The sequence below is a fragment of the Hyaena hyaena genome, unplaced genomic scaffold (assembly GCF_003009895.1).
Source record: "Hyaena hyaena isolate Hyena2069 unplaced genomic scaffold, ASM300989v1 scaffold_894, whole genome shotgun sequence".
NCBI lineage: Eukaryota > Metazoa > Chordata > Mammalia > Carnivora > Hyaenidae > Hyaena > Hyaena hyaena.
Window position 1 is genome coordinate 309,871 of NW_024081526.1, and position 72,089 is coordinate 381,959.

At 44.3% G+C, this 72,089-nt stretch overlaps 1 protein-coding gene across 1 annotated transcript; it reads left to right on the top strand.

The window, feature by feature from the left end:
- The first annotated feature begins 15,689 nt into the window (after nt 1-15,689).
- Nucleotides 15,690-54,926, top strand: GAD1 (glutamate decarboxylase 1). Its single transcript, XM_039220477.1, has 16 exons — nt 15,690-15,871; nt 19,265-19,327; nt 25,193-25,351; nt 26,411-26,653; nt 31,402-31,492; nt 38,702-38,814; nt 39,967-40,082; nt 40,167-40,246; nt 40,469-40,523; nt 42,001-42,117; nt 43,264-43,328; nt 47,201-47,279; nt 48,437-48,586; nt 51,010-51,117; nt 52,607-52,696; nt 53,474-54,926. Exons 1-16 carry the CDS (start codon nt 15,790-15,792, stop codon nt 53,645-53,647), a joined length of 1,785 nt encoding a protein of 594 aa, XP_039076408.1. The 5' UTR covers nt 15,690-15,789; the 3' UTR covers nt 53,648-54,926.
- Nucleotides 54,927-72,089: the final 17,163 nt, after the last annotated feature.

Here is a 72,089-nt window from a genome sequence, read left to right on the forward strand (position 1 = left end):
TTAGTCAAACTGGTTTGGATTGAGGTTTCTTGTATCTGCTGCCAAAGGCATACTAACTGATAACAGGTACTACCACAGAAACCCAGGAGAGCTTCAAAGTCTGGAAAGATCTGCTTCGCCGAAAGTTAACAAAAGAGGACAAGTAGGTTGAGAACTAGGAAGGGTGTTGGATAGCAACAAATGGTGACATTAAGGAGAGTATTGTCAGTTGTGTGGGGTGGGGGAGAGCCATATTTCAGTGAGCTTGAGTGCACTGGAGATGAGGAAAAGGAAACCAAGGAGTTTGATTATGAAGGAAGATGAAGTATTGTTGGAAGACATAAGGGAAAAGAAATAGAATTTTTTAAATGTTTAAGATGAGCATGTTTAGTAGAAAGGATGATAATTACATGTATTGATCGCCTATTATGCATTACTGTACTAACCATTCCATATGTTAATGTTTTAGTCTTTATAGCACCTGCATGGGGTAGATATCAGTATCCCCATGTACATGTGAAGTAACTGAGGTCTAGAGAAATTGAGAGTAACTTTCTAAAGAGCACATACCTGGGAATTAGCAGATTCAGATCTAGGTCTTTTTTTTTGGTGTATGTGGTGGTTTCATAACTATTTGACCATCTGGTCCACTCTTATCCACACTGTAGGTTTTTGAAAATGGGGATAGGTACATAAGTATCTAATATACATAGAACTTATTTTGCAAATCTCCATCCATTTCTGGACAACTGCCCGCAGATAAGGTGTATTCCTTTGTGGGACATTTCGCTGTTTTTGTGGCCCAGACAGCTTTATGGGGCCTGATGTCAGTGAGCATATCTGGAGTTACCATCTCCAATGGCACGTTTCCAGATCTCTGTGAGTGCCTGAGGAGCATACCTCTTGAAGCCGCTTCCACAGATGACGCACTTGTGGAGGTTGGTGTTGTGTTCTCTGGTCACTAACTCACTGCTGACAGAACGGCCCTTCCCACTGCCCCTTTTTGTGAGAGAGCCACAAAGAGGGAGAAGAGGGAGGTATTGCAAACCCAGGCTATTTCAGTCTAATGCTGTCCTAACCTTCACCCATGTGCCTTCCTCCCTAAGGGGTCAGTAGAGAAACAGGGAAGAGAAGCCTATCTAATACTCAGAAAACGCACATAACACAATCTTAGTTTGTGCTGTAGAGTCTGTTCGTACTGCTCAGAGTTGCTTCTTTGAGTTGCCTCTCCTTTGCTCTCCAGTATCGGTCCTTATCTTATCCTACAGTTCTTTACATATGAAACAAGGTGATAACCTGCATCCCTTTCACTGAAGTATGGGCGTTTTTTCCTTTAATTTTACCCTGGTTGACGTGTATGATATATACAACGTTGGTATTTGCCTAAAATACTGACGTTTGACAAGGGTGAACACTCGAACATAACTCATAGTGCCAGATGTGAAGGAAAGCCTAGATCTACTGGAAATGTTTTGGGGTTCTGGGCAGGTGTCCTGTATCATGAGGTACTGAGAGTTCACAGGACGGAGGTAGTATGAGGCTGCCAAGGCCAGACTAAGGAGGGCAAAGGTCTACGTGGTTGGCTTTCCTAATACACTCCCCAGCTGCCATGCAGTATGAGTTATAATGAGGCACAGGGAGTATGCAGAACTTGGAGAGACTTGTGAAGTGAAGCACTGGGAGATGAGATTGGCTTGCATGGTCTTGTTCAAAATGTACCCTTTGAACCAGGAGGTAGCTTGTAGCAGGCATTGTGGCTGGTTTCTCCTACGTCCATTCCAACCTAGATGATAAGTCTAAGCTAACCACAGTACTCCCATCCTCCTTGCTATTAGGTTTTGTAATATTTTTGTTTTATTTTACTTCAGAGAGAGAGAGAGAGTGTGTGTGTGAGTGAGCAAATGAGGGAGAAAAACAGAGGTTGAGAGAGAGAGAGAGAGAGAGAGAGAGAGAGAATCCCAAGCAAGCTCCACACTCAGCACAGAGCCCAACACAGGACTCAATCCCATGACCCTGGGATCATGACCTGAGCTGAAATCAAGAGTTGAGCACTTAACCAACTGAGCCACCCAGGCGCCCCATTATTAGGTTTTTAAAAACAGTTTTTATGAGACGTCATTGACATATAGAAATTATATTTATATATATATATTTAAGGTGTACAACCTGACGATTTTATATATATTGTGAAATGATCACCACAATCAGGCTTGTTAACATATCCATCACCTCTACATAGTTACCAATGTGTGTGTGATTGAGAAGATTTAACTTACAAACTATCATCCTAGCAAATTTCAAAGTATACAATAAGTATTGTTAACTATTATCACTGTGCTGTGCATTAGAGCTCCAGAATGTATTCATCTTGCATAATTGAAACTTTGTACCCTTTGACCAACATCCCTTTGCTACTAGTTGTTACTAGAATTCTACTAATCTCAGCTAATAAAACAAGAGCAGGACTTAGATACGGACAAGAAAGTGTGTAGCCTTATGGCTACTGGCAGCCATCTTTGCCCTATGAGGAATTTTTATACTGAAGACAGTGGAGCAGAGAGAGAAAAGATCCTGGTCCTCGATGGCATTTTAACTGACTCACTTGGCCAATGCTGGTTTAATACCTGCCCTATCTCTGAATATCCTACGTAAGACAATATATTTTCTTACCATTTGAGCCTGTTTCACATTTCCTACTTGCAGCCAAGAGTCCTACCCAGTGTAACTGCCACAGCATAGCAAGCATGATGATCAACAGCATCCTCTAAGACCGTAAGCCAAACTGGGCTCATTAGGTTACCGTCAAGGCCAAGGAAGGGGAATCGGTGGATTTTTGTGCCAGTTAATAGTATGTGTAAAATAGAAATACATGCATACCTCATTTTATTGTGCTTTGCTTTATTGCACTTTGCAGATACTGAATTTTTTTTTATAAATTGTAGTTTTGTGGCAACCCTGCATCAAACAAGTATATTGATGCCATTTTGATAATTCTCACAATATTTAACACTATTTCATTATTATTATATTTGTTACACTGACCTGTGGTCAGTGATTTTTTATGTCACTATTGTAATCATTTTGCAATGCCATGAATTGTGCCCATATAAGACAGCGAACTTAATTAATAAATGTGTGTGTTCTGACTGCTCCACTGACCCATCCTGCTATCTCTCTCCCTGTCCTCAGGACTCCCTATTCCCTGAGATACAATAATGATGAAACTAAACCTATTAATAACCCAACATTGGCCTCTAAGTGCTCAAGTGAAGAGTCACATGTCTCTCAGTGAAAATCAAAGGCTAGAAATGATTACGCTTAGAAAGAAGGCACTTTGAAAGCCAAGACAGACTGAAAGCTAAGCCTATTGCAAGTTAGCCAAGTTGGGAACTCAAAGGAAAAGTTCTTAAATGAAATTGAAAGTGCTACTTCAGTGAACATACACATGATAAGAAATGCAACAGCCTTCTTATTGGTAGGGAGAAAGTTTTAGTGGTCTGGATAGAAGATCAAACCAACCACAACATTCCCTTAAGTGAAAGCCTAATTCAGAGCAAAGCCCTAATACTCTTCAATTCTGTGAAGGCTGAGAGAGGTGCGGAAGCTGCAGGAAAAATGTTGGAAACTAGCAGAGTTGGTTTACGAAGTTTAAGAAAAGAAGCAGCATAAAAGGAGCATATATCTCCACAACATAAACATGTAAGGTGAAGCAGCAAGTACTGATGTAGAAGCTGCAGCACATTATCCTGAAGATCTGGCTAAGAAATGAATGAAGGTGGCTACACTAAGCAAATTTTCAATTTAGACAAAAGAACCTTCTATTGGAAGAAGATGCCACGTAGGATTCTCATAGCTAAAGAGAAGTCAATGCCTGGCTTCAAAGCTTCAAAGGACTTGATAGGGGCTAATGAAGTTGAAGCCAATACTCATTCGCCATTCTGAACATCTAAAGGCCCTTAGTTGGCAAGGATGCAGAGAAAGGGGAACTCTCTTACACTGTTGGTGGGAATGCAAACTGGTGTAGCCACTGTGGAAAACCGCATGGAGTTTCCTCAAAAAGTTAAAAATAGAACTAACCTATGACCCAACGATTGCACTACTAGGTATTTACCCAAAGGATATAAAAATATAGATCTGAATACACATACCCCAATGTTTATAGCAGCATTATCAATAGCCAGATTATGAAAGAGCTCCAGTGCCCATCAACTGATGAATGGATAAAGAAGGTGTGTGTGTGTGTGTGTGTGTGTGTGTAATGGAACTCAGCTATAGAAAAAAAAGAATGGAACCTTGCCATTTGTAACAACATGGATGGAGCTAGAGTGTATTAAGCTAAGCAAAATAAGTCAGAGAAAGACAAATACCATATGATTTCACTCATATGTGGAATTTAAGAAGTAAAACAAACAAACATAGGGGTAAATAAAAGAGGAAAACCAAGAAACAGACTCTTAACTATAGAGAACAAACTGACAGTTACCAGAGGGGAGGTAGGTGGGAGGATGGGTTAAATAGGTGATGGGGATTAAGGAGGGCACTTGTGATGAGCATTGGGTGTTGTATGTAAGTGTTGAATCACTAAAATCTACACCTGAAACTAATGTTACACTGTGTGTTAACTAACTGGAATTTAAATAAAAACTTGAAAAAAAAATAGGAGCCTTTAAGAATTATACTAAATCTACTCTGCCTATGCTCTATAAATGGAACAATAAAGCCTGAATGACAGCACATCTGTTTATAGTATGGCTTACTAAATATTTTAAGCCTACTATTAAAACCTACTGCTTAGGAGGAAAAAAATTCTTTCAAAATATTATTGCTCATTGGCAATGCTCTGAGTTACCCAGGAGCTCTGATGGAGATGTATAATGAGATTAAGGTTTTCATGCCTACTAACATATCCTTTCTGCAACCCAAGGATCAAAGAGGAATTTTAACTTTCAAGTCTTAGTAAATAAGAAATACATTTTTTAAGACTATAGTTGCCATAGATAGTGATTCCTCTGATGGATCTGGGCAAAGTAAATTGAAAACCTTCTGGAAAGAATTCAGCATTCTAGATGTCATTAAGAACATGTGTGATTCCTGAGAAGAGGTAAAAGTATCAATATTGACAGGAGTTAGAAGAATTTGATTCCAACCCACATCCAGGCAGGAACCTCCACCAGCAAAAAAGTCTTGGATGACTTTGAGGGGTTCAAGACTCAGTAGAGGAGGTAATTGCAGATGTGGTAGAAATAACAAAAGAACTAGAATTAGAAATAAAGCCTGAAGATGTGACAGCAATGCCACAATCTCATGACAAAACTTGAACAGATGAGGAGTTGCTTCTTATGGATGAGCAAAGAAAGTGATATCTTGTGATGAAACCTACTCCTGGTGAAGTGGCTGTGAAGATTATTGAAATAACTGACAACCAAGGATTTAGAATATTATATAAACTTAGTTGACAAAGCAGTGGCAGAGCTTGGAAAGATTGACTTCAGTTTTGAAAGAAGTTCTGCTTTGGGTAGAATGCTACATAAATGAACGGCATTGCATGCTACGGAGAAGTTGTCCATGAAAGGAAGAGTAAACCAATGAAGCAAATTTCATTGTTGTTTTATTTTAAGAAATTGGCACATCCACCCCAACCTTCACCAACCACAACCCTCATTAGTTATCAGCCACCAACATCCAGGCAGGAACCTCCACCAGCAAAAAGGTTATGATTCACTGAAAGCTCAGATGATGGTTAGCATTTTTTAACAAAATATTTTTAAATTAAGGTATGTACATTAGATTTTTTAGACATAATGCTAACACTCAACAGACTATAGTGTAAGCATAAATTTTATATGCACTAAGAAGCCAAAAAATTCATTCCACTTGCTCTGTTATGATATTTGCTTTATTGCAGTGATCTGGAACTGAACCCTCAATTTTTCCAAGGTATGCCTGCATGAAACTGGTTTGAATGGTTAATATCTGTGTTGTGCAGCTGAGGAGAGGTGGTAGGTAAGAAAAGTTTATTTTTCAATTTACATTTTTTATTTATCCCCCTTTTTTTTCATGGGCATGCATCACTTTTTCACTGTGGTAAAATGTTCATAACATACAATTTACCATTTTAACCATTGTTTACTTTTTTATTTATTTTGAGAGAGAGAGCACGAGCAGGGGAGGAGCAGAGGGAGAGAGAGAGAGAGAGAGAGAGAGAGAGAGAATCCCAAGCAGGCTCCACACCATCAGCACAGAGCCTAACTAAGGGCTCAAACTCATGAACTGTGAGACCATGACCTGAGCCCAAACCAAAAGTTAGATGCTTAACCGACTAAGCCACCCAGGTACCCCTACCTTTTAACCATTTTTAAGGGTATAGTCCAGTGGCATTTAGTACTTTCATATTGTTGTGATATCATCACCACCATCCATCTCAAGAACTATTTAGTTTTCTCAGACTGAACCTCTATACCCATTAAACAATAACTTCTATTCCCCTTCCCTCCAGCCCCTGGCAACCATTGTTCTACTTTCTATCACTATGAATTTGACTATCTAGGTAACGCATGTGAGTACAATCTTACAATATTTGTCCTATTTGTGACTGACTTCACTTAGCATAATGTCTTCAAGTTCATTGGCATCATAGTATGTATCAATGCTTCATTCCTTGTTTTGGCTAAATAATATTCCATTGCGTGTATATGTCAGATTTCGTTTATCCATTCATCCACTAATAGACGCTTGGGTTGGGTCCACCTATTCACCTATTGTGAATAATTTTGCTATGAACATTGGTGTACAATATCTGTTCAATACTAAAAACTTTTTATTTAAGCATATGCATGAAGTGGGGGGAAATCTGGGAAAAAATTAATAAAAAGGCTAGAGATGGTTGTGTTTGAGTGATGATTCACTTCTTTTCATTGTAAAGTCATAATTTTTCTCTAACAATCACGTATTATCTTTTAAAATATTTTTTTAAAAGAAAGAAACTTATTTTTAAAAATTTTTTACATTTATTTATTTTTGAGAGACAGAGTGAGACAGTGTGTGAGCAGGGGAAGAGCAGAGAGAGAAGGAGACACAGAATCCAAAGCAGTCTCCAGGCTCTGAGCAAGCGTTCAGCACAGAGCCAGCTATGGGGCTCGAACCCACCAACCGTGAGATCATGACCTGAGACAAAGTCAGACACTTAAGTGGTTGAACCACCCAGGCACCCTAAAAGAAAGAAACGTTTAAAAAGAGTTAAGGTAAAACTCACCTGAGGTACAAAAAAGTTAACACAAGGAAAAAAAGAAACTAAGAAATCAATATTTGTGGAATGCCTATTGTATGTGAGCCATTTTAACATGTCTTAGTATCCTTTTAGGGATACTAGAAGCTTCTAATGAGGATAACTACTAATAAGCAAATAGGTCATTATGTTCAGAAAAGAAATTTCATCTGATACAGAAACTTGCTGATCTTCATGGAACAGTTAGTATACTCACAAACTTGCTTATGCTTAATTGTATAATTTAAATAGGGATAATTGCAATCCATCACCAATACCCCCCAAGTCCCTGTTTTCTTAGAATTTATTATGTAGCTCCTATTGCCGAATAACTGTGCAAATACACTTTTAATTGTAGGGGCAGAGGGCAGGCCAACCCAAGATGGGCCACTTTGGCATAACGATTTTTTTGAGTTAAAAAGCAATTAAAAAAAAAGAATATTCAGGAAAAGCTCTTAGCCTCCCCATCAATTGCCTAAAAAGAATTTCAATTGAGGACCTACTATAGGAAGAGAGTTACCACCATACATCACTATGGTATAATATGAACTAGATGTGATAGACAGGGAGGAATCTAACAAAGCCTATTTGATCAAATTCCATTGTTCCTGAGTAGCCCAGCAAACATTTGTTGGTAAACAGTGTTCACTCTTTTTCATTTTCCTGTGAATTCCTTCCCTTTGAAGTCCTAGACCCCTAATCTCTTCCCTTTAGTTCAGGATAACATATATTGCTCTTTTTGCCTGTCTGTCTTTGGAATTTCATATCTGTGTGGATTTCCTACATGTACAAAATGACATTTAATTTTCTCCTGTTAATCTGTCACATGTCAATTTGATTTTTAGTCCAGCTAGAAGGACCTTGAAGAGCAGAGAAAATTATTCCTTTTGAACAAATAGTTGGTTAACTCTCATAAGCTCCTTTCCTCCTTTTTTTTTTTTTTTTTTAAATACTTTGTACCTCCTCTTCTAGTCTGAAACAAAGCTCTTTGTGTTTCATGTTCTCAGGTCCCTAAGTGTATCTTCATCTCTAATAAAAATTATTTTAAATGTCTTTCCATAAAAAAGATTACTTGGAAATGATTACTCTGTAAAGATGATAAAGTTCACAGTTCCCTGTCTACGACTGAACAGCATGTTAGGAGGAAAATCTCTTCCTTGTCATAATTGTCACCAACTTCGGTTTCTTCCTACTGGCATCAGAAGAGCTCAACCAAAGGTGAGCCAGACTCACAAATCAGCAGACAACATCATCCTAAAGCTGCTTTCTCTTAGCTTGCAACCCAACAATGAAAAACAGTAAGAAGAAAAATATTATGATAATGTACTACACAGAATTAAATGAATACTTTCAGAAAGTTGCCTCAAAGTAAAGCTTGTTAAAGTGAGATCTTTTACAACCCGTTAAAGTAATGGCTTAAATACTAACATAACTGGCTGATCCTTCATAGGCTAGTTGCTGTCTTGTAGAGGGCTCTTTTTGAGACTTCTCTAAATTTTCTTTTCAACTCATCTGAATCCTGATATAGCAAAGAAAAAAAATTGATGCAAAGCAAGACCCCATGCTTACTCTACAGTCACTAGGTGCCCTCCAGATGCCCACCTGAAGAGTTTAGGAATATATTGTCTATTCAGCTGTTCCAGTGCTCGCCTGTGGCTTGTCCCTGGCTTTGAAGTTGAGATACTGTGCCTATAGTCTCAGTGAGAAGATATTGACTCATTTAATACACATATTTAGGGCTTGCTTGAGATTTCAGGCTGTGCAGATCTAAAGGGTCCCTGACTTATCCAAAGGCCAAGAAAACAGGACCTCAGTCTTGCAAATGAGAGTAACGTAGAAAGACTGAGCTCCAGGTGACTAACTGCTTTGGGGAAACCCATGGTACTGATGTGCAGATGTTATAGGTGAGAACTTTGGCTGTTTCCAGTGATCTCTTACATGTAAGTTTCTTACATAAAGTTTCTTGACATAAAGAGAACTGAGCTACAGCAGCTCACGTGAATCCCTATTAATTTTATAGTTTTCTCCCCTATGTAACTAGCCAGGCTTAGGGAAGAAACCCAAGCTGAAACAGAAGTTTAAACTACCAGATTCTCCATGACTGCATCAGAACTTTCCAGAACCTTCTTATAAACAATAGTCCCAGGCACTTACATCTAAAAAACAAAGGCTAATACCTGTTATTTTTTCTTTTAATACCTGTCATTTTAAATAGTTAAGAGCTTTTACACTGAAATAGATAAAATATTACTGTACCCACTCTACCATCCCATACTGTTTCACCAAAGCATCTCATTTGGGAAATCAGCTTTCTTGAATCCCACTCTTTTGGAAAAGGACTGACACTTCTTAGTTTTTGTTGAGAGAAGAGCAGAAAACATGAATACATCTTAAAAGCTCTCCATCAGAATTGCAATCCAGATCTGTTATTTCCCTGGTCCCCACTTTTGCAGTGAAATGCCTTGCCTAATATCAAAGAGTTCCTTTCCCAAGGCTACCTTTTGGGTGAAGCTCCATGGGAAAGAAATGGATATTCACATCTCCTTGTCTTTCACTAAAGGCATAGAGACCCTAGGTGTTTCAGGCCACTTCTGGCAGCATCTCTCAGCCTTTTAAACAGCTCTGCTTTGTGAAATATGGCAGGGTATGAGTGTGAAGTGGGAAGGGCCTGCAGTTTTCCTTAAGAACTGCTTCCTTGTGGGGGCCGTTGTTTCCTCTCAGAAATTGTGATCTATCGCCACCTGCTGGTCCTTCTGTCTACGTGTTTGTAATAGCAGGAATTGAGCTTAAGATTTACACAAGATTTGCCCAAATACAAATCACTCTGTCCCCCTTGATTAATTTCCTTAATATTAGAATATTTTCATCTTTTGAATACCAAGAGGGAAGGGACCATTTGATGATTATCTGAGGAACGCAGCTCTCTCCGTTAGGAGAAAATATTGTAATTTCCGGAGTCCTTTCCATCGTTCTGGCTGAAATTCTGCCTTCCTCACCATCCTTTTAACCCTTTCCTGCCTCCCTGCAGTGAGTATGGTGTGGTCTGTTGAGGTGGGGGTGTCCATTTAGCTATGGTTCTCAAAGAAAGTCCAGAATGATTTGGGAACTATCTTTAAAGTACACAAACACACCGAATAGACTTTTAGCTCCGACTTAAGAAAAGCCGAGTGTAAGGTTAACAACGCTTCCCACAGCCCTCGTTCTCAGGAGACAGACGTTTTAAACGGTGAGCACTGCCATTCCCCCCCCCTCTTTTTTGGTCATAAATTAGACACTTAAAATAGACCTTAAAGAGGCAGCTGAAATGACTGGCTCTAAATTACCTTTCCTGGAGGCTAAGAATGCTAAATGCGTCGAGAGAGAGAGAGAGAGAGAGAGAGAGAGAGAGAGAGAGAGAGATTGACGTTTCTTATTTACTCACCTTGACGTGGACCATATTTCACGCATAAAAGCCTCCCCCGCAGCCTGTTTAGGCGTCCCTTCCACGCCTTACTCTGCTCCCACCCTTCCCTTTTTTATTTTGCTGAAAGGCTCCGCTCCAAATCTGACTGGAATATCTTTAAACATCCCTGGGGAAGGGCATTGTGGGCGGAGGGTCATGTTCCCAAGTCCCAGCTATCGCTGACCTAAAGGAAGGTAGTCCTGGGTGGAAAGGATCAAGCGGCCGAGGCTGCAGGCTCGCAAACCCGGAACACCCGGGAGGGAACGGAGGGCTCGCACTCGCCCACTCTGTCTGCCTCTGGGCACCGTGTTCCCATTTCTTCAAAGGTCTAAACCTTACATCAAATGCAAACTAAACAGCTGGGCGGACACCACTCCCTTCCGGACCACCCCTCACCACTGGTTCGAGTCCCTGTAGAGGATATCTATTTTCCACCCTCATTGTCCAAAGCATCTTCCCACCACAATCCTGGGAGTAATAAAAGATAAAAAAGACTAGTGAAAAGCTAACAAAAAGATGGGTTCCAAATGTTCTAAAGAGCCAAAAGACAACCACAACCACCCTCGCTACAAATTCTTCCCGAGAAGGAGAGGGCGAAATACATTACTCCCGCTCCCCCCCCCCAGAAGGGAAAAAAACAGCAGTTACAGCAGGAAGGGAGACCGGCGGGGTGAGGGGGGCGAGTTGGCCAAGGGCTGGTGACTGAACCCCATCAAAGGCAGGCCTAAGGGACCGAACGGCGTGCGCTGTCCTTGGTGCTGAAAGAGCCGTGCCCTCCTTCCCAACTCCGTGTGCTGGAACTGGCTGTGATTTCAGGCCTTTAGTTCCTTAACAGCTTCGCTGAGCCCAACGGGATTGGATTGGAATGGGAAATAACTGGCAATTAAACCCAAACCATGAAGCCCCCAAGTCTCCCTGCCTAACTGGAATGTCAACTCCATGAGTGCAGAGATTATATAAATTGCTGGGACAGCATAAAACTCCTTGAAAATAGTGTCTGTCACATAGTAAATGATTAATAAATATTCGTTTAATGATTAATTACTAATATTTAAACATGTCTTAAATTTTACTTTTATTTATTTTTATAGAGATATAGAGAGCAAGCGCGGGAGGGGCAGAGAGGAGAGATAGGATACCAAGCAGGCTCAGCACTATCAGCACAGAACCCCCCCCTCCCCGCGGGGGTTTGAACTCATGAACTGTGAGATCATGACCTGAGCTGAAATCAAGAGTCGGATGACTAACCCACTGAGCCACCCAGGCACCCCTAGTTAAACATTTTTAAATTAAGGAAGAGACTTCATTTCCTCCCCTTCCATAAAGGAGTGAGAGGGATGTCCTCGCAATTGCACGAACTAAACTCTAATGTGTGATACCTGCTCTTATAGATTCCTTTTTTCCAACGAGGTAACTTCCTTGGTTAAGGAACGTTTTGGACAGTGGGATCAGGAGTGGCTGGGAGTTTCTCAGTCTCAAGCCACAGGTGAAAGTAAACGAATCTTCCTTTCCGGAGAATCTCCGGTCTCAGGAGAAGGTTGAGGGGACTGGAAAGGTCGGCATCTTTCGGAGACAGCGGACCCCGAGGGGTATCGGGATTTGTTGCCTCCTCTCGTTAGTCTTTCTCCGCGTTTCTTCAGTGATTTCGCACCGGCACTGGGCTCTCTGATTGGTACAACATCTCCTTTAGGGAGGCTCTGGGAGGGGGCGTGGGTGGAACTCCCAGCCTCATTTCGGAGCAAACCGCACTTTTCGAGCGTTGCGCGGTGCATGGTTCTGAAGGGATGTTTCCTGCTTTGACTGGGCACGCCCACCTGACCCAGCCAGCAGCTCTGCGCCCAGAGCTGAGGTTCCTGCCCTATCCCGTCCGCCCCCCCGCCCCCCAGTTCAGGATGCTGTTGTGTCCTTAAAAAGTGCCCGAGCTTTTATTGCAAGGTGGAGAGAGGACGACAGTATTTTCTTTATTATCAAGGGCAACGTGGTGATTCCAAACCTCAGAGCGCGATCCCTCGTACTGATGGGACTATATCTTCTCAGGGCGGAATCTTCGATCTCGATCATGGATTTTTTCGGTGATTAGTAAGATTTTCTACATCCCCAAGTGTCGTGGTGAAAGGAGACAAGACTATTTAGAGAGAAGGTGTGGGCTTCGGTTGGACCAGCAAGGCCTCAGACTTGTCCATAAATAACCCCTGCCTGCTGCACCGCCAACAGGAGGCGAAAAATCACTGTGAAACGAGTAAAGGAATCACTGGTTACACGCTATCACCCAGATCCACACAAAGATCAACTTTTTTTTTTTTCCCTAAAGAAAAAGGAATTGGAAAGAGGTATTGGAAAGAGGAGAATATATATGAGCGACGAGGGTCGCTGAGGGATGGCTTGAGCAGGCAGGAGAGAAACACAGCCCAGACAGCCCCTCCAGGTGTTAGCTCCCGCTGGGAGCACAGACCCCCGCTAGCACAGAGCTTCCCGGTCTCTGAGCGCCTAGCGCCCCCTGGTGGAAAATTTTTCGTTAACGCCTTTTTATTGTGAGGGGCTTCTCCGAACGCGGCAATTCATTGAATATGCTTAAATATTGCAAAGGGAGAATCCTTAAAAGGCGCATAATTGAAGGAGTGACGAGAATGGGCAGGGCTGGTAGGGATTCTCCGCTCCCCACCCCCACCCTCGCCCCCTGGGGCTCGGGCTTCCCGTTTGTCTGGAGCAGCGCTGGTGCGTGTTATTAACCTTCAGATGTGATCAATCAGGAGGATTCTTTCCCCATTACCAAGGGGACCAAAGCTAGCAGGGAGTGCATAGCGGATGGGAAACGGGACCTTTCCTCTGCGGGTGGCACTGGGTAGTGGTATTCAGTTGAGGTGCTTTGGGGAGGCTCTGAGCTGGACGAGGAAACCGAAGTGAAAGGAGATGGGGCCTCTCCTGGGGTCTGAGTGTCCCCCCCCATCTCCGCCTCCTTTGCTTTTACGACAATCCTGGTTCAGTAGAAAGCCAGTGAGGACACAACCCCAGAGCTCGCTTCTACTCAGGAAAAGAGTCACAGCGTCGTAGGTCTGGGGGAACCGCGAGGAAAGAAACTGAGGCAAAGCCACTCACTGCTCTAGTCTTCTCGAAGATATGGGAGGGGAAGGGAAAGGGGGCGAGGGATGAAGAAGAAGAACTCCACAAGGCAGAACTCTTCATAGAAATGATTTTTTCCCTCGTCCTACCCGACCCTGTTCCAAAAAAATAGAGAACGAAGAGCACGTTCTGGATTACTCATAGGGCCCCAAACCGTGATCTGGATTTATAATCGCCCTTCAAAGCTCCGGAGGCGATCAGGCACCTGCAAAGGAGCCCCACCGCTCTGCCGACGCGCTGCCCCCGCGAGCCGCGGCCGCGTGATTCCCCCGCCGAGCCGGTCCCCGCCTCCCCACTCTGCCCCCGCCTCCCCCAAAGCCTAGCAGCTGCCTCTCGCGGCTGCTCTCTTCTCCGGGAGCTCGCGTGCGGGACGGTGCTGGCGGGAGCGAGGAGGCAGCGGGAGGGGACGCCGGGAGGATCACGCCTGTGGCAGGGCCGGGGCCGCGGGGACCGCCGCGCGCCGCGCACGGGAGCGACGGGAGCGCCCGGCTTGCTGTCGCCTAGCCCAGGTGGGTAAGCGCGCGGCCGCCTGGACTTCCCGGGGCCCAGCTGCAGCTGTTCCGCCGAGTCCTCTTCCCCCACGGTTTCTTGACCAGCCCCCACTCCCGGCGACCGCCACCCCCCCCCCCCTCCCCAGAGCACAGCGCGTCCCGCCCGCCCCACTCCGGGCTCTCCCTCGGTGCGCGGCGCGGTGACCCCCGCCCTCGCGCCCATCCTATATCCCGCACCAGCAAAATTCACGCCTGGGGACGCCCAGAGGCTGAGGCCCGCGCCGAAGTGGAGAGAGAACGACTTTCCCCAGCGCTTCCCGGCTGTGAGCGCCGGTCTCGCCGAAGGGCTTGTGCGCGGCGGCAGCCGAAAGGCGCGGCTCGGAGCGGTAACCTGTTACTTCCCCAGACGCGGCGGTCTACCCGCTGTCTGCGTTGCTGTTGGGGTGCGCGCGCAGGGCCAGGGGTGGGGTCCCCGGGTGCCCGTGAAGGCTGTGGCCGGCGGCTGCCACTCTGCGGAGTCTTAGATCTACCCAGATTGGCCCGCACGCTCCGTCCCGGGGCCTTCGGTAGCCATCGCGCCAGCGCCAAGCGCGGTACAGGGGCGTCGCGCACGGATCCTAGTCTGCCGCCTTCCGCGCGCAGAGGGCAAGTTCGCTTCCCCCGTAATGTGCTCCTTTCTTTCCCCTCTTCAACCTCCCCGGCTTTGTACAGCGAGAAATCCCGGGACCTCAGAGACTTAGGCGGGGAGGGAACACAAAAACCCGGACCGAGCCTCATCCAGATGGCTCAAAGCGGGGTGGGATGGGAGGGAGACGAGGTTTCCGACCCGCTGCTTTCTTGCTGTCTGGAGTGCAAGGCGATTGTAGTTCTTCCCCCGACCAAGTCGGAGAGGGAACGTAAAGATATGGACTCTTTTTTTCCCCTCACCTTGTCTCACCGAAGTCTCCGGTCCCCGGAGCAGTTAGCCTCCTTCTTTCCAGGGAATTAACCAGACACAACAACGGGAACCAGACACCGAACCAGACGTGCCCGCCCCCAGGCTGCTGAGAGCCCAATAGGGCTTGTTGTGGCTCGGCTGGAAAATCGCACACGGAGCCTCCAGGGCCCTCCTACCCCTATCTCCCGCACCTCCGCGTTTTGCACTGGCCTTGGGCTCCCCAGTCTCTGCGCTGCACTCCAGGTCACCCCGCTCCGCCGCCAGACTGGAGAGCAGCCCTGGGCGACGTTGCCCGCGCCGGAGTCCCAGAGATCGCGCGCACGTCTCCTCCTCCCCTCGGCGCACCCCGACTCAGCCGGTTAGGTGCCCTTCCTTCCGCCTCTCTGTCCCGAACCCAGACTTCTGGGGGAGCGTCCGCGCCCCCAGCTGCTCAGTCGCCTCCCGCGCCGGACCCCGGAAGCCCTCCCCGCACTGCTCTCGCTTCTCTTTGCAGCCTGTTCCTGCGCGCGACTGGCCGAGGACCCCGGACAGCAGAGGCCCCAGGACGACCGAGCTGATGGCGTCTTCGACCCCTTCTTCGTCCGCAACCTCCACGAATGCGGGAGCGGACCCCAATACTACCAACCTGCGCCCCACAAGTAGGTTCTGTCCCAGTTTCCTAACAAATAGACTGCGGGGAAGATGGGGGCGCTGGGACGTGAGGAGGCTGCGCTGGCGGAAAGGGAAGGGGGAGCGCAGAGATGATGGAGGCTGGAAAGAAACGGGGCCCTGACCTGGGTCCTGGCCAGAGGTCGTTTGACTGCCAGGGATGCCAGGCGATTCTGGGGCGCTGGAGAGTAGGAACCACACAAGGTTCGAGCAGCGGCGGTCGTTGGGGGCTTCTCTCCGGGGGAGGGACAGGCAGCGAGAGTGCCGTTTTTGTTGTGTGTGGTTTCTTCGCTTGGTGGGACGACGGGGGTCAGGGCAGAGGGCGGTGTGAGGCGACTGTAGCCTCGTCGGGAATAGAGTTTTCTGTATCCAGCTCTCGTTGAGCGGAGATCCAGCCCCCTCCTCCCCGCTCCCCCCCGCGCTGTGCTCGAAGTCTATAATCAGCGGAAATTTCGACGTTAATTGCAGCTTTTAGAAAACTCGGGGTCCCTAATTGCTGGAAATTTGCGTCGAGCTATTGACGAGTGAGGGAGAAGCCAGGAGTGACAAAGGTGCATCAAACGGTTTGAGACCGAGCCTCGACATTTCAGACAATTAATTACATTTCAGACAAAAAAAAAAAAAAAAAAAAAAAGGGAGCGGGCAGCAACCTGAATGGAGAGAGATGGGGGCAAGCAGCTTTGCCAGGGCGGGAGGAGAGAGCGCCCATCTCTTTTCTCCAGGGCAGGAGATCTGTTAGCAATTGACAGGTCTGCCAGAGAAGGAAAAAGGGGGGAACCAGATACAAGAGGGGAAGAGGGCTTTATACTTGCCCACCTCTAGCTCGGTGTGCTCCTTAGAGCATTTCCAGAATCTGTCTTTAATTTAGAATCCTTAGAAGCGGTAGAAGCGTGGCGATGAGGATATTGTTTTTCTTTTTTTCCATGTTTGATTGATATGCGCCCTCCCCGCCCCCCCCCCAATCTATCTGCTCCAGTAGTAACAGTCCCAGAATTTCTATATGAGGGGCTTAGGAGTGACAGTGTGCTTAGGAGGGCTTATGGCTACGCTTTTATGGCACTTTCTATAAGCTTGAGAAAACGTCAATTGTTCCCATTAAGGAAGGTGGAGGGATGTTCTCCAGCAAGGCCCCTCTCCAATCCTTTGGCGCAGCTACTGGCTCCTGGCCCCGGAGGCCTCGTTTTTAAGTCCTGAGGTTGCGTTTCAGTTCCCTTTGCAGCTCCCTCTCCCCGCCCCGCCCCCCCAAGGCGAGTTACAATTACCCACACAACAAAGAGGGGCTCGGGAGAGCCGCCAGCCCTGGTGGCACGTGAGCCGGGCACTGGCGGCCGAGCTGGCCGGAACAGGCCGGGAGGAACGCGAGGCCTGCCCGCCTTTGTCTGTTGCTCCGGCCTTGATGGATTTCTTTTCCAGACCTCTCCACATGTCCCGCCCCTTTTTTTGTTGCCCGGTGGGGCTGGGCGGGCGCTGTGTTCACCCACCTCAGAGTCCTGCCCGCAACCCACCCCAGCCCCGTAACCTTACCCCCCGGCGGAAGCCCGAGGGCCAACGCACACGCCCAACCTCGGATCCGAGAACCAGCGGAGGCGCTGCCCTGAGTTCGCACCTGGCCTGGCGCGCCCGAAGCCACCGAGGCAGCAGGAAGGTAGTCGAGGACCCTGCCTGGGACGCGCGCGCAGCACCCGTCCGGAGAACGCCGCGGCTCGCCCCCCCGCCGCCCAGCTGCGGCGCGGGCGTCCCAGCCTGCGGGCGCTGCCCAGCTCTCCACCGGCTCTCAGCCTCCCTTGCAGACACACCCTCGCCCGCCCCGCTGCTCTGCCTCTCTCCCTCCAAGTCCTCCCGGGAGGCGGCCTTGCTCGATCCGCACAACCTCACCCGGCCTTTGGCGCCAGCGACCCCTTCTGCTGCTCCTCGCCACTCGGTCTTCTGGACCCGCGTTACGCCACAGGGAATCTCTCACTTCCTCTCCCCATCTTGCTGTCCCTTTATTTCACTATAACCCCCAACTCTGAAAGGCAGTGCATCGGGTCTGAATGCCAATGTCCCAGCTGAGTAACCTTGGAAAATTCGCTGAACCTCTCTGAACCTCAATGTTTTTATTTGTGAAGTGAGCATTAAGATGAACACTCTTCTTGTTTCATAGGGTTGTTCTGAGTATTAGCGGAGATGGTGTTTAAAGCAAAAGCACTTTATTGAGTGGAAATAGCTCTTTACCCGCCAGGTATTATTATAAGGATTTTGCTGTTGCACCGATTTGCTGTCTGTGGCAGGAACTCCATCTGTGACATGCTGCCTCGCTGACGTCGGTCTATCTCTTCTCCCCGCTGGGCCTCTGTTGTGCCTCGGGTTTAATGGATGTCACTCTCCTTATCGCCGCCGACACTCGCGAGGGGCTGAAGGCTGGGCTAGGGTGGGGTGGGGGATGGGAATGATTGGAGGCGCCTTGCTTTGAGAGATAGGAAGGGCGTTTCACGCCGGGCCCACCACACCGGTTCGAGCGCGGGCTGCATAGACACCCCCGTGCGCCTTCCTGGAAGCTGGGCCTCGAGGGCAGCATAGACCCTGAGGAGTTTGAGAACAGCCTGGAAATGAAGGAAAACACCGCCGCAGAAGGGTCTGCCGTTGGGACCCGGAGCGAAGCTGCCCGATTCCCTCTGCGTTCGCCTGCTCCAGACCCGAGACGTCCGAGGGAAGGGTTAATGAGGGGGCAGGTTGCGGAGAAGGGATCGGAGATGAGGACCGGAGGCGCACTATTGTTTCCCGATTCTGGGTCCGACTGAAGAGCAGCCATGCGAGCCGGATCATCGAGTCAAATACTATTTTTCACCCAATTAATTCCTGAACTCTTCCGCGACCCCATTTCATGCCAGTTTATTTTAAGCTGCCACTCGGCTGGAGACCCGCCAAGAAATTATGAGACGTTTCGGTCCCAGATGCCTCTGTGTTCCCTTTCCGGGCTGCTGTGGTCGCCCTTCGAGTTCGCAAGGCGGAGGCCAGGGGACAGGACCTGGGGTGGGTGCTGGGTGGCTCCAGGGGCCTGGCCCCGTCTTTTGCACGTAGGGTCGGCCCTGTCCCGCTCCGATCCTGCGTTCCCAGCTGCCCTGACAGGGTCGCTTCGAGCCCTGGCGGCTCCCAGCGTTTCCGGCCTTCCAGCGACCCCGTTCTGTAACTGAAAGTGGGAACAGAAACGGAGTGTGATGGGCACTCGAAGGGCACGAGTCCGCTCTTCGGCCCACGGATCTGGCTCCTTGCCCCTTTCAGGAAGGAGTGTTTATCGAGGAGCATTGGCGAAAGAGCTGCCTCCTCCTCCCCAGAAAACATTTGCCCTCGACCCGGTCCCCCGCGTGCGGAACCTCACTGATCGCGCCTCTTTTGCTTTCTAGCGTATGACACCTGGTGCGGCGTGGCCCATGGATGCACCAGAAAACTGGGGCTCAAGATCTGCGGTGAGTGAAACGGCCGCTGGGGCCCGGCGGGCGGCGCAGCTCGCGGGTTTTGAGGGTTTGGGAGAGTGGGGCGCACGCAGGAGATCCAATGTCTTGGGTTTGGTTTTCTAAAGTACCTACAGCCCCGAAGCCTCTAAAAATCTTAACCCTACTCCGCCTTTGCTTGACTCCGCGGGGAGGGACAGTTTTTGCTGGAGTCCGGGATTAACCGAGAGACGCGGGGCTTCGCCTGTCTAGGCGCGAACGCGCGAGCACAGCGCCCCCGCGCGGCAGCCCCGCCCTTCCGGCCCGGCCTCTGGGTCGTTCCCGCGCGCGCGTTCAACCTGCCGGCAAAAGGTCGGGTAGAAGAGGTGACCCGGTCCGGTTTTCCTGGAGAGCAGGCCTAGGGCACAGTTTCCGCCCGAGGCGGAGGCTGGCTGGTCCCGCTCCAGCGCCACCCCCCCCCCCATACGTACGTTGAAAGTGGCCTCACCAGCTTGAGATTTTGCCCCGAGATGTCCTAACGGATTCAGATTTCGTTCTTCCATTCTTTTCCAGCAGCCCCCGGCGGCCTGCCCGGTGGAGGTGTGGGCGGGCGCAGGCCAGAGGGTTTGCAGAGCTCGCCCTTGAAGGAGAGGAGGGAAGGAAAACAGGGCAGGTGGGGGGCGTGCGGCCGCAAGAGGAGAACGGGGGTGTCGAGCACGATTTGCCAAAGAGGAAGACAAATAGATCTGGGAGCTGGAGAGGAGAAAGAACCTTTCTCTGGAGACGTGACGGTCCGAAATGAAAACGCCCAAGGGATGTAATTTTTTTTTTTTTTTTTAAGGAAAAAAGGAGATTTGTTCGAAGGGACACAGCTGAGTGACTCCGGCTGAACAATGAGGACTTGCTTTCCTTGCTACATTTCACCGTCTAAAATCTCTAGCCTTATCGGGCCAGAAAATCCGGACGGGCAGGGGGCGGGGGGGCGGGGGAAGATTAACGAGGGGCTTATTAAAGAGCCATCCGTCAGCGGCTGCGCGCGGGAGATAGCGGCGCAGCGAGCGCGGGGCACGCGCGCCCCAGCCGCGAGCGCGCGAGCGCGGCCCGGCCCCGGCGGGTTCCCTCGGCTGCTCCCCCAGCTCGTGTGCGTCCGCTGGGGCCGGAGCGGACCCGGGCACTTACCGGCTTCCGGGAATTACCCTCCCTCCCCCGCTCTGCCGCGCGGCGCCCGCCCCGCCTGCCTGGGGGCTCTGTCCCTTTGATTCCACGAGCAGCGTTCACGGTGAGGAAGCGTTGCTCGTCTAGACCCAGCCATCTTCCAAGGGAAGCCCAGCCCTGCCGCGGGGCGGCCCCGGGTGTGACCCTCTCCCCAGCACGGGAGGCCCGCCGGGCTAGGCCGGGGCCCAGTCGACGCGCGGGGGCAGCTCGCCCGGGCCGAGCTTTGTTCTATAAATAGCCCCCTCCCCCCCGCCGCCCTTCCGGGTTTAAAGGCCCGCTTCGCGCCGGGTCCCTTCGGCGGCCGCGGCGCTCGGCTTCTGCCGCCGTCATTGTCGTGCAGCCGGGCAAGCACAGCTGAGCGAGCCCTGGGCGCCCGCCGCGGTCGCGGGCAGGGCGGGGGAGACTTGGGATGAGGGCTGCCTTGCGGGCGGTCCTGGGCCCCGCAGCCTGCGTGCGCCCGCATTTCCTGCGCCTGGCCTCGCGCCCCAGGCCTCGCCCTCTACGGCCCCCTCTCCGAGTCAGGGGACGAAAAGGCCCAGCTCTATCCCTCTGGGAGACACACCCGAAATGTCCCTAAAGGATAACCGGGCAGAAAGAGTTGAGCTTCCCTGGGTCTGAAAATAGGAGTCCCCGAGTTTGCATCCATTTACTCTGAGGGAAGCCTCTGGAACATTCGGAGGCTACCATCCCCAGAGAGATTCTTCTTTGCTTCTAAACACCTGCATCCCAACACTAATTTCAGAAAAGTTGCAATCCGTTTGACAGGAGGAGAGAGAGAGCAGGTAGTCTGTTGAGGGGAAATTGCCTTCTGCTAAAATGCAAGCTTTGGGGGCCACAGGTGAGGAGGCTTCACATTAGGCTTGATTCTGAGAGGAAACCAAACCCCAGGCAGATTTATTTTTCACACTTTGGGCCAACTCTGGCTTTCCAAAGTGTTCGGTGTTGACCTAAATCCACAGGCTCCCCACCTCCACACACAGACCCCCCCAGCTCCCTTCACCCCAGACATTCACCAGCCTTCTTGACACTATCCACGTTGGTTTGACCTTTCACATTAGGACAGGATAGGAGTTAATGGTTCTCTTCCAGCCTCCCAATCCCCACGGCCCTGGGTGGACCCCCTAAACATCTTCAGTGCCTTGCCAAGATTCAACTCCCACGCCCCCTCCTACCTCCCTTCTCTGGGAGCCAGGGAATAAAGAAAGGTCCTGGGTCTCACTGGTGGTGCCAGAATCCTCTGGGAAAATAATCAAGTAGAAAAAAAACAGGGTCGGCCAAGAAGTCGGGTGGGGTAGCTACAGGCATGGTGGTATGACTTAGAACAAGATGCAGCAAGCCCAAAGTTTGAGCTCTGGGGTTCTGCTAACTTCTCAGTTGACCCTCCATCACTTATATATGCAGGGGTCCAGCACTGGCTGCCAGTTACAGCCTCTGAGCTGTTTTCCTTAGCCCACTCAGTGTGGGTGTGTGTTTAATTTTGTGTCAGCTGCCATGCAACTTTTTTTTTAAGCTTACTCATTTTGAGAGAGCATGAGCAGGGGAGGGGGCAGGGAGAGAGGAAGAGAGAATCCCAAGCAGGCGCCGAGCTGTCAGCACAGAGCCCGATGTGGGATCACAACCTGAGCTGAAACCAAGAGTTGGTCACTTAACAGACTGAGCTACCCAGGTGCCCCAGTGCAACTTTTAAACAGAGAAGGACTTTGAGTATTCTATACTTCTGGCTTCTCTTGAAATAAAACGGGGGGGGGGGGGGGGGACAGAGGAGATCTGGCAAGGTACTTTCAGCCCATAAAAATCAGAAAAAGAGTTCCTTTCTCTAGGTAGATGCAATTCCGTGCTACTGCTAGGTGAGCAAGAACAGGAGGGATGGGTTTCAGCCCCTACTTACCCTTGACCGTGTGCCCTTATGCCTTGCAGAGCTCGCAGACACATTTGGAAACAACTTGCTCAAGCCAAGTGCTTTCTAGCTCCCTACGCTCTTTCCCCACTCAGTGCCTCCCCCCGCCCCCCCAGCCCTTTGAGTTTGGGGACAGGGGTAAGGAATCAGCCTCAGGATCTCCTCACTGCCCAGAGGAGTCATGACAGGGTTTGCCTCCTGCTCCCGTTCTCTTAAAGCTAGCCAGAGCGCTACAAGCTTGCCTCTGCTTTCTTCTTTGCCTCTCAGGAATGTCCAGCTGGGTCACCAGTCACTCACAGGCTTAACCTAGGTTCTCACAGGTGGTATGCAGAGCAAGAGAGAATACAGTTGCCAGCCGGGGAAGTTGTCAAAGCACTGACTTTAGTGTCACCCTCCACCTGGTCATCCTTGGAGAAGCATACGTTTCTTTCCAGAGCCTCTCAGAGCCATGAGAGGTCTGGGTCATTTACCTTTTGTGAGGCCTCCAATGTTTTAGAAAACAAATACCTTCCAAGAAATTGTTATTCTGATAACAATATGCATTAAGTATTTATATAGCAAATTAATGGCTTTAAACACAATTTCTAATGCAATGTAAGTGTGCTATTCACAAGTACAGGGTTTATAGGAAATGCTGATTGCTAACGCACTCCAGGGAGTGTGGCCCAAGGACGAGAAGCAGATTTAAAGTTGTGTCATAATTATCATCTCTCAATCCTATCAGGACACCTCTGGGAATGCCTGTGTTAGCACCTCCTTTGGAGATAACATCCAAAGCCTAAATCAAGGTCATAGGTCCTGTGGCTGCCCAGAGGAAAGGCGTTTCTAAGGGGTTTCAAGGTAGAGACTTAAGACTTTACCAAGGAGTGGGTCAGAGCCAACCAGAGGTCAGAGACCTAAAGAGTGGGGGTTCAACCGGCAGACCTCATTTCCACCAGGCCACATGATTGGTCTTTTCAGCCTGGCAAATTCCGTAGCTCGCCGTTCCAGGAGCAGGTGAGCAGTCTCGGACTTCATGAGCCAAGTGCTCCTGCCTCCCTCAGGCAAATGAGTGCTGGCTCCGGGTCTTGGACTCTGGGGGTTCTAAGGGAAATTCAGAAAGTAGAGGAAGGGGAGAGGGAAAGGATACCACCCCCATCTTTACACCCAACTGTGGAGCTCTATCATAGTGTCCTACCCCCTCCTGATGTCCTTTGGGGTTTTAGTGAGAAGTTTACAAGGTGGGTGCTGGGAACAATGAAAGGCCTGCTGCCTGTTCTTCCCTCCAAAAATAGCCCCTGCTCCTGTGTGTGGGAGGATTCCAATCCCTGCAGCCTTCCCCCTGCATCCCTCCTTCTTCCGCCCCTCGCCACTGAATTGCAGTCCTGGGGAAGTAAAGCTGGATTCCCCACAGTAACTTGCCTCTCCTTGGACCTCCTGGGACTTTCCTCCAAGCCTGCCTTGTGATGTGCATGACTCCCCAAGGATATTGGTACCTACAAAGACAGCTTTGAGGTCACCAAGAAGCTTAGAATGTTCTTCTTCTTTTCTGCGTATTGCATTTTGGGCTAAGACTGAGGCCGGGTTGGAGGAGATGCTGAGGGAAGGAGTGGGTCTGCAGGTCCGAGCCCCAGAGGGCATGGGTATAGGTACTGAGGGAAGGAGTGAGCTCCTACTTGTCTCCAGCTGTTTTGCCTCAACCTGCTTCTCTGTTTGCCACTGGTGTTTGCGCTGTTCACCTCAGATAGGAGAGATTTCCTCCTCTTTCTGAGGAGCAGCTGAGGTGCTTTGAATCCCACCCTGGGCTCAGAATTCACTCCAGAGTTCTGGGATGGTTTTCTAGCTTTATTCCAACATTGGTCACCATCTGCCAAACTGTAAGTTTGTGAAGGGTAGGAGATCTGTCTCATTTATCTCTATCTGTCCTCTGTCCTAGTGGCTTAGCAAAGTACTTTTCCACAATAGATGCTCAGTAAGGGGCGCCTGGGTGGCTCAGTCAACTAAGTGTCTGACTTTGGCTCAGGTCATGATCTCGTGGTTCTTGAGTTCTATCCCCGCGTTGGGCTCTGTGCTGACAGCTCAGAGCCTGGAGCCTGCTTTGGATTCTGTGTCTCCCTCTCTCTCTTGCCCCTCTCCTGCTCAAACTCTGTCTCTCTCTATATATATCTCAAAAATAAACATTAAAAAAATGTGCTCAGTAAGTATTTATAGAATTAAATGTCACCACATATAAGGTTTTGGGCTTCCTTGTCTCTTTCCCCAGTACCTTTATTCAAGGAGAGGGGGTGGGGTGGAGACAGCGGCATGTCAGGTTTGGATCAGAAAAATTACACTTACATTCAATCCTGTGAGCATTACCTGGTGCCTGAGGAAAACACCTTCCCTAATCCTTAGTGCTGGTCCTCACCTCCTCCTTCCTCTGGTTGCATCTCCCATAAACCCAGTGCCGGCAGCATCCTCTCCGATTGTGTCCTTCCCCTTAAAACCCCATCCTGGGGCTGGTTACTGGAGTGGAAGCTGTCCAATTGACTTAATTCTGAGTTCAGTGTCGTGTTTGGAGAGGAGAATGGGCTTTGCTTACTGTTTTGCTCTCTTGCATGACTGGGTCTGTGCCACTGATGACTTTTGGCACTGCCCCTTCCCCGCCTGGAGGCCAGCAGTGCCAAAGCCCTTATGTATAAAATGCAGATACTCTGCTTCTTCTCACGAGAAGCAAGAACCCTGCTTGGCGAGCAGATCTGGCCTGGCAGCTGAGCCTCCAAGGCTGGGAATTGAGTGCATTTCCTCTGACCCAGCGCCTTGTGCTACAGGCTTCTTGCAAAGGACCAACAGCCTGGAAGAGAAGAGCCGGCTTGTGAGCGCCTTCAAGGAGAGGCAGTCCTCCAAGAACTTGCTTTCCTGTGAGAACAGCGACAGGGATGGACGCTTCCGGCGCACGGAGACCGACTTCTCCAACCTGTTTGCTCGAGGTAGTCCCCACCTTCCTACCCTCTCCATGCCCAACCCTCTCCAGTCCTCTCCAGTCCTATCTGGTAGGTTCCTTGACTGGAGTTTCTTGACTTTTTCCTGAAATTTTACTTCTGTTACCAAAAATGTCATCACTTTTTCTGAACTGTCATGAAACTCCTTTTCCAATATTCGGATAAATATACTCCTTCCTTCCCCACTGCCCCGGGCTTCATCGCTATGGGTACTGGATGAGGGCAGTCAATAAAAACAGCCAACTCTGAAGACACTTGCAGGGACAAATATGGCTTCATAGAATCGCTGACTATGAAGGAATCTTACATATAAGAAAATCCAGTGATTCCCATGATAGCATTTATCCTCCAAGGTTGGCGACACCAACACAATCACCCTGTGGGAAGCTGTGTGGCTGGGCCTAATGACCAAGTGCTGTTCTGAAACCCCTTTTCCTTTTGGAGATCTTTCACTAATTACCGCTGTCCTCACAACTCTGTCTCAGGAGGTGCTTTCTCAGTCTCTCCTGAACAGCTTGAAACCCGCCTCCTTCCATTAACTCCCCACAGGCCGTGGAGGCCAGACCCAAACAGTCAATAAGACTTCACTAAACCTCAGAGATAATCCGGTGAATCTACACTGAGCATCATGTACAGCCAATCTGTTCTTGAGCTATGGCTGACAGCTTCCTCTGGGGCCCCCTAAGTTTTCCTCCCTGCTTAACACAGCCGGACTCTGCCTCCCAGAGGCTAGAGCCCAAAATCACCTCCAGGTATCCCGAAGTGCAAGCTCAAAGGATGAGGTCAAGAGGGAGAGAGATGGCAATTCCCTCTCCCACTTTTGTGAGCCCCATCTTCTAGTTTTCTATCTAAGGACACTATAGAAGACCATTCTGTATGCAAATGTGCATTTTTCTGGGGAGATGGTACATCAGATTCTCAATGTATATACATAACCTGGCATATATTAGGTCTGTAATGCTATCGTGGCTGGTATTAGGGATTTCTGGATAAAGGCAATCCAGACATGAGCCAGGCGATAACCACTTGTTGGCTTTCCCCCCTCAGATCTGCTTCCGGCTAAGAATGGGGAAGAGCAAACTGTGCAGTTTCTACTGGAGGTGGTAGACATACTCCTCAACTATGTCCGCAAGACATTTGATCGCTCCACCAAGGTGCTGGACTTCCATCACCCACACCAGCTGCTGGAAGGCATGGAGGGCTTCAACTTGGAGCTCTCTGACCACCCGGAGTCCCTGGAGCAGATCTTGGTTGACTGCAGAGACACCCTGAAGTATGGTGTCCGTACAGGTAAGGGTGAGAGCCAGGCAGACGTGCAGCAGGAAATTTGCCCTCCATTGTACCCTTGCCAGTTGAGGACAGCAAACTCCTGTTCAAGGTGAAGCACAAACCCTGGTCAACATGTTCAGTGACCACAGAATGACCTTGGGCAGTAGCAGTGGGTAGTAGGCCCAATTCTGGCAAAATCTCATCATCATTTATTGTTGTAAACATAAATTAAGAAATACAAGCACATGGTGCTATGTCAAGTTCTGTAAAAAGAGTTTTCTCATTCTTGGTTTTAGACTCTTCACAATCTAAAAAGAGCAGAATGACCTGTCCTCTACTTCTTTTCTCTCCTCCATTTCATGCCTATTTCCTTCTGATAAATCCTACCCTTGCCTGCCCCTACAACAGGGGAGAATTGGGCCCATTTCCTTCCCTTTCTGTATTAGTCTTCTAGGGCTGCCATAACAAATTACCACAAACCAGCTGACTCAAAACAAGAGGAATTTATTCTCCCGTAGTTCTAGATGTTAGAGGTTTGAAATTTAGATGTGCAGGGCCATGCCCTCTTGGAAGACTCTTAGAGAGGCTCTGTTCTTGCCTCTTCCAGCTGCTCGTGGACGAGGGCATCCTTGGCTTGTGGGTGACATCACTCCAATCCCTGCCTTCACCCTCCCATGACCTTCTCCCTGTGAATGTGTCCACAGTTTTCTCTCCTTTTCTTTTTTTCTAAGTTTATTGGTTTATTTTGAGAGAGACAGTGTGAGTGGGAGAGGGGCAGAGAGACAGACAGACAGATAGACAGCCTCTCAAGCAGGCTCTGTATTGTCAGTGCAGAGCCTGACACAGGGCCCAAACCCACAAACCCATGAGATCATGACCTGAGCCGAAACTAAGAGTTGGATGCTTAACCAACTGAACCACCCAGGTGCCCCCAAAGTTTTCTTTTCTTACAAGGACGCCAATCTTTGGATTAGGCCTACTCCAATCCATTATGGACTCATCTTAACTTGATTACATCTGCAAAGACCCTCTTTCCAAAGAAGGTCACACTCACAGGAACCAGAGGTTAAGATTTGATCATATCTTTTTGAGGGACACAGTTCAACCCACAACCCTTTCTGTTAGCTAGGCAGAAATGTCACACACATACATACCACTTGCACCTTGCTCATACCTCTAGAGTTTAGACCATCTGTCATATGACCATTTGTCATAATAGCAGCTCATGTTGCCTCCAAAACTGAAGCCTCCCATGGCCATAGGAGCATGGACTCTTATTGGCCCAGCGTCTGACTCCACTTAGATATTTAGCCTGCAGCCCTTCATCCCTGTTCTTCAAGCAGCTTCTGGGAGCGGATATTTGCATTTATAGAGTTTGTGGTCTCTCAGGCAGTGTGAAACCTGCATCTCAAGGCGCTGACCCTGGGAAGGCATTCTGTTGCTGCCAGATGAAAATACAACTCCTTGTTGCTGATCTGTAATTTAGATCTAGATCAGAGCAATAGGGTAAACCCCACAGGTAGCTGCATGCAGTTCAAGGTATTTTTTTAAGGATATTAATACTCAGCCAAAATGATGAATTGGGTTTTAATAGTGAAAACAGACTGATCTGGGTACAGTTTGTGAAGAGATGATGATGGTATTGGAAATTTCTTTACAAGTTAACAATTTCTGAAAAAAGAAACGGTATATATAAAGTCTCTGTGACCCGAGACAGAGACTGGTCAGCCCTTAGTCACAGTAGATATACCAACTTCCTTGGTTTTTCTTTTTTAACTTTTTATTATGGAAAAGTTTGAACTTTTACAAAAGTAGAATAGTATAATCAACCCTGTATACACAATGCTTTTATCAACTCCTGCCAACTTTGTTTCACCTATTACCCTCCCTTCTCTATCATATGGAAGCAAATCTCAAACATACTGTTTCATCTATAAATACTCTTCATTCTCAAGAACTTTTTTTTAAAAAAATTTTAATGTTTTATTTATTTCTGAGAGAGACAGAGACAGCATAAGCAGGGGAGGGTCAGAGAGAGAGGGAGACACAGAATCTGAAACAGGCTCCAGGCTCTGAGCTGTCAGCACAGAACCCAATACAGGGCTTGAACCCATGAACCGTGAGATCATGACCTGAGCTGAAGTGGGAGGCTTAACCAATTGAGCCACCCAGGCGCCCCATCAAGAACTCTCTAAAAATAAATAACCACAAGAGATGCCTGGGTGGTGTAGCTGGTTAAGTATCCAGCTCTTGATTTTGGCTCAGTTCATGATTTTGTGCTTCATGGGATCAAACCCCGTATGGGGCTCTGCACTGACAGCACAGAGCCTACTTGGGACTCCCTCTCTCCCCTGTCTCTCTGCCCCTCCTCAACTCATGCATGCTCTCTCTCTCTCTCAAAATAAATAAATGAACATTAAAAAATAACCATAATCTATTGTTAGATCAAAAAATCCAAAATTTATTGTTCCTTAATATCAGATATTCAATGTTCAAATTTCCAATGGTCTCATGAGTTTTATAATTCATAAATTATAATTTTATAATTCATTCCCCACATTCCAATTGATGTGTCTCTTAATAAACTTCCCCCTCCATTTTTCCCCCTTGAAGTTTATTCATTGAAAAACTTTACTTTGAAAAATAACTTTTCCCCGCTACCTGGCTTTAGACCATGTGCTGCTTAGTTCCACATATATCATGTGTTACTTCATTGAATATAGAGAATTGAAATTAAAATTTAAAATAGATCATTTTGTTATTTGATAGAAATTCTGATATAAGATTTTAGAGGCAGAGTACTACAGTCATAAGATAAAAGTAAGGTTTTAGACAACTTTGTTTCCTTCATATGTTCAATGGACAAAGAGATACTTTTTCACTTTTTTTAAATAATTTTTTTAATGTTTGTTTATTTTGGAGACAGAGTGAGAGTGGGGGAGAGGCAGAGAGAGAGGGAGACATAGAATCGAAAGCAGGCTCCTGGCTCTGAGCCATTCTAGCCCTACCCAGGGCTTGAACTGACAAGCTGCAAGATCATGACCTCAGCTGAAGTGAGACTGAGCCACTCAGGCGCCCTGATGCGGTTTCATTTTTATTTGAGGATGTTTGTGTCAGTCTGTCTATCATTGTCCATCTTTCATCTCTGCTGCAAAGATGGGTTGTTTTGATACATTGTCAAAAAGTGTGATTGCATTTATTTATGACAAGTTTAAAAATATGTATATTTGGTCTTAAAATGAAATGTTTATTGTTGGAAAGTTTTCAAGTGGATATTGCATGTTTTTAATGGATTTCAACAAAGTTTGTTACATTGCAGGAGATCTCAGAGATTCTGTTGGCACTGAGCATAGCGGAATAGCTTTTTAGCATAATCTATATAAATGTCTGGAATCTGGCCCCATACTTGCACTAAGCTTACTGTTTATGCTTTTTTCATTTTTCCCCCTGAAGATTAGGATTATTTTTTGAGGACTCTTGAGATGCAGAAATTGATATATTCTGATATAAGAAGTCTTAGTCTGGATGTTCTGAATGAGTCCCCATTACATCCAAGGAAGAACAGACATTTTCAGAGAGGGAGCTCAGACCAGGAACATTCAAGCACCAGCTCTCTGACAGTTATTTCAGAGGCAAAAGCAATTTCTACTGGAAACTCAGCAGTCAGCATATCTCTCTAATACCAGGTCTCTGCCACACACCCCTAGATAATCTATTGCATTGACACCTTCATGACAGCCTAGCCAAGCCTGCTGATGTGGGGTTGAGTTTTCTTGTGAAAGCCAAGTTGGCCAAAACTTGGCAACAGTCCTGAATTTGCTGAGAACAAAGCCTCTTAAAGCAGAGTCTGTGTTATAAAGAGTTTTAGGGTTATAGAGTAATAACAATTATTTTACCAACAACTTGATGAGTGAATGAAGCTATATTTGCCTCTGTTTCACAAAGGAGATGCCAAGTCATCTCAGCAATAAATTTCATTTAATGGTCACCTGACTATGTATGGACAAAAACACACCAATGCTTGACATCATATTTGGGTGACATAGGGACCCAGAGACATCAGCACCAGAGCTGGCATCTTCCCTGGCCTTGGTGTGGTCCACAGAGCCACAAACCCTATCTAAGTCCTTCAGGCTCTCCTCCATCAGCGAATGTTGACTTGGGGGTTAAATCCTTGGGATGTTAAATTAAAAGTTGAAACATTTATGGATAAAATCAGGACCACCATATCCTGATTTGTAATTAAAAAAATCATTATGACAGAGTTCATCTGAAAGTCAATAAATTAGATACTGGAAAGATTATTAGTTTCATGACAAAGGATTTTTTTTAACTTTAAAAGCATTTTTCTTCAGGGGTGCCCCGGTGGCACAGTTGGTTAAGCATCCAGCTTTAGCTGTTGTCATGATCTCATGGTTTGTGGGTTTGAGCTCCTCATCAGGCTCCATGCTGACAACTCAAAGCCTGGAGCCTGCTTTGGGTTCTGTGTCTCCCTCTTTCCCTCTGCCTCCACCACCCTCTCTCATAAATAAACATCAAAAAAAATTTTTTTTGAAGCATTCTGCTTCGGAAACATAGGTTTTGGGAACATAATTAATGCTAAAAGTTGGTATAGGGTAGGTCCACCCGCCCTCCCTTCTTCAATATCCTTGTGCAGCCCTGTTAGACTCTTGGGATAAAGTCCCCATCAGTGTGGCCAGCCTTTGCTTTGAAGATAGCTTGAAAAGTCTGTGTTTGCCTTGATGCTTGCCTGTCGCTCATCTCTCCAGGTCACCCTCGATTTTTCAACCAGCTCTCCACTGGACTGGATATCATTGGTTTAGCTGGTGAATGGCTGACATCAACTGCCAATACCAACATGTAAGTTCCACGTATTATTTTCATATAGGCAACGGTGATGTGTGATTGTGGCTTGTTGCTTTAAAAGTCCACTTCCAATGGTTCTATAACAATGTTATTACAGTTTCCCTAGTCATCTTTTCTCTTAAAATATTTAACTTTATCACAGTTCTGATTTAGTAGTAGGTACTCAATAAACTATTTTTTTTAAGTTTTGTTTTTTAATATTTTTATTTATTTCTAGGAGAGAGAGAGAGACAGCGTGAGCAGGGGAGGGTCAGAGAGAGAGGGAGACACAGACTCTGAAACAGGCTCCAGGCTCTGAGCTGGCAATCAGCACAGAGCCCGACGCGGGGCTCGAACCCACGAACCGCGAGATCATGACCTAAGCGAAAGTCAGATGCTTAACCGACTAAGCCACCCAGGCGCCCCTCAATAAACTATTTTTAATGAATAATGCAATTTAATAAAAGCATGGTCATGAGAAAGAATAATTCTGGCTTTCAGAATTTAGTGTGAAATTTCATGTTAAGAGAATCCATGTCTCTTAATGATGTATCTAAAGAGGTCACATTTTGGAGTATGATCTTGGTCTGTTTTCCCACCTAAGCACACTGGTCCTCATCCTTTAGGGCATAGTTCCTTCACAGTTAAAGTTTCCAGAAAGCCACAAGCTAGTTTGATCCACCTGTTGCTTACCTAAAAATTCTAAAACAAAATCCAGCTGGTAGTGATATATATTCCTTTCAAAATAACTCATTGTTTTTCTGAATTTGACATTTTTTCTGTACTTGTTTGAGTTGGCAAAACCTTAATTTGTTTCCAATCTCCTATAAATTTATATGAAACTGACTCTAAGGCCCTGGGGGTGTAAGACTTCTGGGTAGACTTCTTGCAATCACCTCTTTCCTCTATATACGCATGCCCTCTTTGGAGACAAGGACAGGTTATAAGTTGATGGAGGGTCGTGAGAGACTACTGAGTACTGTCTTTTCTCTGAACACTATGATCATGTTTTACCACTATTTAGACACTCAGTCCATGGCATCATATTCTATTAAAGTATCAGGGGAAAATAATGAAACAATTTTCTAACAATAATTTTCAAAATAATTACATAAGAATTACATGTGTTTTAGTCACTGTGAAAATATTTAGAAAATAACCATCCACTTTCGAAGTCCATGGTGAAGTAGATTTGAAAAATGAATTTAAGTGAAAGGGAGGTATTGTTTAAAATGAGAAATTCCCTTTGACATCAAGATAGAATGTAAGTCATTAAAGTTCAAGATATTCTATTTTTCTTCAACAAACTACTACTAGCCACAAAACCTAAAAATGCACTTTAAAATTATCCATTGATACATGTATGTTCCAAAGCTATTTAATTCTGTGACTCAAAATATTTAACATTCAGAAAAGTTTCTATTAATTAAGGATTCCTGCATTGTTCCCTAATTTAAAACAGCAGTGACCAGTTTTTAAAAGCAAACGTGACAAGTGAGGTTTTTAGTGATATAAGGCAAAGAAGATGAGGTCGATTAAAAACAAAAATGATTTTCATGCTCCCTGTTTGCAAGTCATGGTCCACGTCACAGAGTATCTATGTTGGAGCACCGAGGCTATGAAGAGCCAAGAGGAATTGGGGTCAAAGACCAATTGCTTGTTTGGCCTCCTCTAACAAAAAAATTTCGCCTTTGCAACCTTTACTGTGGTATGATATGTGAAATACAAATATATCAGCAAGCCCAGACATCATAATGTACTAATTATAACTTGAAAAAAGACACTAATGCTTAATTGGAGCATCTCACACTAAGGAACAATTTTAAATTAGGCAGTACAACTTTTTTAAAAAAACTTAACTATTTGGAAAAAAATGAGAAAAATAGGGTGAAAGGTATATATCCTTTAAGCCCAAGCACTCATGTTAACATAGGCACTGAATTTACCCAGCATCTTTAAGTGTGTATCCTGTAGGCATCTCAGCTGCAATTTCCTAACATATGTGACCCGATCTCAAGGTAAATCAAAGGAACTTACTCTTTTGTGAGTTCATGACCAGATAGTGTCCTAAAAGGCTTTTCTTTAATCCGAGAGATCTCACAAATTTCCTTTTTTTATGTGTTCATTAAATGAAGTCCCTTACTCTTTCCTTACTTCAGCTCAGCCATGAAACACTAAAATATGTCCCAGCCATCTGAGGTCAAGGCCAGTCCAACTAAATGGCACATAGTAATTGCAGCTGTACTGAATACAATGGATATTTATAAAATATGATCCGATTCCAACAGATCGATAGAGAAGGTTATTTAACATAGTGAAATAGTTTCTGTCAGTTTTGGAGACAAGGCATTGTCTGAAGAAGTAATAACTATTATCTAGAAATTGTTCTAAGTCAGTTCCCCTGGAAGATCATGAAATGTGGCAGCACTGTCAGGGGCTTATGCAGAAATTTGCTCCCTGGAGACAGTTCCTTCTCCATCTGGGGACAGTGTTCAAAATAAACCTGGGAAAGGATGGCCAAAGGATTGTTCTTTGGCAGAGTAGGCAAAATGAGTGACATACTCATTTTGTTGGCCTGCTCTATCATTGCATTTGGGTGGCATTGCTAATAGAAAGTAATGACTATATTCCTCAATATAGTCTTTCAGAAAGAACTATCTTCTCCTAATTCGAGTGGCAAAGCGTAGGGTATCTGACTGCTCACAGAAAATAGAACATTTAGGTTCATGCATTTATACCTGCCTGTGCAGATAGCTGTGAGATCTGTTCTCCGAGCAAGGACCCAATGAAGATCCAAAGAAAACTTCACAAGTATGTAGTTGTCCATTGCACATCCAGCTCTTTTCTTCCAAAACAGGGCCACCAAGCACAACTCTGCAGGCTGAGCAGTGTCCACATGCAAACAACAGCCTTCCCTCACGTACCTGATGACAACCCGTAATCTTAATGGCAAGATCTATTACAGCCCCCTTGTTATGAGGTTATGGTTTCAAGTATCTAATGCTTTATTGTCATAGAAATAGAAGTTACGCAGGATAAATTTTCTGTGGCAGTTATCAGTCATTTGATACTGCCAGGCAAGTTGTTAGAGAGGAACCTGCAGAAGGCAGTTCTCGCTCATCATAGAAAAACAGCTGGAAGGTAAAAGACTGGGAATTCTGACTCAGACATGCACGAACTGAGATCTTGAAGCAAATCACTGCATTCCTCAGAGACTCAGTGTCTTCTTCAGAAAATGGGAGATAATAATCTCCATCCTACAGAGTGGTTCTACAGACAAAAAAAAAGCACCAGTCTTAAGTACCTGTTGTATGCAAGGTGCAGTGAACACACCTAGGAGAGGCAGCCACTACACAGGCCACCGTTGCCATTTGAGCTGCCTCCCAGCTCTTTTGTTTGTGTCTCTCATCATCTCTGGACATCAGAGGGACTCTCTAAGCTTCCCTTCAGATGTGTTCTCTTTTAAGGTGAAGATGGGACAGCGGCCACGTCCGTAAGGAGGAGAAATCTAAGAGGAGTGTAAAGTTAGAGAGTCCACGTAGAAAATTATTTCTCTCATTAAAGAAGTTCCCGGTTTGACAGTCACCAGGGATCCAGGTTCCTTGTGCCTTTCTAACCCATACTGTAGCTCATGGCTCTCATACTGAGAGTCACCTCATGGTGCAGGCTGGCTGCTGGAGCTCTAGCTATCACTTATATGTTCCAGAATTAGAAATGAGGGAGGCAGGAAGGAAGGATGAAAGGGAGGGAGGGAGGGAAAGAGGGAGAGATGAAGGACGGAAGGAGGGAGGAAGAGAGAGGAAAGAAAGGAGGGGAGGAGGGGCGTGGTCAAAAGGGGAACACATTTTTTTTTTAAATTTTTTTAATGTTTTATTTATTTCTAGAAGAGAGAGAGAGAGAGAGCGTGAGCAGGGGAGGGTCAGAGAGAGAGGGAGTCACAGACTCTGAAACAGGCTCCAGGCTCTGAGCTGGCAATCAGCACAGAGCCCAACGTGGGGCTCAAACCACTAATTGCGAGATCATGACCTAAGCGAAAGTCGGACGCTTAACCGACTAAGCCACCCAGGCGCCCCGGGAACACACTCTTTCTAAGCAACCTTTCCAGAAGCTCCACACAGCAGTTCCCATAGCATCTCTTAGCCAGAACTTAGTCCCATGGCCACACCTAGGGAGGCTAGGAAATGTAGTCTTTGATCTAGGTGAATTGCAACCCAGAATAAAATTGAATGAAGCAAAGGAAAATTGATACTGGTTGGCAACCAGCAGACTCTGCCACAATAGAAACAGAGCTCTTAACGATCAATTTGCCTTAGTTTAGAGTGAATCCCACTAGGAAGTTCAGTTGAATCACTAAAAAAGGGCTGACTCACTACCCTACTCAACATAGAAGGACTCCCAACTCTCCCTTAATGTCAGTCCTGAGTGTCACCATCCTGTTTCGATCCCTAATTTCTAGTCCCGTGTTCTTACTTCACCCCAGAGCTATTTGAAGGTTTAGTTTCTTATTGTCTGATTGAAATGCCATCTTGCACGCTGACTTTAGCATCTAACCAGCTTCTTTTGAATCCATATTTGACCTTTGCTCTCGTGGCTTTGTTCACTTTCATCTGTCATTTGGAGTCCAGGTTGCAAGAGGAGAATCTCCTATAATTGCATACAAAAATGATGTGCATATCCTCATTTTCTTCCTGAAGAGAGGGACCATAGTTTTCCTAGGATCCCCAAAGGCTTCCTTGACCCCCAGCTAAGTTAAGATCCACTGCTTTAGGGTGAACTTTAAGGCCTTCTATAAGGCTTTGGTCACAGGCAGACTCCCAGTTGTAAACAAGGCCCAGAAAGGGAAAGCATCAGAGAAGTGTCAGAAATAGGGAACACCATGTTAGTCCATCTGTCAGGCTTAGCTGAGGATCAGCAGCCATGGACCAATCTGTCAGCTTCCAAGAGAGGATGTCAGGACTAAAGCCATGAATCAGGATAAGCTTGGTGTTAGCTGTGGGATAACTGGTCATTGAGACCTAGGCAGTGACTGTCAAACAGGATGCAGCAAGGCCAAGAAACAAATGCTGGATTCATCCTAGGAAGCTTCTTCACCAACGTTGGAAATGGTGTCTAATATCTTTGTTTCCTCAGTACATAAGACACCACCTGGCAGAGAATAGTCACTCAATAAGTATGTATTGAACAAAACTGAAAGAAGAGTTTAGGAACTGGGTACCTGGTACAGATAAGGGAATTGAAATAGATGAAATCAAATAGTCTCATGATCAAACTCTCTAGACTCTTCCTCCTAATCCTGCAAGTAATGGCCATATTCCTGGTCCACAGGTAGAACCACTAATTCATGCAAACCTGGGACCTAAATTGATTTAAATCATGAAGTCGACCAAACCCCTAGCCTTCAGTGCCATCCCTTCTCCCTTCTCCCATGCAGTTCCTACCTGGCCATCTAACACTGACTTGACTCCAGTTCAGCTTTCATCTAGTCCTTGATAAGGTTCTGATATTGTGGTGTGTGATTGCATTTGTTCCTTGCCTTTTCCCAGAGAGCCTCCTCACTCGGTATTGTGAGGCGCCAGCACACACACTGATACCAGTACCTCTCCACCACGCACACATTTTTGCCATTCCAACATTTCCAAAACTCAGTGGCACCACTGATACCACAGTTGTTCAAGAATGGTTAGAAGCACATCATGAGTTTGCCTCTTGGTACACTCCGCAGCACAGGCTAAACCAGGAATCCTTCTCTTCTTCTTCCTTTATCAGGCCATCAGACATGAGGGAGTGTTGGTTGCTACGGTGATGGGGCTCAGAGCAGAACCAAAGCATGATTGTGACCTCCAGAGGTGATGGTAACTGAACACATGATTTCCAAGGGTCTTCCGCCTAAATTTCAAGGGTCCTCCCAAGGAAAATGGACACATTCTTTTTGGAAACAAAATTCTTCTACCAACAGATATATCCTGAGGGTCCGCCAGGATCTCTTTGTCATCTTTTACCACCAAGTGATTGATTTGATTGCTTCCCCCCATGATCAAAACTTAGTAGCTTCACCTGTGTCTTATTGTACAATTATTATCTCATCCTTGCAAATAGCTTTTCTAAATCATTAAGCCAGCAAGAATTCCCATTAGTCCTTGATATTGGTATTCAGCCCAAACACCCTAATCAATGATAAAGTCTCCCCATATCACTTGGCTGAGTCAATCTAGGGATCTCTCTTCAGCAAGCATGGTCGGAGCTGAGCCCACACAATAGGCTCAAAGCTTAAGAAGACCAAGCAAAAAGAAAAAAGACAAAGAGCCTCAGAGTCAGTAAATATCTTTTTGATTTCTGGCTTAATTTGCTGTGGATGGACCTTCTTTGATTTCTCTTAAGCCCCGTCCTTGGCACCACAATCTTGTTTCAATAACTGGTCTACTTGACTGTGCTTCTGTTCTCAGTTGCGTTGAGAAGAGTATGGCTTACTACTTCACAATCAGTTTGTTAGAAGACAAAGCTAGCCTGCCCGGGCATCTGGTGCCCACAGTCAGCTGTGTATGCCAGTTGACTCTCTTCTTATTATTTATAATTGGTAATTAGAAAATCACCACTTGTAATTATTCTTGACAGATATTGACTTCAGAGGATTATAGAAACATAGCTGTCCTTGGGGATTATTAGTAGAAAAATCATGTAGATAATTATATTGAGATCTTTAAAACCTAGGTCAATATTTCCAATTAGATTCACAGTTAGCTTCCAGATGTTTACATTGTTTTTAAAATATAGATTTTGGCTCTGAGTTTTATAGCTTCTACAAGTATGAAACTGGCAGTCGGTTTCGGTCAGTTGCAAACCAATTATATGTAGAACTTAGAATACATTTTTTTCAATTAACATTTGCATCATCTTACATCTTAAAGGTGAAGGAGATCCAGGAAAGTCATTTTCTTTCCTTCTATTTCTCTGGGTGGACCACATCTAAGACATTCCATTCAGATAAAAATCTATCTTGTTGGTGAAAAGTCACAGGCCAGATAATTCCACCACCTCTCTAGGTAACCCAGGCTGGTTTCTGATATTTTATGATTGGTGACTCAATGCGTTTCCAGGAAATAAATTGTTTTAGTGGTTTTGAATACTTTTTTTTTTAGAACCCAAGTACAAATACCAGTTATCTGTGTTCCCCAACTAAGTGGTTTGACTTCTTTGTGATCATTTTTTCCCTCACCACCTTTTCAGGTTTACATATGAAATTGCACCAGTATTTGTCCTCATGGAGCAAATAACGCTTAAGAAGATGAGAGAGATAGTTGGATGGTCAAGTAAAGATGGTGATGGGATATTTTCCCCTGGTATGTTTCTCTTCTCTTTTCCTGACTCTCCTCAAGATTTGTAGCATGGATCCTTGGGATCCCTGAGAACACTAAACACAAAGTGAGTTTGTGGAAGTATCATGACCTTAAAAAAATTTTCCCCCCAATAATCCTGCCGTATCTTTGTCAGACTGAAGGCTAGCAAGCATGCTGTATTCCTTGTGTACTAACAGAGCCTGTGCCTCACCTGTACAAACTCACAAGGGTTGTGTTCAAATCATGCCACATGACACCAGTCTGTCAACAACAGTTTGATTGGTCTGAGTATCAATGAGTCAAGACTATCAGTTGACCAATCGATTGCAGCCAAAATAGCATATCTACTTTGAACCTCTAGTTTGATGTAGACAGAGTAAGAATCTTTAAAACAAGGAAAGATATTCTTAGAGGCAGGTAGGAGTGTGAGGTGGTGTCAGAGACAGCATGATTGTTGTGTACAAGGACAGGAGAAGAAATAATTACAATTGTCCAGGCAACTCAAGTCAACCATGAATTTGCCTATTTAACTGTCAAGGAATTGACGCAAACGTGAGGAGTTTGTGTTGGCCAGCCATACCTAGATAGTTACTTCAGTTCTCCTTGTGTCTTTATTTAAGTAAACATGAGTTTGCTTTTAATAAAGTTAGAGTTCTCCTAAATGACTCAGTAACTCAGTTGAGCTGTTCTTTGAGGAGAGTATCCAGACAATGTCACTGTTTCCTTCTGCAGGCTCCATTACTCTCTCCTTCTCTGTCTTTCTCATTCCAAGAATAGATTCATCTTTGTTCAGTAAATAGATTGAGCAGAGAGTGAAAGCAGGAAGGTTGTAACACACCTGTCTCTTTGCAGCCACTGCCTTTGCCACCTCTTATATTTCTGTCTAGGCTTCAGGTGGAACAGGCATTGGAGTACATGAATCACTTCCAGCCAAATTGCCTACATGGCTTTGGTAATGAGTGTGACTACTTGTATTCCCAAGGCCAAGGGGCCAGGGGGAAGCCCTGGCAATAGGATAGCCAGCAAAACCTATCAGGATATTGTCCCTCCCCTTTCTTACCTCCCTTGTCTCTTAAGACACCAGCTCAGAATCTTAATTATTAGAAACAATAATGATGGAGCGCCACAGCTCCCCCTGTATCTGCTTGCTCATAGGGGGAGCCATCTCCAACATGTACAGCATCATGGCTGCTCGCTACAAGTTCTTCCCGGAAGTTAAGACAAAGGGCATGGCAGCCGTTCCCAAACTGGTCCTCTTCACCTCAGAACATGTGAGTTTGGATGCTCTTCTCCTGGATTATGGTGTTTTACAAGGAACTGTTTAACTTCTGACCTCAATCCTCTGTTTGTTGCAGAGTCACTATTCCATAAAGAAGGCTGGAGCTGCGCTTGGCTTTGGAACTGACAATGTGATTTTGATAAAGTGCAATGAAAGGTAGGCAGGGGAGAGTGAATATTAGGCTCTTGATGTATTAAATGTGTTCATCTGTTAAATTTGTTTTATTGTGCTTAAGCACTGACTCAGTACAGTGTGCCAAGCTGCTAATGGTCTGTTGAAAATATCCGATTAAATTACTTTTTGCTGCTGCTGAAGTTTTTTCATGTGCAATCTCATTGATTCTTCATTTTAATTTCTCTCCCTTTATAATAATTACAGGGGGAAGATAATTCCAGCTGATTTAGAGGCAAAAATTCTTGAAGCCAAGCAAAAGGTATGTACTGTGTGGTGCACCTGAAGTCTGTTATATACAAAATTTTAAAAGTACTTTCTTTCTGCCCTAGACAGTAATTATATAAGACTGTTTTAATGATAAGAGATGATTTTATTGTGTTTCTAAAATTATATTCTCAAGTATTTGCTTATTTCCAGCTTATGAAATGATTTCACTTTAAAGCTGTGTCTATACAATGTCATTTTTTTTAAAAATGAAAAATTCAATCATTAAATCCCTTGTCCTATCTTTATTATGCCAAGTGGCTAGTTTGTTGTACTTCAATAAACCCACTACCCAAGCATCATGAAGATACAGCCTAATTGAGGCTTGCTACTTGTTAGGTATAATCTCAATTTAACAAATACCATTTTGGCTTAGGCTTTTGTTGAGCAAAGTGCTTCCGTGCCCTGGCAGATAGCCCATGGTACTTGGTGAATCAGCCTTAATAAATTCTATCAAAAAAAAAAAAAAATCTCAGAGAACAGATGTATCCCCAAGGCACTGCCAGGTACCTGTCAGGCATTTACCAACTCGTTGTTTTGGTTACATCCTTGTACCCTGTTCTCCAGCTGTAGCTGTTTGCTGATCAGTAGAGGAGATGACAGAAATGTCTCTTGGACTGAGCAAGGGTCATAGGTAGAGCTAAGCTTGAAAAAGACCTAGGATTCCCATATTCTCCCAAGCCTGTCTTAACTCTATTACTCTACTTACTCATTTATTTCTTGTTCATATCAAAATTTTACTGTGTCCACTGTTCGTGAATATTTCAGCTTCCACCGTGTTTTAAAGGAACAGTGCTTCAGTATAATGATTACATCAGTACACTTAGAACAACATAACTTGGGATGTCTGGGTAGCTCAGTTGGTTAAGCATCTGACTTTGGCTCAGCTCATGATCCTGCAGTTCACGGGTTTGAATCACACGTCGGGCCCTGTGCTGACAGCTCAGATTCTGTGTCCCCCTCCCTCTCTCCTTCTGTCCCACTCATGCTCTGCCTCTCTCAAAAAAAAAAAAAAAAACATTAAAAAAAGAAAAGAACATCATAGATTCTAAAATGTATAATACCCAGGTGATGTTCAGAGCTACCTGCCCATTACTCTAAACACTTATTGTACCTCTTTCCTGCTTTACTGTTTGCCATAGAACTTATCACTATCTATCACTGTATATTTTGCTTGCTTAATTTTGTCTGTTGTCTGTCACTCCCCACTGGAATGTTAACCCACAAAGACAGAAATCTCCATCTGTTGTGCTCACTGCTGTATTCCCCTTCAGCTCTACAGCGGGGCCTGGCATGTATTTGTTGAACAAATGAGTAAATGGGCCAATGAAGAATTCTCCCAGATGTAGGATCTGACACCACATCTGCTTGGCTGACCTCTGCTAGAAGGAAATGCTACTGCAGTGCTTCTACTTTGTGTGGAAAGGAGAGGGTTGAAAAGACTAATCAAGCCTGTCTCTCTTCCCTTATAGGGGTACGTCCCCCTTTATGTCAATGCAACTGCTGGTACAACTGTTTATGGAGCTTTTGATCCGATACAGGAGATTGCAGATATATGTGAGAAATATAACCTGTGGCTACATGTCGACGTAAGTTTCATAACTCACGGAGTGGCCACTCCATTGGGGGTGGAGACAGCTCTGCTTTATGATTTGCCGCAAGTGACTCCTGATGCCCCAGCCAGCCCTCTCTCCGCATCATGTTAGTTCAGCCCTTCGGCCCTCCCCACAACCTCCCTGCCGGCCATTCACACCAGGTTCACACCACATGCCTACGCACCCTCTAGGACTCACCCAGCTCCTCCCTGGCCCACTGCTGTCTTCTGTGGTCCTTGGGAGGATACAGTCCCCGCCACCTTTCCAGCAAGCTTTTGTCTAGACAAATGACTACAGAGTGGAAGATACTGGTTTCAGAGGGAAAAACGTCTAAGATACAGTATATAGAAAGTAGCCATGAATCTGGGCTCTCTGCCCTCTGCTTCCAGTCCAGCCGTTTGTGACACTTTTCTAAAAAGAAACCTGGTCCGTGTAGGAAAAATACGGCAGTGTAAGGAAGGTATTCTCAACTAAGAGATTTAGTCCCCAATTTTTCCAGGAATACAAAAGGCACATTTTCCACATGTGTGACTGGGTGTATTTTTTCCTTTTTCTCTCTCCATTCTCTTATGGATATAACTTCTCACAACTGGATAATTGGGTAATCTGCCCAATTGTTTGAGCACATGACTAACAAAGGCTGTGCTTGTGTCCCATGGTGTCCCCAGCTGCTCAGTAAACACGCATCAGGGTACCCACAAAAATGTCTTGCTGTTGTGGGGCCTCCAAGCCCGGCGGAGCTGCCCCTCTCTGAATTTCTTCAGGAGCCCTTCGAATTCCACCCCAGGGAGAATCAGATGGCGGCCTCCAGTGTTTGGTGTCACACCCGGAGCCACGCGGGGGCTCACTGAGCGTCCCTGGCCTTCCACAGCACTTTGGGCCTTTGGGTCTTGACACCATTGGCTCAGACCCGACTTACCTGTGTCATCCACGCAGCCACTTTGAGGTTAACCTGAAGGGGCTTTTGCAGAAGTGACAAATGATAAATAACCACAATCAGTGTGGGTTCCTTTTGTCAAGCAGACTTATGTTTTTCACCATTTACATTCTGTCTTATATTTTACTAGAGGTGTGGAGTGATTGGTTTTGGATTCTTAAATGTCTCTGCTCCCTGTCCCTCTTCTGTCTGCATCCTCACAGGCTGCCTGGGGCGGTGGGCTGCTCATGTCCAGGAAACACCGCCACAAGCTCAGTGGCATAGAAAGGTAAGCGCCTGAGCTCAGGGCTGCCTTTCATCTAGGCCATCCAGGGTGCTGTGCCACCCAGTCCCCTGCTGTGCCCTACCTCAGCTCCCGGTGTCTTATTTCAGTCTGACTAAGCCCAGGTCAGGTCACTAGGCATTTATTGAGCAATTATCATATGCTGGGAAATCAAGAAAAAAAAAAGATTCCCAGTCAAATGAGTCCTGATGAGTTAACAAATGAGAAAGAGAGAGACATGTAAACACATACACACAATGTGATAAGCACAACAATAGATGTGATTGCTGGGACCCATGTGGTGGAGAAGAGAAACTAAGCAATGCAGGGATCTTGAGGCTAATTGAGAGGTTGCTGAGGGCACAAAAAGGGGCACTGATTCATTTCATTCTTCTTTCTCATTAAATTCACTGCTGGAAAAGGGGTAGGACACTTTGTGGATCTAACTAATTTACTTTCTTTTAAAAAAAATTTTTTAATGTTTTATTTATTTCTGAGAGAGACAGAGAGAGAGAGAGAGACAGAGACAGCCTGAGCAGAGGAGGGTCAGAGAAAGAGGGAGATACAGAATCTGAAATAAACTCCAGGCTCTGAGCTGGCTGTTAGCACAGAGCCCAACACGGGGCTCGAACCCACGAACCATGAGATCATGACCTGAGCCGAAGTCAGACGCTTAATGACTGAGCCATCCAGGCGCCCCTAATTTACTTTCTTGTTCACCATTTAAGTTCAGTGGGTTGTCCTAAGCCAAATGTGATTTCCTTTTTCTAACTGGTTCCACTTTTTATTTTTCCCGGCCCAGTATCTGAGCCATTTCTACAGAAGCTTCCAAGCTAGCCCCTGCCCCACCAGCTAGAATTAAGGCTCACATGCTATAGCTAACCTTGCACATTTTGTGTCAGGAACAGAAGCTTCCGATCGGAGAGAATGCAATCATAAGTCAGATATGACTTTAACCTGACTACAGTGTATTGATCCAAAATGAACTCACCTTGATCCATTTATTAATCCAGCAAATATTTACTTAGCACCTGTCAGGAGCCAGGCAGGCATGGATGTGAACACTCAGTCCCCTGCCTCAGTCCAGCCATCTAGGGCACTTTTCTAAAAAATGTGTAGCTGGTACACGTAAGAGAAATAAGGCAGGGTCTAGAAGGTGTTATCAACTAAGAGATTTAAAATCTTCCTAAAAATAAAATAAAATAAAATAAAATCTTCCTGAAGCTTACTGTCCAGGAAGCTAGATGTTCACAAATTAAGACAGATTTAGTCTGTCTCATAGGAAAGAAGAATGAAGTGGGATTAGATAACAGTGTGGACAAGCAAGGCACGGTATATGGTATTTGAGACAGGGTGGCCAGAGACCCTTCCCGAGGACGCGATATTTCAGTGGATACTAAGATAAAGGGAGACAAGAGGTAAGGATACATATAAGAGTGTTCCAGGCGGTGGAAGGGCAAGTGCAAAGGCCCTGAAGTAGGACTGTTCTTGGCAAGTTGGGGGACCGTCAAAAAAAAGCCAGTGCTGCTGGAGCAAAGTGAGAGAGGTGAGGGCAGACCAGGGGGAGAGGGGGACAGGGAGCAGGAAAGCACACCAGTGGTTCTTCCACAGCAAGGACTCTGGCTGGAGTTTTAGCTACCTCTACTGTGCCTCTTCCCTTCTGGTTTGGTTTTGGAAGGCCAGTGTCAAGGTGAGTGGGACTGACTCTCTGAAGGATAATTTCATGACCCTATGACTTGGAGGATAATATGTTAAATGTAGATGAGCGAGTCCAACTATACCGTAGATCTCTCAGCAGTCTCCATTTTCCATCTCTGAGTCCAGGAAAACCTAAAACATTTTGCCCAGACTTTTCTAAGATTTTATTTTATTTATTTATTCTGAGTTTATTTATTTTGAGAGAGAGTATGCGCGGGAGCTGGGGAGGAAGAAGAGAGACTCCCAAACAGTCTCTACACTCAGTGTAGACCCGTCTTGGGGCTTGATCTCATAACTGTGAGATCATGACCTGAGCTGAAATCAAGAGTTGGATGCTCAACCAACTGAGCCACGCAGGCACCCCTCTAACAATTTAAAGCATGTGTGTCTTCTAAGGGAAATTGAATCCATATCATATCTTATTACTTCACATTTGTTTTTGTTTTTAATTTTTTAGTGTTTATTTATTTTTGAGAAAGAGAGACCGAGTGAAAGTAGGGTTGGGGCAGAGAGAGAGGGAGACACCGAATTTGAGGCAGGCTCCAGGCTCTGAGCTGTCAGTACAGAGCCCGATGCAGGGCTTGAACTCATAAGCCTTGAGATCATGACCTGAGCTGAAGGCGGACGCTCACCTGACTGAGCCACCCAGGTGCCCCTTATTACTTCACATTTGTAACAGCAAAGAATCATTTACTTCAGACCTCTAAGAGATTCAAAAAACCATTTAAGACATTTAATGAGATCTACCTCTAATTTTTTAATGACTCAGTGAATGATAGCTATGAAAAAATTGATTAAATCCACTGCCTTTTAAATATGGCTCAACACTGATGATTTTTACTGAGATAAACATTTAGTAACCTTTTCTTACAATTCTTCATGTCTCTTTCACAAAGGTTATTTCATTATGCACAAAGAAGAAAAGTACTTGAGGCCTTACTTCCTGAATCACCCAATAGTCACATAGACACTAAATTATTTTTCATCTAAAGGACCTTAGCAAGATGAAGAAGTTAAAAATCCACAGCGAGGATTTAGCTCTAGGGGGAGCAGAGGCAGTAGAGTTCAGAGTCAGTTGCTATGTCTGGGGAAAACATCTTTCACAGATATTAAAGTGCAAAGCCCAGCTGTGGGCCAGGCCATTGGGAAGGAGTCTGTAAACCGCTGAAGCAAGGTACCCAAGTTTCAATCATCATACACTGCACTCCGTTGTCTCTGTAATGTCCTAGCTAGTGTGCCCTTTAATCATTTTACTGTGTCTAAATGACTGATGTGGGTGCTAGGAGACTGTGCTTGGTAAGCTATCATTGCAGCCTAAACTGGCAATATCATCTTCATTTGGCATTTAAACAGTGCCACTAAGTAGTCAAAGTCTAGAATTATCCAACTGATGCTGGCTTTTAGGTGCCACTCTTCATATTACCTCATAAGTAGTTAGGTCAGTGTTCCCAGTCTGTTTTGTAAATAAGAACAGGAAGGCAGAAAGAAGCCAGAGTCTGTCGCCCAGAGGGAGGCAGGCTAAGTGGCAAGGTTACCAGCACTGGTTCTGCAGTCCAACTCCCTGGGCTTGACTCTCAGCCCAACACTTCCCAGCTGTTTGACTTTGGGAGGATGCATTTAACCTTTTCATGCCCCGGTTTCTCCATGTAAAGCGGAGGTAATAATAGTCCCTGCATCGCAGGGTTGATGTGAGAAGCAGATATTCCAGGAATGGCTATTAGAATTTTGTATTTACTCATTTATCCTTTGTTAAGGAAAATTTCTCATTTTACAGATGAGAAAACTGAGGCACGGAGGAGTTCCATTACTTACCCAAACCAGCAAATGTCAGAGCCAGGATTCAGACTTGGGCAGTCTGGTTCCAAAGCCTGAGTCCTTAACCATGATGCTACATTGACAGAATGCCTGTAAAGCTCTCAGAACAATCTGACACATAATAAATATTCTGCATCAATGTTAGCTATTATTAATAGCGGTTATTTAGAAGAGGCAATCTGCAACTTAGGCCCCTGAGACTGGCTGCAAAGTATGTGTTTACTCCTTGATTAGTCAACTGGGGGGGCTCGGCATCAAAAGCATATACCAATTCCGGTTGCACTGGGTGGTGTTTTCCTCAAGAGGACGGTTGCCGCCTGCTGACTCCTGCGACTTCTCCTCAAATTGTCATGTGCTTCTTGCAGGGCCAGCTCAGTCACCTGGAACCCTCACAAGATGATGGGCGTGCTGTTGCAGTGCTCTGCCATTCTCGTCAAGGAGAAGGTCTGTACTCTCTCCAAAGATGAGCTTTGCCCGAATGTCCTTTACGAGGCACAGGAAGAGAAGAGTGTGGACTGTTTTATTTGTGTTTGTTGTGCAGTACTGGACGGACACACACGATTGGCAGCCCCACTGAGGCAACCACTGCTGTTCTTTCCTGCCCTTGCCTCTTAGCCTCCAGCCAACTCGTGCCTCCTGTTGGCTCCTGCCCTTCCTGCCCTTCCTGCCCTTCAGTGCTCAGGGCCCTGTCAGTGATGGAAACTATGAGGGCACTATTTCATTGCATGTTTCTTCACTTTCGTACAAATAAAAGTGAGAGCCGTTGGGTGAGCCACAAACTCTCACCTCACTGAGTACAAAAAGTGCTCACTGGAACATAACTGCAGGTTCTTAGCACGGTTTGTGTTCCCAAGAGCTGAAGTAAACTAGGCGGAACAGCAGCTACAAATGTCAACTTAGGGCAACTAGGAATGTTGGCTAAAAACTTTCTGTAAATGAGTTCGTTCTTTAAACATCTAATAATAGGACCCTGCTCTCAAAGCATTGCTGCTCCAGTAAAATGTTTGCACACGAGGCATTCCAAAAATCTGTCTCCAGCTTGTAGGAGCCAGAACCTGCCCAAACTCTTACTCCTTTCCTAATAGAGTGTCTGGTAACATCACAGGAGATCCTGGAAAAGACTAGAAGATTTTTAGGGTCGGAGGGGCACTTTGGGGGAAGAAGATTCTTCATTGCCGGAGACTGTTCCACCCACCATAGGAAGTTTGTATCCCCAACCCTGGCCCACTGAACACCATAGCACTTCCCAGTCTTGGAAACAACCCCAACACCCCCCTCCCCCAACACACACACACATACACATTTCTAAATGTTTCTTAGAGGGCAGTGGGTCCCTTGTTGTAAGCATCTGAAACAAAAAATCATTTTCCAATCAGAGTGACAGAGAAAAAGGGGCAAAGGTTTTTCCAGGGGTGATCTTCAAGAAAGACATCAGAGCAAACACAAGGCCTCATAAAGACTTAGAAGAAAGGTTGTATGTGATCCCAAGTCCCTCCTTCCTACCAGCCCCATTTCAAAGCCACCCACATCTCTGATCTATGGATGCAAACTTGTCCTTTGTCTTGACTTGTGATGGAAACTTGTCTTGATTTGCTTGCTAGGGTATCCTCCAAGGATGCAACCAGATGTGTGCAGGATACCTTTTCCAGCCAGATAAACAGTATGATGTCTCCTATGACACTGGGGACAAGGCAATCCAGTGTGGCCGCCACGTGGACATTTTCAAGTTCTGGCTGATGTGGAAAGCGAAGGTACAAAGGGGTGAATTCAGGAAAGAAAGCAGAAATGCAGTTTACACAGGCTGGCTGGCAAAAGACAGGCAAAGATATATCACAGATAATTTAACATGTGTGTGATCAATATCTAGATAATTGAGTTAACTGTATTTTCTTTGCTTGCGAATGAGATCACTTTATCCCTTCTGTCAAACTCTCCCTCCTTCCATTCTGTCTCCTCAATTTGAATTAACGTGAAGTTTTCCTGTAACTTTCTCTTATAACAACTAAAAATTATGCCAAGATAGGGACTTCCACTGCAATCCTTAGGGACGCTGAAACTATTTAGTGCAGATGTAGAGAAAGAGAAAGAGATAAAATTACTGTGTTATTCTATGCAAAACCCTGAGTTTCTTATGAGGACTCAAATCATGGGTTATATGTGACAGTTTTTAGTTCTATTTAAATAATGGATTTCTCATTATTTGTACTTTTTATGCCATTCTGGAAAATGCATACTTTATTCTGAGAAATCCTACTGCTAGGCTAAGGCATGTGTGTCTGCATTTATTAATTTTTGAGCTGCATTTCTGTGTCTAGGAAAAACAGCAAACTATTGGAATTTCTCCCTAAATATGGGTGAGGGAGATTACCATTTTGGCTATTTGTTTCAAAAGTATTTTTATGCAATCAAGTAAAGACAATTTTGATTTCACATCTCATTATTGCAACCATTGTTTTTCTTTTTTTTTTTTTATATATATATATTTTTTATTTATTTCTAGGAGAGAGAGAGAGACAGTGTGAGCAAGGGAGGGTCAGAGAGAGAGGGAGTCACAGACTGAAACAGGCTCCAGGCTCCGAGCTGGCAGTCAGCACAGAGCCCGACGCGGGGCTCGAACCCACGAACCGTGAGATCATGACCTAAGTGAAAGTCAGATGCTTAACCGACTAAGCCACCCAGGCGCCCCTGTTTTTCTTTACCTACTATAAATTAGTTTTAATAATTTCCACACTTGACATTGTATCTGCTAATACCAAAACAACAAAGTTTTCCAGTGAAACATCTAATCAGATGTTTCTTCTGTAGGAAGGATTTAATGGATTATTAGTTTTTTTCCCTTGTTAAGTCATTTTGTCTTAATATAGAGAATAGTATCGTGTCTTCATTTTGCCTGACAATAACCTCTTGATCTGTCTGCTGGGAGTTTGGCTCATAGTGAATTGGTTGCTGAGATGTGATGTGGGTGCGGACTTCTTTCTCAAGTGGAAAGTGGACTGGACATGGTGTACACTGAGCAGTGACTACTTGGGGAAGCTCATATTTTGCCTGTGTTGGACTCTGCCCAGGCCCATAAAAAATCCACAAGCCAGCTGGTACATCTGCTCCCCTTGTTAACACCCACCCACTCGACACCCCCCATGCTGCTGTTGTTAGTCAGCCATGCTGGGTTTTGAAACTCATGCTCACCCAGTTTGTCAATCAATAACTGTAGCAATTGGCATGTCAGGGCATGTATGGAGACCAGTGGCCTCCCCCTCTGCTTGCCTGTCACCCAAAAGGGATAGTACTGTTATGTGGAAGGTAGCCTGCCGGGGAGTTTGGGGATGTGCTTGGCTTAGGACTTACTGCTGGGAAAGGTGGGTTCTAAAGTAGTAATTCTCAGACTATCTGTGGTAAAGAACCAGTTTGGGTTTTTTTTAACCTATCATGGACCAATACAGTAAAGATGAGTTACTAGAAAAATGAAATCAAAAAGTATATAAAAATTTAAACATCAATTTTTAAAACTAGATTCAATAGATATAAAATTACTCTGTCAAAATGCTATTAAGATTTCTTACTGCTTACTTTCAGTTTCTTTTTTTAAGTTTGTTTATTTTGAAAGAGAGAGACACACACAGAGAGAGAGAGAGAGAGAGAGAGAGAGAGAGAGAGAGAGAGAGAATCCCAAGCAGGCTCCACGTTGTCAGCACAAAGCCTGGGAATCAGGGCTGTATCTCATGAACTGTGAGATCATGACCTCAACTGAAATCAAGAGACAGATGAGCCACCCAGGCACCCTTAAATTTCTGTTCTTACATTATCATGCACCAGTTACAGTTTGTGGACTGGCCTCAATCCATAGGTAACACTTTGAGTACCACTATCCCAAGACAAACTAGCAATAGGCTTCAGGTTCAGGCTGTGAGTAACTAGAAGGAAGCTAAAAGCCCTATTGAGAATAACTGCCCAGAGACTAGAGTGCCTTCAAAAGAGAGTAGACACAGTTCATATTATTGTGTGCAGTGCTGTGAAGAAACTGTATATTCATTTAATTAGGTAGTTCGTTTTAACCATCTCCGAGAATACTTGTGTGTATTTCCAATAGATAAGGTCAGCATAGCTTTCTCAAATGCCCGTCACAGGAAAATCCAACCTATCACCAACAAACATGACTTTTCTCTTTCTAAACCAGGGCACAGTGGGATTTGAAAATCAGATCAACAAATGCTTGGAGCTGGCTGAATACCTCTATGCCAAGATTAAAAACAGAGAAGAATTTGAGATGGTTTTCGATGGTGAGGTAAGTTGTCATCGTGGACTAGATGCATAGCATTTCCAGAAAATCTAATGAGGGGTGCTCCTGCAGCCATATTTTCCCACATTGCCAGAGGCTGCTTCTGAATTTTTATCTTTATGCACTCTTCATTTAATCCCCTCTGTGTCTATGAACTTTTCTTTTGATAGCTTTGGGATGACTTTGGCCCTTTGCCTTTTCTAAAATGGTCCAGCTCTTGACCAGTCCTTTGCAGACAAGAAGTGTTTTTCCTTGGCATGTTTGAATCCTTTCTCTTTCCTGGGTGTGTATTATCAATCATTGTGTTAAACTTCCATGATAAGTATTTCTCAGTTCCAAGAAGCTTATAGGATAGGTATATCTTTGTCTTTCAAGACTGGTTCTAAAATGAAGTTCTACTTTACATAGATTCATTATGAGGAGAGCAAGATAAAATTTTTTCTTCCCTGAGTTCATATCCACATTATACATAATAAGGTACTTGTCATACCAGTATTGACTGAATCCTTGCTTTGTGCCAGGCCCTATGCTGTGAACTGGGTCATATAGTAGTGACCAAAACAGATACTCTGCCCTAATGGAGCTCTCAGTTGGATAAAGAAAGTTGGAATAGGAGCCAATATTCAAGAAAAGAAAATCCACTCATAACCCAGTATAACATAACACCACCTCCATTCAACTTAGTCTATTTGTCTGGCAGCCTAAGCTATTAGGAACACACTGGAGAGTCACCAGACGAGGAAGAAAAAGCCCTGAGCAGTTCAACTTACTGATACAGTGCTCATGCATTTCACCTATGGGACTGCACTCAGATCATTTACACTATTTTAAACATTCTACTAGCGGATTAGAGCCAAATATGATGTCTCAAGCCAGTTAGAGGAAGGCACAGTGATAGCAAACAGCAGCTTAGGAAGGAAATTGAAAAATTACGTCAAGAATACAGAAGAACTCTAAAAGGTTAGGAGTTTGTAGAACAGGGACACTAAACAGTTCTAGGCATCTCAGTGAGGTCTGTCTTATGGTTTAGAACCAGTATTAATATTCATTATGATAATCCTGAGTAATCAAGAAAAGATTCAGTATTAATATAATAAAACTCACAAAATAATCAGTATCAAAATAAAATAAAGTGTGCCCAGCATCTTCTATATATAAGGCACTACAAAATGGCAAGATAAATAATACTTTTTAAAAACGACCCAAATATAATGAGTTTTTAATAGTTCAATGTTTAAAGGTGGTAACTATAGTCATCTAGAAAATTGGTTATGGGAAACCGCTCTCTTGCCGGATATGACTAGATAAACTAGGCATTGTTCTCTCTAGTATAGAAGTAACATTGCCTTCAAGATGGACTTGAAGCCCTTTCAAAAGAAAAAAAAATTTTTTTTTTTTGATCTGAGAACCTTCCACCAAGGGTACATAAGGGTTTGGGAACAGCTTTCCTGAAAGTTCTCATAATTTTCTGTTTTGTTTGTGAAAATTTCTGCAGCCTGAGCATACAAATGTCTGTTTCTGGTATATTCCACAAAGCCTCAGGGGCATTCCAGATAGCCCTGAACGACGGGAAAAACTACACAGGGTATGGATTCTCTCCTTGTCTCATCTAACCCTCTGCAATTTCTCTGGCTGGTCAAAACACTGTAATGTGTCCTTCTAATGGGGGAGATATAAACAATAAAGACTTGGGGTAGTAGGGAGCCATCTTGTTATATTCTTTTTGGTTTTGGAGTGTCCCCTTGCTCTGATTCAGATACAGCCAGAACCTCTAAAGGACACACCCCTGTCTTAGGTTAGTGTTGCGGCATACAGGGCAATCAAAAGCTATGCATATTCCTAGGAACTTCTGTATTAAACTGTGTCTATTAACATGTCTTTTACTAAGTTCAAGTCCACTCTAATGCTGCTTCATTCTAGTTGTTGATTTCTATATCCCGTTTATTATTTGTAGTTGTTGGTATTAATACTTAATTTATATAATATTTCATTCGTCTAACAAATATTCATTGAGCATAGTCTATGTGCCAGGCTCTGGATTATTCAGAAGCCTTAATTTGTGTTGCAGCCCATGAGAGCTTTTTGTCTTTGTTTTTTATTTTATCATTGTTCTATGACTGACTTTCAAAATTCAGTCACACAGTAGTTTCTGAGTTACCCTATTTACGATAAGGTAGACTTAGTCATTGGATATTAGCCACTGAAGAAATTGGGATATAAAATATTTGCCTTTACACCAGTATAAATACAAATAGTAAAACACAAATTGCTCTTTTTTTCAACTAGCAAATGGCTTACATTGCTAAAAAGGTAGTTGTGTCAATATTGGTCTTTAGTTTTGCTTTGTGTTTTCCATCACAAGGTGGCCCCCAAAATCAAAGCCCTGATGATGGAGTCTGGCACGACCATGGTTGGCTACCAGCCCCAGGGGGACAAGGCCAACTTTTTCCGGATGGTCATCTCGAACCCAGCTGCTACACAGTCTGATATTGACTTCCTCATCGAGGAGATAGAAAGACTGGGCCAGGATCTGTAATTGCCCTCCATAGAACATGAGTTTATGGGAATCCCCTTTCCTTCTGGCACTCTAGAATAACCTCTATAAATTGCCGAAACACATAGGCTATTTCACTGAGGGAAAATATAATATCTTGAAGATTACTGTTTAAACATTACTTAAGCTTGTTCTAGTTCGTAGGAAATAATGTTCTTTTTAAAAAGTTGCACATTAGGAACACAGTATATATGTACAGTTATATATACCTCTCTCTGTATATGTATATGTATGTATAGTGAGTGTGGCTTGGTGATAGATCACAGCATGTGTCCCCCTCCAAGAGAATTAATTTTACCTTCAGCAGCTACTGAGGGGCCAAACATGCTGCAAACCTGCTTGCCCAACAACCCCAGGAAAGACGTTTTTCAAGATGTTGTGTAGTAGGGACCAAGGGACACACTGTTGGTAAGAGTTGACCTTGTCGTCAGTGTTTCTCCTACCTGAAGTGATGACGGATGAGATGAAGTACCACTAGATGACAAGAGTCACACCCTCCCCATTAGTATGCTGTTAGGGGAAAGTTGTAGCAGAGTCATTGTTACAGGTGTCTGTTGCTGTATTTTTAGAGACTAATTTGTGTAGATTGTGTATATTTATGTTGTCTGATCTTTGGGGGGGATGGGGGAAGAACACATGTAATGATTTCAATGACTGTTTAAATTGTAGGTAAATGAAATAATTGCTTATTTATATTCAGAGATTTACCATGTTAAAGAGGCGTCTTGTATTTTCTTCCCATTTGTAATGTATCTTATTTATATATTGATGCAGTAAGTTCAGAAAACTGTTTATGGTATTTTCGTGCATTTGTGAGCCAAAGAAAAAAGATTAAAATTAGTGAGACTTGTATTTATATTAGAGTGCCCTTAAAATAATGATTGAAGCATAAGTTTACTGTCTGTAAGAGAAATTCTGATACTGTACATAGTCATCTATATGGAAATCCCATTACTTAAATAGCATCTGCTCTTCTATTACTCTCTCTGTCTGGCTGTATGTCTGGTGTTCTCAATGCTTTTCTAGTAACTGTTGGATTATAACTAGATCTCCTGTAATTTTGTAGTAGTTCATGACCAATCTCTGTGACTCGCTTAGCTCAAACCTAAGGCAACGTTTCCGAAGACCTTCTGAAGAGCTCCGATAAACTGACCAGGCTCACAACTGTTTTTGAGGAAAGGAAATTCACACTGTGCGTTTTAGAGTATACAAGAAGAATATAAATAAATAAACATATTCTCCATGGAGAATTTGAACAAAATTTTCTCCTAGTTTGTGTTGCTATACAGAGCTTTCTCGTGATGGTTACGGATCACCACAGCCCATCCCCTTTCCACCAGCTGACTTTAGGTGACAGTCAGTGACCTTCTTAAGGGTACTGGGACTCAACCCACTGTCATAGGTGTCCGACCCCCTGATCTGTACAATCATTATGACTGTAATTAAAATTTGCAATTCAAGCCTAGAGAAAGAAAAGCCATCCCTGTTTCTCCTCTTCCTCTTTGCATCTTGGCGTTCCCGTTCATGCAGTCATTCCCCATATGCTTTCTTCCTCTGACCCAGCCACCCTCCTAGGTACTGGGGTTACAGTAGAGTGCATGGCAGATGAAGTTCCCCTCTAGTAGGGGTCTTACAGCATTTAACATCTGTGGAATCTGAACATCTCTAAGATCCCAGAATCATGCCTCGCTGCTGCTCAGCCTTAAATGGTGGGACCAATTCACTTTCTCAGGAAATAACGTTTTGGTGCTGGATCATTAGGAAATAAGGCCAGTTTTCTATGACATTCTATTTAGCTATAATAATACTATTCCACTCATGGGGTGCCTGGGTGGCTCAGTCAGTTAAGCGTCCGACTTCGGCTCAGGTCATGCTCTCATGGTTCGTGGGTTTGAGCCCCGTGTCAGGCTCTGTGCTGACAGCTAGCTCAGAGCCTGGAGCCTGTTTCAGATTCTGTGTCTCCCTCTCTCTCTGACCCTCCCTTGCTCATGCTGTCTCTCTCTCTCTCTCTCAGAAATAAATAAAACATTAAAAAATTAAAAAAAATATTACTATTCTACTCATTTGGAATACAAGGAGTTCTCTATTCAGTACACGCAGGAGTTAGATGAGATGCTTTATAATGAGCATACTGACTCCACGTGTAACTGTTGTAGTAAACAGAGTCCCACAGGGAGTTGATCATAAAGTCACTTTATTCTATCTGCCACTATTCCTTCAAATCATTTCTGTGGTATTCTTTCCATGCCCCTATTTGAATTCAGGTCAATCCCATAGCTTTCCTGGCCTCTCAGTTGTAAGAACAGTTTCATTTTTCATTTTAGGAACCAAACATTCAGCTCAATGTTAATAAGATTTCAAGTTTTTATACAACAGAGACCCTCCCTCCATCTGGCAGTGTTTTAGGCAGCAATCCTATAGCAGCAGAGGGAGAGAGACTGGCCTTCAGATAAGGTCAACTTCCCTTTTTACTCTTTCAGTTCTTGTCTGCTCCCTAGTTACTGCATTTCCCCTAGGGGCAGAGGGGTTAAAGTAACAGGCACAATTTTAGGTAGCTAGTAAATTCTCATCTAGCATCAGGGCCTCTGGTCTATGAGAGTTTATTTCTCATGGGACCATGGGATGGGGAGGGGGTGGAATGGCGACTTTTTAAAAAATTAAAGTTAAAGATGCAATAAAATTCATTCTTTACAGTGTACTGTGTATAGTGTTCTGCGAGTTCTGACAAACCCATTCAGTCACATAACTACCACCACAATAAATTTCCCCATGTCCCTTTGTATGCAAAACCTCTCCCAATCCCTAATTCCTGGCAACTTCTGGTTTGTTTTCTGTCCCTAGAGTTTTGCCTTTCCCATCATGTAAATGGAATCACATAATATGTAGCCTTTTGAGTCTGGTTTCTTTCACTTAACACAATGCATTTGAATCCGTCCCTGTTTTGTCTGTATCAGTTGTTAGTTCCTTTTATTACTGCATCCTCTTCCATTTGTATGGGGGTGCCGGTGTGTTTATCTGTTTCCTCACAGAGGGAAATTTGACTTGTTTGCACTTTTGGGCAATTAAAATAAAGTCAGCTATAAATGTTAGTAGGCAGACTTGTGTGTGAACATAGGTTTTCATTTAACTTGGGTAAATACCTAGATAGAGAATTGCTAGATCATATGGTAAGAGTGCATTTAACTTTACAAGAAACTGCTATACTATTTTCCAAAGCGGCTGTACCGTTTTGCATTCTCACCAGCAATGTACTGATTTTCCAATTACTCTGTATTTTCGCTGATCTTATAAATTTTTAAAAAATTTTAGTCTTTCTTTTTTTTGGTTATGGTTTTATTGAGATATAATTTACATAACCATATATTTCACCCATTTAAAGTGATCATTCCCTGGCTTGTAGTTATTTCCAGAGCTGTATATCCATTATCACAATCAATTTTAGAGCATTTCTATGATCCCAAAAAGAAGCCTTATACTCATTAGCAGTCACTCCTCATTCCCATACAAATGCTCCCTCTAGCCCCTGGAAACCACTAATCTACTTTCTGTCTACAGATTTGCCTTTTCTAGATACTTCATATAAATGAAATAACACAAAGGTGGTCTTTTGTGACTGGCTTCTTTGACTTAGCATGTTTTCAAGGTTCATCCATGCTATAGCATTTATCACTACCTCATTCCCTTTATTGCTGAATGGTATTCCATGTAGAGATATACTACATGTTTTTTAAGTTTATTTGTGTATTTTGAGAGAGAGAGAGCGTGCACACAAATCGGGGAGGGGCAGAAAGACAGGGAGAGAGAGAATCCCAAGCAGGCTCTGCAACATCATCACAGAGCCTGATGCAGGGCTTGAACTCCCAAACTGTGAGTGAGATCATGACCTGAGCGCCTGAGCCACCCAGTTTCCCCTATTCTCCATTTTATTTATCCACTCATCAATTAATGGACAGTAGGGTTGTTTCCACCATTTTGGTCATTATAAACAATACTATTGTGAACATTTGTGTACAAGTTTTTATATCGACATACATTTTTGAGCTAATAGTGGTGTCTTGCTATGGTTTTCATTTGCTTTTTTATGAAGCACTTTTGATGCATCCCACTGAGGTCTCCTACCTCATCACACATGAGGCAGTCAAGGCCTTTCCACCTGAGACTACTTAGGACTCAGGCTCAGCCCTGGGCCACTTGACAACCTACCCTGTCTAAACCATTTGTTGGGAGCACTTCTCCTCAGGCAGTACTCTTGGGTAGTGTCCCTTTTATTTATAATCAGTATGTGGGGGGCACCTGGGTAGCTCAGTCTGCTGAGTGTCCAACTCTTAATTTTGGCTCAGGTCATGATCTCCTGGTTTGTGGGGACGAACTCCACTTCAGGCTGTGCCCTGAGCAGGGAATCTACTTGGGATTCTCTCTCTCTCTCTCTCTCTCTCTCTCTCGCTCCACCCCGATCCGCATATGCATGCACTCTGTCTCTTTCTCTCCCTTTCAAGATAAATTTTTTAAAAATCAGTATTTGGAATATATAAGGATGGTTTTTATGGTTTTTTTTTTACTTTTTTTTTTTTTTAAAGCAAGTAAAGGATAAAAAATAACAGAACACTTGAGTACCCACTTCTCAATCAAAGAAATAGAACATTATCAATACCTTAGAGCTGTCCAACCCATCATGAGCCCTTCTTAACGGGATGCTTCCTCCTTCCCAAGAAATAATCACTATTTAAAAATTTTTTTTTTTAATTTTATATTTGAGAGAGACAGAGAGCGAGCAGGGGAGGGGCAGAGAGACAGAGACAGAATCTGAAGCAGGCTCCAGGCTCTGAGCTGCCAGCACATAGCCAACATGGGGCTCAAACTCACAAGCAATGAGATCATGACCTGAGCAGAAGTCAGATGCTTAACCAACTGAGTCACCCAGGCGCCCCAGAAATAATCACTATTCTGAATTTTGTGTTAATCCCTCTGCTTTTATGTATAGTTTTACCCCATGTATGAATCACTATTGTTTAGTTTTACGTGGTCTTGCACTTTATAGAAATAGAATAATACAGAATATATGCAATTTTATGATTTGTCTTTCTGTTCAAAATTATGATTTTATAGGACCAGAACTACCCTATAGAGGGTCTTTGTACAGTTAAAGAAATTGAAAAAGCACCCCTCCCTTCAGGACAGTCATTCCTATGCTAGTGTGTACATCATGGCATGTAGAGCAGGGAATAAATTCCTGTGCCTACTGAACCTATGACCACAGCCTGCAAACACAGCCTTACATGGTAGCTTCATGTTGTTGAGATTTACCTTTGATGATGATTCCAGCTGGGATTCATCCATTTTATGACTATTTTATTGTATGAATATACTTCAGTTCATTTATCCATTTTATCAGGGGTGGATATGTGAATTTTTCCCAGTTCCCTGCCTTTAGGGCCAATGTTGCTATGAGCATTCTTGTATTTGTTGACTGGTGCACATGTAAAAAAAAAATTCTGAGGATTGTACCTGAAGTGAAATTGCTGGGTCACATGCTGAACCTTACTGAGTAAAGCAGAGTGGTCGCACCAAGTTGTGCATCAACCAGAAGTGCACATTGTTCCATAACCTCGCCATTACGCGCCTTAACATTTTTGCCAGCCTAGTGAGTATGAAATAGTATCTCATTGTGGTTTTAATCTGTCTTATCCTGACTAAAAATGATGTACCTACTCACATTTTTATGAATTATTTGTGTTCTCTCTTCTATGAAATGCCTAAATCATACCCTTTGTCCAATTTTTAATTGAGATGTTTGTCTTTTTCTTATGATAGTTAGAAGTTCCTTATACATTCCAAGCACTAATTCTTTTTGATTATATGTTTGGCAAATAGCTTCTCCTAATTTGGAGCTTGCCTTTTCATCTGATTAGTGGTCTTTTTTGAAAAGCATAAGTTCTTAAATTTAATGTAGTAGAATTCATCAGTATTTATCTTTTTTTTTAATTGAAAGAATTTGTCATAAATTTACTTAAGCCAAATGTATTCTTGGGAACAAATCTTTGGTGATCATCAGTATTTAACTTTACACTTTCTGCATTTTTTTGTGTCTTGAGAAATTCTTCCCTAACCTAAAGTCCTAAAGATATTTTCGTATATTCATTGGCTTCTAAGTTTTATTTCTTTCTCATTTAAGTCTTTAATTGGTCTTGAATTTATTTATTTATTTAGTTAGTTAGTTAGTTAGTTAGTTAGTTAGTATTTGGTTCTTCTTCAAGAGTGAGAGCTATTACTACCCCTTTACTCTTACATATAAATTTCCATATAATTTTAGAATCAGTTCATCAAGTTCCCCAAAAAACCTAATGGAATTTTATTGAATCTGTGGATCAGCCTGAATAATATCAGCATATTTTCAATGTTGAATATAGTAACCGTAAGCAGAGTACATACCTCCATTTAACCAGGTCATCTTCAATGTCTTTCAATGAAGTTTTACAATGGTTGAAGTTTACATCTTTCTTGGTTGAAGTATTAGTAACATACAGTATTATATTAGTTTCAGGTGTACAATATGTGATTCAACAATTCTATGTTACTCAGTGCTCATAATGATAAGTATATTCTTAACCCCCTTAATCTGTTTCACCCCAAAATGCCATTTTTAAAAAATTACATTTTCTAACTGATTGTTGCTGCTGTACGAAAAGGTAATTGTCTTTGGAGTAATGATTTTGTATCCAGAAAGCTTGCTAAAGCTCAAATAACTTTGGTTCTTTAGTGTTTTTTAAATGAGAAATATACCATCTATAGATAATGACAGCTTCGTTCATTCCTTTGTGATCCTTATCCCTTCCCCACCCCCTTTCCTTAATAGGTTGCACTGGCCAGGATATGCAGTACAAAGCAGAAAGGAAGGGTTGGCAGCGGGTACTCTTGTCTTAATTCTGATATTAGAGGGAATGCTTTCACCAGTCACCATTCAGTTTTGTTTCTTTTAGGTTTTTTCATAGATGCCCTTTACTGGGCTAAAGACGTTTCTTTTTATTCACATTTCGCTAAGAGTTTCTGTAATAAATAAATGTTTAATTAATGTGGCATTACTCACAATTCGTTTTCCATGTCTTTTTTTTTTAACTGAAACTGTTGACAATTTTATTTTCACATTTCACAGTACAAATGAAAATTGCTCTTTTTTTTTTTTTTGGTCCACTATTTCCCTGCCAAAATCATTTCCTCTTTGATAGGAAGGGGGAACGAGTTTTCCCTGTCATGTTGTTAAAAAAAACAACAACCAGGGGGCGCCTGGGTGGCTCAGTGAGTTGGGCCTCTGACTCATGATTTCGGCTCAGGTCATGATCTCAGGGTTTGTGGGTTCCAGCCCCATATCAGGCTCCCCGCTGACAACACGGAGCTTACTTGGGATTCTCAGTTTCCCTCTCTCTCTCTCTGCCCCTCCCCTGCTCATGTATGTGTGCTCGCTTGCTCTCTTTCCAAAAAAAAACAAAAAACAAAACAAACATTAAAACAAACACACACCCAGATTCCCAGCACCATGGTGTCCTGGGGAAGTAAAACAAGTTATATAAAATGGATACAAAGAGGCTCCAGCCTTGGGGGCGTAGGTGGCTCAGTCGGTTAATCCTCTGACTCTTGATTTTGGTTCAGGTCATGATCTCCAGGGCATGGAATCAAGCCCCATGTAAGGCTCCACACTTGTGGAAGCTGCTTGGCCTCTCTCCTGCTCGCTCTGCCCTTTCTTCTCTCTCCCTGACCCCTCTAAATGTTTATTGTCACTGGGGTCCCCCTCAAGTGTCATTGGCACATGGCTTCCCATAGGCGGCCTCATTCCGGGAGCAGGTCCCACTGGCATCTTCCCCGGAGGAGGCCCATGATTGGCATCATGGGAGGACCCCCCCCATATGGGGTACTAGATCATACCAGGGTGAGGAGGACCCCAGAGACTAGGGGGGGAGCTGAGTTCATTGCCCCCTACAGAAGGGGGAAGAGCAGAGAATGGAGTAAGAAGTATCTTGGTGTTTTTTTTTTAAATTTATTTCTGAGATAGAGAGGGGTGCAGTGTGAGTAGGGGAGAGTCAGAGAGAGAGGGAGACACAGAATCCGAAGCAGGCTCCAGGCTCTGAGCTAGCTGTCAGCACAGAGCCCGACGCGGGGATCAAACCCACGAACCGTGAGATCATGACCTGAGCTGAAGTCGGACGCTTAACCGACTGAGCCACCCAGGTGCCCCAAGAAGTATCTTGTTGAAATGCAGTGGTTGTTTCGTCAATCAGTGTCTGAGCCTGCTCTTCCATCCATTTCTGAGAGGAGTCTTCCACATTCTCTTTATGTTTCCTGTCGCTGCACTGTGTCTTCCTCACAGATGGACAGTCATGGGTGAGGTGTGTGTTGCAGCAGCCACAATAGAATTTGGGCATGTTGCTCTGGAGGCAGTTGGCCACTCCGGCCCGTACAGCCTGGAAATGACCTCCGTGCCTTTTTTTTTTTTTTTTTTTTAAAGTAGTCTCCATGTGAAGCCCATCCAGGGGCTTGAACTCATGACCCTGAGATCAAGACCTGAGCCGAAATCAGGAGTCAGACGCTTAATCGGCTGAGCCACCCAGGCACCCCTGAACTCCAGGTCTTTTTGAGTCAGTTTTTGTAAGTTACATTTTCCAGAAAGTTTTAGATATTTTTAAATTTCCAGATTTATTGGCATAGGTGTCCAAAAGAATGTCTTATTTCTTTAATCTGTTGCATCTGCAGTTATGTCTTCACTATTTTCCTTATAATGGTAATTTATGTCTTCTTTTCTTATTGATTAATCTCAACAGAGGGTTGTCAGTTTCATTAAGCTCTTTAGAAAATGTCTTGGTCAATACTCTCAGTTGTATGCTTGCTTTTACCTCATTAATTTCTGCTTCTATGTTTATGATTTCCTTTCTTGTAATTTTTTTTATCATTTTTTTGAGAGGCAGAGAGAGACAGCATGTGAGCAGGGGAGGGGCAGAGAGTGAGGGAGACAACAGAATGTGAAGCAGGCTCCAGGCTCTGAGGTGTCAGTGAGAGCCCGACGGAGGGTTGAACCCACAAATCATGAGATCATGACCTGAGCTGAAGTCAGACCGACTGAGCCACCCAGGCGCCCCTTTTACTTCTTTTTTAAAGTCTTATTTACTGTAACTTTTTCTAACTTCTTAAGTTCTATGCTAACATTGTTAATTTTGAGCATTTCTTCTTTTCTGACAGAAATATCTAAGTGTGGTAGATTTGTCGATTTTCCCAGGTAGTTTAATTTTTGCCCTGTTATTGGGCATAAACAAGTTTATAATTGTCATATTTTTCTGGTGATTTAAACTTTATCATTGTGTAGTGACTCACATTTTTGCCTTCTTTTCTATTTTGTTTGATATTAATATAGCTATGCTACATTTGTTTAGTCTTTGCTTAATATATATTTTTTCCTCTTTGAATTATAATATTTATGTATCCTTATGTTTTAGGTGTGTCTCATATAAATAGCTAAATTTTATTACCTTTTCCATCTTTGTCATTTAACTAAAGGTTTTCATTTACTGGTATATTTGGATTATCTACTATGTTATTTTGTGCTATTTGTTCTATCCTTTTTTTGTGTTCTTTTCTCCTTTCTTGTAAAAGATTTTAAGTAATTGAGGTTTGTCTTTTGTTTCTGTTCTTCGGTTTCAACTTATGAGATTAGAATTGCACATAAGTTACAGTTTCTGTGGTTTTTCGTTGCTTACCCTGAACATATTAGCACAGATACTTTAGTTACCATTTCAATACTTTACCATTTGCCAAGTTAATTTTACTCCTCAAAAATCATATAAGAGCATTAGAATACTTGTACTCTGATCATCCTCCTCCCGATATATATGCCATTGTTACCTAGTATTTTAGGTCTTTCTTTTTTAACAGTACAGTCTGTATATTATTAATAGTTTTATTCGATACATTTTTGCTTAGTTATACCCACATATTTGCCACTCTATTTATGCATAATACCTTGTACATCTCAGACCTTCCATTTGGGTAATTTTCTTTTTCCTTGATCTGCATTCGTTTGAACTTTTCTTTATTGAAGCCTTTTAATAGCCCCTCTCTGAGAATGGGCTCTCTAACTTTACTTCCTGGGAATCATTTGTAAGGCTGGCTTGAAAGCACATAATCCAAGCGATTTGCTGCTTGAAGATGGAAGGGGTAACTATTAGATAAGGCAGACTTGTTAGACAGGAAATGCTTCAGTCACATCAAGGGGCCCTGCTCCTGGGCATTATGGGGATTCTATTATCTCTTACAGATAAAGGAAATCAGATACAAGCATCAAATTTACCTGCAAGAATCTTAAAATCCTTTAATCTGACCAAATGATGTAAAGCAACTTAATAAAAGGAATCTCACTATATTTTGAGCTGGGGAATGTACTTTTTTATAATACAAGTTTCCTTTAATATTCCAATAAAACCACTTTCAAAACTTCTCCTGATTTCCTCAGCCTCCATAATCAACATTTGTGCTTTATGTTTGCCTGGCCTCTATTTTTTTATTCTGATCACATCACTCTAATTTTCCTTTGACAGAATATTCTTTCTTCATTCTTGCCCAGTGTAAATTTGAAGGGATGAGCCCATTCCCTGATTCCAGAGATCGCCTGACTTAGGTACGGCATATCAGGACATTCCATCCCCTGGACCGTAGGGATGGAAACTTGACCCTAGACAGGCTGAGAAGATTCCTGAAGTGAGGTCATGAAGCCCTACACAATAAGGATTCCGTGAGTAAAGCAACATGTGAGAAGCCTAAGCAATCTCGGCCTTGGCATAACAGATGGAAGAGGGGCCCCCCTTTGAAAGCCTCCACTATGTTCACCCTAAGATTCTTTGCTAATGGCCAAGTTTGTCCAAAGGGCTATGTTAGTTTCCTATTGCTGCTGTAACTACTACAAATTTAGTAATTAAAAACAACATAAATTTATGTTCTTACAGTCCTGGAGGTAGAGCCGAATTCCTTCTGGATGCTTTAGGGGAGACTGTTTCCTTGCCTTTTCCAGTTTTTAGAGGCTGTCTGAATTCCTTGGCTCATGGCCCTGCTTCACATCCTTTATCTTTGACTGCCCCGCCTCCTTTCCAATACAAGGACGCTTGTGATTACATTGGGTGCATGTAAATAACCCGGGATAATCTCATCTCAAACTCCATAATCTAATCACATCTGCAAACTCCCTTTTACCACGTAAGGTAACATATTCCACAGCTCAGGGATAAGGACATGGACATCTTGGGGGGATCCGTCTATGGGTTGGATCCACCATGAGTTAAATGTGGACTAGGGGCCAAGTTACCTCCTGACAAAAACTTCATCTGAGGAAAAGAGACAGCTAATGGTCCAAGAACAATGATCTTGTATGAACAGAATCTCTTAAATTCACCCGGGAATGTCTTGTTAACAGATTAATTTTTGGAGAGAGAGAGACCTTTGATTATTCCTAAGAACTACTATCAGAAATCTGAAGAGGAGGTGCTAAGAAGAGAAGCTGTTTCGCTAGGAACTGCCATTTACAGCATACGCTAGTATGGCTTTGTAGCCACATAACAGAGGGAAACCCAGGTGAGGATGTTTGGGGAAAGGGCCACGCCTTATGTCTGGATCTCACATTACTGGATTAAGTTTGGTTTGAACCAAGACTCTAACGATGATGGCTTCAAAGTGTTTAACTTTTGAGAGTATTTTTTCCCAGCTGAAAATACATTTCAAATTCAAGGGAAGACAAAGGGGTGAAAAAGGACAGTGCTATCCACTGCCAGGGCAGCAGGAGCTTCTGCTCCAATGCCAGGACTGCTTGGCCATCAGGATGCTCCTCGGGTCACTCCAGCAGGCCTGAGCGGAGGAACAACAGGCACACCAAATGGCAGGGGGACGTGGCTGGGCGAGCTCTTTCAGACTTGGCCTGTGCTCCTGGGCCTCAGGCATGTGTGTAGAGGGAAAGGAAAGGAGGCATGACGGATGGTCTTGCACTCTGCAGCAGGCTTCTGAGTGAAGTTTTTCAGTTTATCCCCCAATCCGTGGTTAGATCCAATTAGAGAGTCAAAAAGCAGTAAGACTACATTCTGAAGAGAACTGACCACCAAGAAGTCACTTGCCCTGCTCACAGCTTAACACAGAGGTGGCCCTTCTAACACTAGTCGTGGCCTCAAACCAGACTTCCGACCCCACCACTTCCCCAGAGAGGACAGAAGGGCTTTGTGAGGGCTGTGCTTTGGGGCCCAACACCCCCAGAGCAGCTGGAGCCCGGAAATCGGGGTGGGGGTGGGAAGAGGCATCCCAGAGGAGTGACCCGGCTCACGGCCCACCCCTCCCACGTCAGGTCTCTCCTCGCACAGTCTGGCAAGATGAGAAGCGTAATGAAGAGGTGCGCCTGGGCTGCCCGATGCGCCTATGAAGACTGGGAGGTGAGGGAATCAGGGCATGAAGAACGTGAGGGGACCAGGCCTGGCCTCGGTGGTGGGTATGCACGAGGACCCCTGTCCTGCTCCCAAGGAATGGAGCTCCCAGCGAGACCGCGTCGAAGGTTCTGGAAGCTGCCACGGAGCATGCGCGAATGGCACGTAAGGCAGGCCACAGGCCAACTCGGGACACGCACGGCCCCGCGGCGTCTTGCTCTGGGGAGCAGCTCTGGATGTGGGTGCGAGCGTATGGTGTGTAGACAAGCAGGTTGGAGAGGTTGCTGAAGCAGTGCCGCCTGCTGCGGATTCAGTGTGGGTGTTAAAGCTGCCCTGTGTCTCACTTGTGAAAGCCAGCTGAAAATACACGACGTGTAAAATAAAGTCTCCGGGAGAAAATATGCCAACTTGTAAACAGTGATTATTTTTAGAAGACAATTAAGAGTGACCTTTTTAGTGTTAAAAAAAAAAAGCTGGACTGTCATTTACTAATCAAGAGTGATGACGAAGCTATGGCTTATAAGCTGTTGCTGAAGGGTCCATTGCATACTGGAAAAAAAAAAAGAGGTTCAACATTTGGGACCAGAGACTGGAAGACAAACAAAACAGTTTCACATTTTACTCCAGTGAATTAGGATTTTTCAAAAACGCTTACAATGAATTTACAGCACTAACAGATTAAGCACCAAGGATCTTACTTTCCCCTGATAGTAGGCAAGCTGCCCTACCCTTTCCTAGAAGGGAGAAGCCCGGTGGAGAGAAGACTATTTCCACACATGACTTTGCAGAACCAAACCAAAGGAAAGGGCATGATGCTGGCTCAACCATTTTGTGAGCAGATGAAGTCAAAGAACTTCCACAAGATTCTTAAGCACTTAAACACTGGAAGGAAGGAGCAAAAGGGGTACAATCAAGGAAATGGCTCCATGTGCGGCAGCATCAGCGTCCTCTCCCGATGTAGTGGAGTGAACGTGGCCTGCAGGTACGGGAGAGCATATCCCAAGCCTACGCTGGCTGGGCAAGCCCCTACATGGGCCTTTGGTGCATCGCAGCAAGAGCCGCAGCAGGAAGGAGACCTGGAGAGGGCACCCCAGCCTGGCTGGAGGAAATGGTGAGTTCCCCCTGGGACCTGAGGGACAGCACCCCGACCTCCGCTCCGGGAAGTGGGGGGAGGCTTTCCGAACTAGCTGGAAAGAATTTGAGCAGGCCTGGAGTTCCCTCTGATAAAAGATGGGGGTAGCCCCAAAGATACAGGGTTTTGCTAGTAATGTTATGACCCTGTTTTTACTTCTATACACATGTGGCCTAGGGAAACCAGTTACGGAGAATAAGCTGCAATAAAGAAGCCAGAGACAAAATGCCAACCGGGAGAGAGCAATGTCCTATTTATCTGTATAGCTTCAGTTTTTACTTTGTGGGAGCAAATTCACAGGCTGAATCACAGTGTGCTTATTGCCTGCCCTGATACTCAGGCATCCCGTAGTCCAGATAGGTAAGTCCCGCTAAAGTGATAGTAGACATTTTCTTCTGCCACTATGCTGCCTTCCGAAGTAAATTTAAAATGGAACAAATGTGTGTGGCCGGTTAGCTCAGTTGGTTAGAGCGTGGTGCTAATAAAATGGAACAAATGTAAAAGAGAGACAAAAGAAAGGGAGAAGGAAGAAAAAGAAAGAAAAAAAATTAAACCTTTGGCTAAGCTTGGTTGTGGGCCCTGGAGAAAATCAACTGAAAGGAAGGAAGGGAATGAGGTGACGGTTACTGGTGCTCAGCAGGCTCCAATTACAACCCAGTGGCCAATTAAACTAGTTTGGCAACCATTTCGGACTTAAGATAAAGGAACAGCCTTCTTGCCTTACTCCAGTCAGGGGAGTCTGAGAGAAGCTGGAATCCTCCAGGGAGGAAGAAGTAGAAAGGTGCTTTGTTTGAATGTTACTTTTAGGATCGGAGGTAGTGGGGGTGGTGATGGTGGTGAGTGGAATAAATAGAAGGGAAAAGAGAAAAGCAAAAGAACACTTCCTTTGTGCTTTTTATTTCAACAGGAAAGCTTCTCCTCAGCCTCTGTAGACGCCACCTAGTGGGCAAACAACACGCTCACACTCAGCGCGGCATTGTGGCCCGCCCAGGTTTTGTAAGGACACAAGTCTAAACCAGACTGATTCCATAATAGGCTTTAAGTTTCCCCTCTAAACTAGAAGGCCTAAGTTTCAGCTTCCCTGGAACTATCGGGCAGCTACATACTGCCCAAGGCCAAAGAAACTGCCCACCACATCACTCCACCACACTACCTTGGCAACACCCAATCAAAAAAGGCCAGCAACTATAGATAAAACTGTTACCTAATGTTAAAGTTAACCCATTAGGCACTGAACAAGACCCTAGGCTCGCTCTGTAATTGGTTGAATTTAAAAGTACTCTAAATGTTGTAATTGGGTCTCGCCAAAAGTAACAAATACTCTAGACAATGTGTATGGTTAAACCCACTGTCAATGATATTGTATAATTATGATTGGATCACTGTTTCCATGCCACAACTTCTGTAACTCCCCCGTCACAAACCCCATAAAAACCCTATTCTCTGCCTTTGTTTGAGGCTCTCAGCATGGATCCACTGCGTTGGTGAGGTCTGGGAGCCCGAGCTCGAGCCCATAATAAAGCCCTTTGCCTTTGCATGCGTGACTCAGTCTCCCCGGTGGTCTCTGGTCGTTGAGGATACTGCGATCTGGTTATAACAGTTTGACACTTCATATGTACTTTGCTTCACCTCCCAAATTCAAGGTATATAAATGGTGTTTTAGTCCCTCAAAGGCTGCCATCCCATTGGGGTAGAGGCAGCAGCTGATTGAGGCTGGTGGAAAGTGGCCTAGGAGTACCAGCGACCCTTGAGAGCTGGGATAGACACAGGGAACCCAGCAACTGCCCAACTTAAGGCAGGAGTCTGGAACCCAAGAGGCAGAAGCCGGGGTCTACAGCTGTCGGCGGTTAGCAACAAGCCAGGGGTCTGGAATCTGGGGCATATGATGAGGCAGATTGGAACTCTTAAGACAGCAGTCTGACATTTAGAAGGTTATTATTATTCAAGACAGTGACACCAGCTAGAAGAAATACAGTGCTGAGATTCATCCTAGGCAGGGACTATCTGTCCTCTGACCATTCTGTATTTTCTTTCAATATAGTTGCATTCTGAGGCTGGAAAAGATTTAGGGGACCACAGGAGTCTGGGTAAAAGGAATGTTTCAATCAGTCTGAACTTTTTTTTAAGTTGAGGTATAATCAACATATAACATTATATTTCAGTTTCAGAGGTACTCCATGATTTGATATTTATATATATTGCATATTTGTAACCACCACAGTAAGTCTAATTAAACATCTATTACCTTACATAGTTAAACTTTTTTTGTAATCAGAACTTTTAAGATTGATTCTCTTAGCAGTCTTCAAACATGCTATGCAGTTTTATTAACTATAGTCACTATACTGTACGTTGCATCCCAAGACTGATATATTTTATAACTGGAAGCTTGAACCTTTTGATCCCTTTACCCACTTTTTTCATCCTCCACCCCGTGCCATTGACAGCCACCAATCTGTTCTTTGTATTTATGAGCTTAGGTCTTGTTTTTCACATTTCGCATATAAGTACCGTGTTTATCTTTGTCTGACTTATTTTACTTAGTATAATGCCCTCAAGGTCCACCCATGTCATTGCAAATGGCAAGATTACCTCTTTTTTTTATGGCTGGATAAAATTCCATTGTGAAGCTATACTACACTTTCCTTATCCATTCATTCATCCAGTGATGGATACTTCCATGTTGTAGGTTGCTTCTGTGTCTGGGCTGTTGTAAATAATACTGCAGTGAACATGAGAATGCACATATCTTTTTGAGTTAGAGTTTTTCTTTTCTTTTTCTTTTTTAACATTTATTTATTTTTGAGAAACAGAGAGAGACAGAGAGTGAGCTGGGGAGAGGTAGAGAGGGAGACCCAGAATCTGAAGCAGGCTCCAGGCTCTAAGCTGTAAGCACAGAACCTGATGGGGGGCTGGAATCCACAAACTGTGAGATCATGACCTGAGTCAAAGTCAGATGCTTAACTGACTGAGCCACGCAGGTGGCCCTAGAGTTTTTCTTCATATAAATATCTAAAAGTTGGAATTGCTGGGTTGTATGGTAGTTATGCTTTTAGTTTTTTTCTTTTTTGAGGAAACTCTGTACTGTTTTCATAGTGGCTGCATCAACAATGCGTTAGGGTTCCCTTTCCGCCACATTGCTGCCAGTACTTACTATTTCTTATCTTTTTGATAATAGCCATGGTAACAGGTGTGAGGTGATATCTCATTGTGGTTTTGGTTTGCAGTTCCCTCATGATTCAAGATGTTGAGTATCTTTTCATATACCTGTTTGCCACCTATATGTGTTCTTTGGAAAAACATCTCTTCGTATCTTCTGCCTATTGTTTTTAAACGTTTATTCATTTATTTTTGAGAGAGAAAGAGTGAGCATGAGTGCAGGAGGGGCAGAGAGGGAGAGACAGAATCCCAAGCAGCATCTGTATTGTTAGCGCAGAGCTGGATGTGGGGCTCAAACTCACAGACCCCGAGATCATGACTTGAGCAGAAGTTGAGTGCTTAACTGACTGAGCCATCCAGGTGCCCTCTTCTGCCTATTTTTAAATCCAATTGCATATTTTTGCTGTTGTGCTGTTGAGTTGTTTGTGTATTTTGTGTATTAATTTCTTATTAAATGCATGATTTGCAAATATTTTCTCCCACTTGGTAGGTTGCCTTTTCCTTTTATTGATGGTTCCCTGTGCTGAGCAGAAGCTTTGTAGTTTGATACAGTCCCACTTGTTTGTTTTTGCTTTTGTTGCCTTTGCTTTTGATATCAAATCCAAAAACTCATTGCCAAGACCTATGTCAAAGAGCTTATCGCCTATCTTATTTTCTAGAGTTTTATGGTTTTAGGTCTTATAATCAAACCTTTAATTCACTTTCATATCTGTGTATGGTATAATATAATGAGCCAGTGTCATTTAAACTGAGTTTATGACATTTACAATCAAAAGAATCCCAAATAATACAGTTGCTAAATCCTACTGCAAAGAGCTCTGGAGAGTGCCAGTAGTCAGTAATAAAGCGGCAGTAAGGCAGTAAATGTGATCACTCTACCTACCTGCCCCCATCCCCTTCTAAGGGACTATCCTGATGATCTAATCATGTTATTTCAACGTAAAACTTGGCCACAAGCAGATTCTTGACCCCAGGATAGTTAGTATAGGTTAGGTTGTGTTGCCTTAACAAGTAATATCCACAGTATGAATGGCTTAGAAGAATGTGGTGGGGAGAGGGGTGATGAACATGGGTTTATTTCCTGACCATACTCCATGCCCATGACACACTAAGTCGGGGTTCCCCTCCAAACTGTCTTCCATTCTGGACAGGTTTTAGGTACAGCCCCATCCTGGAGTATTGCTCGTCTCTACAGCAGAGGGAAAAAATGGCTGGGGTAATACAAAAGGTTGAATTATCAAATCAGACTCACAAGGATCCTAGATCTTAGCCATTACTAAAATGTATTGATAGTTCAAAAGATACAGGCAATCCTAAGACACCAAGGAGACCTGGAGAAATGTGGGAGTGTGAATGCCGTTCTCCCTTTCTGTATTAAGACATGTTCTTGTTCAGATTTATTTTTTTTAATGTTTTATTTATTTCTGAGAGAGAGAGAGAGAGAGAGAGACCGCATGAGCAGGGGAGGGTCAGAGAGAGAGGGAGACCCAGAATCTGAAACAGGCTCCAGGCTCTGAGCTGGCTGTCAACACAGAGTCTGACACGGGGCTCGAACCCACAAACTGTGAGATCATGACCTGAGCCAAAGTCGGATGTTTAACTGACTGAGCCCCCCAGGCGCCCTCAGATTTAAAATTTTAAGGAAAGCTTCACTTGGAAAAAAGGAGACTTTCGGTTATGAAATATCAACTGTCTA

Bases quoted from the DNA above. Each gene is read 5' to 3' on its own strand.
- GAD1 (XM_039220477.1), top strand. From the start codon at position 15,790: ATGGCGTCTTCGACCCCTTCTTCGTCCGCAACCTCCACGAATGCGGGA. The intron at 15,872-19,264 runs GTAGGTTCTGTC...TTTGCTTTCTAG, and splicing joins TACCAACCTGCGCCCCACAA to CGTATGACACCTGGTGCGGC. The intron at 48,587-51,009 runs GTACAAAGGGGT...TTTCTAAACCAG, and splicing joins GGCTGATGTGGAAAGCGAAG to GGCACAGTGGGATTTGAAAA.